General features: G+C 42.6%; 1 protein-coding gene across 1 annotated transcript; it reads right to left on the bottom strand.

Annotated features, from left to right (window-relative positions):
• Positions 1-36,300: 36,300 nt before the first annotated feature.
• On the bottom strand, positions 36,301-63,100 carry myl4 (myosin, light chain 4, alkali; atrial, embryonic). Its single transcript, XM_039740015.1, has 7 exons — positions 62,902-63,100; positions 47,375-47,402; positions 46,954-47,103; positions 44,330-44,503; positions 43,929-44,006; positions 38,751-38,794; positions 36,301-36,491 (listed from the first exon to the last, which is right to left on the bottom strand). Exons 1-6 carry the CDS (start codon positions 63,004-63,006, stop codon positions 38,766-38,768), a joined length of 564 nt encoding a protein of 187 aa, XP_039595949.1. The 5' UTR covers positions 63,007-63,100; the 3' UTR covers positions 36,301-36,491; positions 38,751-38,765.
• Positions 63,101-72,089: the final 8,989 nt, after the last annotated feature.

Here is a 72,089-nt window from a genome sequence, read left to right as displayed (position 1 = left end):
AATGCCCAGCTGGAGAAGGAATGGACGATGGATTTTATTTTTTATATTTTTGCTGCCACCATCTGGCCAGAAGATGAAGTGTCCATTTGTCGAGTTTAATTGAATCCATTTTGACAAGAACGGGCCGTTGAGCCCAACAAGCTCTCTAAAATAAACGTTTTGAAGGTCCCTGTTGCCCACCACGTTACTTGGTCGCTTATTCCAAGTGTCCGTGGCCCTCTGTGTGAAGAAAAAACTCCTAATGTTTGTGTGAAATTTCCCCTTCACACGTTTCCAACTGTGCCCCCTTGTTCTTGATGGGCTCATTTTGAACTCACCGTCTCGATCAACTGGACTCATTCCCTTCATCATTTTAAACACTTCAGTCAAGTCAGGTCTCCTCTTGAACTGATGAGGGAGCAAGCAATTCAGATGGAGTTGGGCAGCTCGATCCATTAACTAAGAGCTATATACGAAGAGGGTCTGGACTGAGATTTGATACCACGCAGAGGTGGCATCACCAGAAGCCATTCATCAGCACAGCTGAGTAGGCCAGGAGAAGCGGAGACCTCACAAGTTTCCTCATACGCACCAGTGAGGCCCCATTTACTACTCTGTAGGCAAGCATCAAGAATTTGAACTTAATGTGTTCTTCTGAAGAGAGGGGCGAGATGAGCCTATATTGGCAGGTTGGATACAAGATGATGGACCCCTGCATTTTGGACCATCTGCAGTGGCTTGATGGCACATGTGGGTATTGCTGCCAGAAATGAGTAGTTGGCCAGAAATGCCAAGGCCAAAGTTTGCAGTCAGATAGATAGATAGATGTGTAAGGCACTATAAAATAGATAGATGAATAGATAGATAGATATGTGAAAGACACTATATAATATATCGATAGATATAAAAGGCTGTATATTATAGACAGATAGACAGAAATGTTTAAGGCATTATATAACAGATAGTTAAATAGATACATGTGTAAGGCACTATAAAATAGATACATGGATACAAAGATAGAAATGAGAAAGGCACTATATGATAGACAGATAGATAGATATAAAAGGCAGTATAGTATAGACAGATAGAGAGAAAAGTTTTAAGGCATTATATAACAGATAGTTAAATAGATAGATAGATAGATATATAAGGCACTATAAAATAGATAGATGGATAAAAAGATAGAAATGTGTAAGGCACTATAAAATAGATGGATGGATATATAGATACATATGTGAAAGGCACTATAAAATAGATAGATGGATAGATAGACAGAAATGTGAAAGATACTATATGATAGACAGATATAAAATGCACTACATAATAGATAGAAAGAAATGTATAAGGCATTATATAATAGATAAATACATAAATAGATAGATATGTAAGACACTATAAACTAGATGGACAGAGAGATAGAGATGTGAAAGTTACTATATAATAGATATATAGATAGAAAGAAATGTGAAAGGCACTATATAATAGATAGATAGATGGATAGATATGACTTTATCTATCTATCTATCTATCTATCTATCTATCTAATATATAGTGCCTTTCATATCTATCTATCTATCATTATATAGTGCCTTTCATTCTACCTATTTATCTATCTATCTATCTATCCATCTATCTATCTAATATATAGTGCCTTTCATATCTATCTATCTATCTATCTATCATTATATAGTGCCTTTCATATCTATCTATCTATCTAATATATAGTGCCTTTCATATCTATCTATCTATCTATCTATCTATCTATCTATCTATCTATCTATCTATCATTATATAGTGCCTTTCATTCTATCTATCTATCTATCTATCTATCTATCTATCTATCTATCTATCTATCTATCTATCTATCTATCATTATATAGTGCCTTTCATTCTATCTATCTATCTATCTATCTATCTATCTATCTATCTATCTATCTATCTATCTATCTATCTATCTATCTGTCCCCAGGGGGAGATTTAGCTGTTTGCAGTCTCTCTTTAAGTAACTAAATACATAAACAGTAATATTTATCTGCACACACTCTAGAAAGACATAGTCTGACTTGACAGAGGACAGCAGTTTGGTTGACTGAGACCTCTTCACAGTTTTTAAACACACACAGAGTTTTCTCATAAATGGGATGATCTTGGGTTGTCTAGAACATGATCATCAGATACTACAGTGCCTTATATCACATCATAGGCTAAAAGTTCAAAAGGGAGGACTTGCTGTGATTTAATAACCCAAATAAGCCCGTCTCTTAACTAATGCAGTTCTGGGTCCTGAGGGCGGAGCCTATTCCTACAGCTCTGGTCAGTCAGGCAGGAGCCAACAGTATACATTACAACACTCTAGACGAGAACAGGCCATTCAGCCCAACAAAGCTCGCCAGTCCTGTCCACTTATTTCCTCCAAGAAAACATCAAGTCGAGTTTTGAAAGTCCCTAACGTCTTACTGTCCACCACACTACTTGATCATTTATTCCAAGTGTCTATCGTTCTTTTTGTAAAGAAAAACTTCCTAATGTTTGTGCGAAATTTACCCTTAAACAGTTTCCAACTGTGTCCCCGTGTTCTTGATGAACTCATTTTAAAATACAAGTCTCGATCCACTGGACTAATTCCCTTCATAATTTTAAACACTTCAATCCTGTCACCTCTTAATCTTCTTTTGCTTAAACTGTAAAGGCTCAGCTCTTTTAATCTTTCCTCATAATTCAACCCCTGTAGCCCCGGTATCAGCCTAGTTGCTCTTCTCTGGACCTTTTCTAGCACTGCAATGTCCTTTTTGTAGCCCGGAGACCCAAACTGCACACAGGACTCCAGATGAGGCCTCACCAGTGAGTTATAAAGCTTGAGCAGAACCTCCTTTGACTTGTACTGCACACATCAAGGCGCTATATAACCTGACAGTCTGTTAGCCTTCTTAATGGCTTCTTAATTGGGAAGTCGATAGCTTAGAGTCCACTACGACTCCTAAATCCTTCTCATAAGGTGTACTCTCGATTTTCAGACCCCCATTGTGTATTCAAACCTCAGATTTTTACTTCCTATGTGTAATTCTTTACATTTACTGACATTAAATTTCATCTGCCACAAATCTGACCAAGCCTGTATGCTATCACCTTCTGTGATGATATAATGGAGTCCAAATTATCTGCTAATCCACCTATCTTGGTGTCATCTGCAAACTTCACCAGCCTGTTACTTATATTCCTATCTAAATTATTTATTTATATTAAAAATAGCAGCGGCGCCTGCACTGCCCCCTGCTGGTCACCACTCTTAACATCGGCCAGTTCTGATGAGGTTTCTCGCACCATCACCCTCTGCTTCCTGTGTTTCAGCCAATTCTGCACCCATCTAAAAACATCACCCTGAATTCCCACTTCTTTTAACTTGATGCCCAACCTCTCATGTGGCACCTTATCAAATGCTTTCTGAAAGTCCAGATAAATAATATCATAAGCTCCACTTTGATTGTATCCTTTTGTTGCCTCCTCATAGAATTCCAACATGTTAGTAAAACACGACCTCCCCCTTCTGAACCCATGCTGACTCTCCATTCAAACTCCTGTCCTTGCCAGTTGCTGCTCAATCTTCCCCTTTAATATTTCCTTCCATTAATGTTCCTGTGATGCATGTTAAGCTTACTGGCCTACAGTTGCTTGGATCTGCCCTGTCACCCTTTTTATATAATGAGATATTTGCCATTTTTCAGTCCTTCGGAATCTCTCCAGTGCACAGTGACTTCCTAAAAATACGTGTCAAGGGTTTATACAGTGGTGTGAAAAACTATTTGCCCCCTTCCTGATTTCTTCTTCTTTTGCATGTTTGTCACACAAAATGTTTCTGATCATCAAACACATTTAACCATTAGTCAAATATAACACAAGTAAACACAAAATGCAGTTTTTAAATGATGGTTTTTATTATTTAGGGAGAAGAAAAAATCCAAACCTACATGGCCCTGTGTGAAAAAGTAATTGCCCCCTTGTTCAAAAATCACCTAACTGTGGTGTGTCACACCTGAGTTCAATTTCCGTAGCCATCCCCAGGCCTGATTACTGCCACACCTGTTTCAATCAAGAAATCCCTTCAATAGGAGCTGCCTGACACAGAGAAGTCGACCAAAAGCACCTCAAAAGCTAGACATCATGCCAAGATCCAAAGAAATTCAGGAACAAATGAGAACAGAAGTCATTGAGATCTATCAGTCTGGTAAAGGCTATAAAGCCATTTCTAAAGCTTTGGGACTCCAGCGAACCACAGTGAGAGCCATTATCCACAAATGGCAAAAACATGGAACAGTGGTGAACCTTCCCAGGAGTGGCCGGCCGACCAAAAGACCCCAGGACAACGTCTAAAGAACTGCAGGCCTCACTTGCCTCAATTAAGGTCAGTGTTCACGACTCCACCATAAGAAAGAGACTGGGCAAAAACGGCCTGCATGGCAGATTTCCAAGACGCAAACCACCGTTAAGCAAAAGAACATTAGAGCTCGTCTCAATTTTGCTAAGAAACATCTCAATGATTGCCAAGACTTTTGGGAAAATACCTTGTGGACTGATGAGACAAAAGTTGAACTTTTTGGAAGGCAAATGTCCCGTTACATCTGCGTAAAAGGAACACAGCATTTCAGAAAAGAACATCATACCAACAGTAAAATATGGTGGTGGTAGTGTGATGGTCTGGGGTTGTTTTGCTGCTTCAGGACCTGGAAGGCTTGCTGTGATAGATGGAACCATGAATTCTACTGTCTACCAAAAAATCCTGACGGAGAATGTCCGGCCATCTGTTCGTCAACTCAAGCTGAAGCGATCTTGGGTGCTGCGACAGGACAATGACCCAAAACACACCAGCAAATCCACCTCTGAATGGCTGAAGAAAAACAAAATGAAGACTTTGGAGTGGCCTAGTCAAAGTCCTGACCTGAATCCAATTGAGATGCTATGACCTGCATGACCTTAAAAAGGCGCTTCATGCTAGAAAACCCTCAAATAAAGCTGAATTACAACAATTCTGCAAAGATGAGTGGGCCAAAATTCCTCCAGAGCGCCGTAAAAGACTCACTGCAAGTTATCGCAAACGCTTGATTGCAGTTATTGCTGCTAAGGGTGGCCCAACCAGTTATTAGGTTCAGGGGGCAATTACTTTTTCACACAGGGCCATGTAGGTTTGGATTTTTCTTCTCCCTAAATAATAAAAACCATCATTTAAAAACTGCATTTTGTGTTTACTTGTGTTATATTTGACTAATGGTTAAATGTGTTTGATGATCAGAAACATTTTGTGTGACAAACATGCAAAAGAATAAGAAATCAGGAAGGGGGCAAATAGTTTTTCACACCACTGTATATGTACTCACTAGCCTCCTTAAGAACACGAGGATAAATATTATCTGGGCCTGGTGATTTGTTTGACTTCATTTTATTTAATCATCACAGCTCTTCTCTCTCTATAATTTCCAAATCCCTCAGTACCTCCTTAGTAGTCCCTGTTACTGCTCTGAGGTTATCCACTTGCTCACTTGTGAACACCTCAGAAAAATGTAAGTTTATGGCATCTGCTATTTCATTGTCTGTATCTTTTAATTCCCCTTTACTATTCCTGATGAACTTGACCTCCTCCTTGACTGTTCTTTTACTACTAAAATAGAGTAGATGGAGCGCCAGTGGCGGGTTGATGGATCGTAGATCTATTTGCTCAGCGTATTTAATTTTTGCAGAGTTCCATTTAGATTTTGGAGGTAAGTACTCAACAGACATGGGCAAGCATGCCATATATATTAAATGGGCATCAGGAAGTCCACAACAAAGCAGGTTGTGTTTCACAAGGGACAATGGGTTAAACATAAGTGGTTACTTTAAAAGCATCTCACAGAAAAAAAAACGACAAGCTTATTGACATCTTCCCACAGTATTTCGAGAAAGTAATTACACAGCAGATATCCATCTTTCAATTCCATAAGTGAGGAGGCTTACATTACTGCACCCACTGCAATATCCCAAATGGAAAACCGCTAGTCGAGAAAGGCGAAGGCCGTTAATTATTCAGCATTTCATTCAGTTTTTGCCAAAGTTTGCTGTTACATTACAGAGAAGTCTGTGGAAATCAATTAGCTAAATGTAAATCCTAATGACGACCTCTGACCTTACTTATGTGATGACAGAAAGTGTCAATTCCACCTTAATAAAGGGACAAGGGTCTGCGTGTCTGTCATTATGTGTATCTGTAATTTTTTTTTATTCTAACAGATGGCACATTACAAACATTTGTACTATTTTGTAATGCATGTAGTGATAAAATGCTTTGAGATTGTCATTCCAACAGATGGCGCATCACAAATTTTTGTTGTAATAAAATCCATCCATTAACCAACCCGCTATATCCTAACTACAGGGTCACGGGGGTCAGCTGGAGCCAATCCCAGCCAACACAGGGCGCAAGGCAGGAAACAAACCCCGGGCAGGGTGCCAGCCCACCACAGTAGTAATAAAATGCTTTACTATAAATATTTGTGATGCACCATCTGTTGGGAAGGAAAATGCAATTCATTTTCTTAATACAAATGTTTTTGATGCACCATCTGTTGGAATAAGAAATGCAATTCATTTTATCACTACATGTATATCTAAATACATTCTAATAGTGGCTTGCGTTAATTACTGAGATTTCATCCTGTCTTAGATGGGTAGCTTGTCCACCTTAATTAAAGGATAAGTGTCTGTGTATCTGTTTGTCCTTACAGTTGCTATGTTCCTGTCATTTGTAGTAATGCATTTTAAACAGAGACATTTACATTGCATTTGTCATTCCAATAAATGGCACATCACAAACATTTGTAGTAATGCATTTTATCATCATTTATCTGTTAGAACGACAAATGTAATCAATTTCATCACTACATGCATTACAAAATACATTCCAACAGACAGATGGTGCACTAAAATTGTTAATTTGGAGGTCTACATTGATTACATAGATTTCAAACTGTCTTGGACAGGTAGCATAACTAGTCCACCTTAATAGAGAAATAAGTATCTGAGTTTCCATCTGGTTGTTCTGTCTCTGTCATTCCAACAGATGGCACATTACACACATTTGTAAAAATATAATGCATTCTATTTGACATTCCAACAGATGCTTTAGCACTGCTTTTAGAAGTCCCATGCCAAATGGCATATAACAGAGGTATGTGAATTTCATTTGTCTTTCCAACAGGTGGCTCATCAAACACATTCAAAGTGCTTGTATGAATGTGATTCTGAATGGCCTCTAACAGAGATACTGTATATGAATTGCATTTGTCATTCCAACAGCTAGTCCACCATCATAAAAGGATAAGTGTCTGCATATCTGTGTATCCATCTGGTTGCAATGTCACGGTCATTCCAGCAGATGGCATATCACAATCAATTGTATTAATACATTTGCATTGCATTTTCCTTCCTAACAGATGGCACATTGCAAACATTTGGAAAGAGGAATTTTATTATTACAAAAGTTTGTGATGCGCCATCTGTTGGAATATCATTGCATTTTACCACTACAAGCAATACAAAAGACGTTTCAATAAAAATGTTAATGCTGAGATCTACGTTGATTATTTAGATTAGCACAGCTAGTGTTCAAGTAAACGTATAAATATTACTTTATGCTGTTGAAGGGGAAAGAAAAAATTCTGAGCCCACCACTTCAGTGGCCTCCATGTCTTCTGGTTGCTTTGAAGCTGCTGGACTGCTCTACAATTTATGTTGACGTCAAAGAAAAAAAACTGGCAGAAGGGGCGTGGCAAATATCAAACAGAATTGCCTTTTTGTTGGCCTTAATGGCATCAACTGTTTCAGCTGCAAGTCCTGCTGTAATTACGGTCAAAGAAATTCACCAGAAAATACGCAAAATCAGATTTGAACATCTATGTAGGAAACATAAACAGGTGGTCCTCTCTGCCTTCTGTGTACGGAAACAACTAGTGATGAGCGAACGCCACTGAGTTCTCTCTGCCGTGAGTTTGGTGAAATCACCGACACGTTCAGGGACTTCGCCAAACTTGACAAAATGCATTGAGGTCAAAAGAGGAAGGTGGCACTGGACTGGTTTTGAGCGGATTATAAAGGTGCGATCATCGTTTTACGTCTCCTTGGGGGGCTAGAAAAGTGAATGGTGCTGCAAAGGGACAGTACAGCTGTTTGATGACGCATCATGGGGCTCTAGGATTAAAAAAAAATGTTTCACTAAGCCGGCAGCAGAGTAAATGTCCAGGAAAATATTCGGCGAACAAAGTCGTTGGCGAGCACCACGTATTCACCAGGCTCCTGTCAATCATGGAGAATCCACAGCATCCACTGAACAGGATCATCTCCAGACAGAGGAGCAGCTTCAGCGACAGACTGCTGTCACCGTCCTGATCCACTGACAGACTGAGGAGACCCCACACTATGCGACTCGGGGGGTAAAAGTTAACATTATACAAAGTTATTGTCTGTTATACCTGCATTGTTATCACTCTTTAATTTAATATTGTTATTATCAGTCTGCTGCTACTGGAGTATGTGAATCTATCTATCTATCTATCTATTGTCACACATGTGTGCTTAGGAGGCAGTCAACAAGCCCGGAGGCAAGCGATATATTGTCCGATGAGGGGTTGAATTCTGGTACTGATATCTCTCTCTCTACATTTACAAAACCAAGGAGGAAAAATAATAAAAATCCACACTCACCAACCACATTCCCGATATTTGAAAATGGCTCTGCAACAATAACTTCTTCCGAGTTGATGTCACTTCCAGCTCCCGCGGATGACATCACTTCCGGTCCCACTTTCATATCTATCTATCTATCTATTATATAGTGCCTTTCATCTATCTATCTATCTATCTGTCTATCTATCATGTACTGCCTTTTCTATCTATCTATCTATCTATTATATAGTATCTTTCATATCTATCTATCTATCTATCTATCATATAGTGCCATTCACATCTATCTATCTATCTATTATATAGTATCTTTCACTCTATCTATCTATTATATAGTGCCTTTTCTATCTATCTATCTATCTATCTTTAAGAGCTTATTCCAAAATATTATTGATCAGATCCTGCTAGGCTTTGAAAAAGTTCTGCACAGATCCTCTAAGTGAGAATTGGATTTTTTCCAGTTTCAAATAAAATAAAACATCCGTTACCCTCTGACTTAAACGAGGAGAGTTAGGATTCTTCCAGTTGAGCAAGATAAGTCTGCGTGCCAATAGTGTAGTAAAGGCCATTACAGTTTGTTTGTCCTTCTCCACTTTAAGCCCCTCTGTGTCCCCACCAAATACAGCTGTTAGGAGGGATTTGTGACCCCAAGGCTGTCTGAGAGACATTTAAAGATTTTGGTCCAGAATGATGTTAATTTGGTGCATGCGGCCCAAACCATGTGACCCAGTGAGGCTGGAACCTGATTGCAGCGTTCGCAGGTTGGCTCTCACTCTTGAAACATTTTTGACAATTTTAAGCGAGACAGATGTGCTCGATATATAACTTTGAGTTGAATAATTGTATGCTTTGCGCATATGGAGCTCGAGTGGATTCTCTGCATTGCTACTTTCCACTCCTTTTCTGAAGTATTAATTGAGAGATCCTTTTCCTACTGTCCTCTTGGATCCTTTAAAGGGAGGGACTGTAAAATGTTTTTTTTTATATTACAGAGATGCTGTCTGAGTCCTTGAGACTGATCAATATTTTTTCAGACATAGAGGTAGGTGGGAGGTGAGGAAAATCAGGAAGGTTCTGTTTAACAAAGTTTCTGATCTGAAGGTAGTGAAAGAAATGTGTTGCTGGAAATTGGAGTGTAATTGTTTGTAGGGTGCAAAGATGTTGTCTATGTACAGATCTCTAAGTGATTTCCATCCATTTTTTAAAATTCTATGGACTTATCTTATTATTTGGCTTGTGCTGCGCACTTTAAAATAGCCATTAGGAGTCCCAGGTGAGGAGCAGTGACGTGCGGTGAGGTTCATAGCTGGTGAGGCACTGACTCCTTCAGAGTCAGATTTACAAATATATGAACCCCAAAGACTAGCTTATTCACTATTCAATTGGCACATGCACTTTAACTACTGGTTGTGTTTCATATCTCATCAATTCTTTACACACACAGGTAAGGTTCATATGTGACCAAGAAAGAACATTACATTTATAGCAACGAGAGAGAGCAGAGAGAGCGCATTTGCTCCTCACCCTCCATGTGTTCTAAATTTGCCGTTGCAATTCCACAATTCACACTCAATCAATACAAATGAAAGTAGAGCGTGGGGTACAAAAAAATGGATTTCAATTTTGAAATATTTAGTTGTTTTTAATTCTGATGCTTTAATCAATTGTAATACAGATTGTTCAACAAAAGGATAACAAGAAAAACAAAAGAATATTTTATTTAAGGTCAAAATTTAGTCTGATCCCATTTTTTTTTATAAAATTGAAAACTGTTTACAGTATTTACCTTTATTTGTAAATGAAGTCCATGCACCTGTCCTTCTCCATAAAAATCTCCGTCACTTTTTTGTAAAAGTCCTCCTTATTTTCCTTTAGTTTTAAAAATCTCAATCTTCCGATTTGGCAGTCAGTCGGAACAAAAAAATAAAAATAAATGGAGCGCTGCAGCGCACTTGACTTTCTGATGTCGCTAACTTATTGGCGCGTCGTAAAGCGTCTGCGCAGAAGAACAGCAGCAACGAGCATCTGTTGGGCTCACATGCGCCCCCTTCAGGCCGGCACGGTACTGTCTGTCTCACCGTGTGACTTTTCACTGCGGTTTTATGTGCGATCAGCAAGACTAAATATGTCACAGACATTCATTAAAGATATCAGCCAGACTGTGGAAAGGCAGGGTGTATAATAAACGTGTCTGCAAATCTTATGTTGGCGACATACAGAGAGACAGCGACGGGCACGCGCTGATTTCACGCATTAACCCCGTCAGTGTGTGAGGAGAGGGCAGCCCGAAGTGAGGTGAGGCTGGTCGCTACCGCACCTCGTGTTTCTCTCTTGTATTTGAACAGGAAATGCCCCAATTCAGCGATTTTGACTATAAAATTGATCAAAATAATTGGAATCATACAGAAAACAAATTTATAGCACAGACTAGTGGACACATTTATTTTATGTTATCATTATTAGTTTTTTTACTTTTCATGATGACAGGTGAGACCGCACGTCCATGGTGAGGAGGAGGGGTCATTTAGCCCCCCACCCCCTTCAAGGTGATGTCCCTCCTGCCAACCTTTTGTTTTTTTCCTTTGAAGAATTCTGAACTGTCTAAATAGCCCAACAGCTGTGAGACCACAAGGGGGCACCACTACCTATGAAACGCACTCTAGAAATGTAACGCATTATTATTATTATTATTATTATTATTATTATTATTATTAGTATTATTAGTGTGAGTAGCGCTGTAGTGCAGGTGCTTCCCCTTGCACAGCTTGTGGTTTAACTTTATTGTTTTATGGTTCATGAGATTTACATGGAGCATTAAACAGGAAGTGTGTGTTACGGCTCACTTACAGTAAATCGTATTACTTTCTAACGACAGGGCGGGTGGGGGGTTTAATTTGGTTCAAGAAGGTGGGACAAAGTTTTCCGGTGGTGCACTGAAGGTGGCACCCCACAAGGGCATAGATTATCGGGTTGGATGGGGACGCCAGAAACCCACCAAACAAAGATCGCCGTGGGGTAGGATACTCACTCGACTCGGTGCCCCCACTAAGGACGTCGACTCGGGCTGTTCCGTACGCGACAGCGTGTCGATCAAACCCACAGCTTTATTTCTTTCTTTCGCTAAGTGCTGCAAGTGCTGTAAGTTTCTTAGTTAATACAGTTAAATGCTTTATTATTGCTCTTCATGAAAGGTGCTAAATTACAATTTTCTTTCTTTCTTTCTTTCTTTCTTTCTTTCTTTCTTTCATCAATGGTATGGTAAAATGCTTTGTTCTTTATTTTGGGTATTGCTTAACATTAAAGCGCTATATAACAATTTCTTTCTTTCTAAAGTTAAATACATTGTTATTTACTTTGGGAACAGCCTAACATGAAAGACGCTATAAGACTCTTTCTTTCTTTCTTTCGTGAAAAACGAAATGCATTTTGAAGCCTCATGTGAGTGCAGGGCACTGGCATGTTTTTTTTTTTGTCACAACAGAACCATCTTGGGTGGAAATCTCGGATCGAAGCCACAACATTAAAAATGCTCCAAATGAACTGTAGTTATGAGGGTCTCAATTACGTTTTTTGCCTCACAAGCGATTATTATGTTTGACTGTCCAAATTAATTTTGCAGGTGATTCCAATCGGATAGGACTGCTGTCACACATGGGTGTCTGAGGACCACTTTTACAGTCTCAACAGAGGTATGCAGTACCATCCGGGGACTACAGGGGGCGCTGTCACTAACTGTATGGTCTTTTCCCTCCACAGCTCAGAGAAGACGCCCAATGAGAGCAAATGACTCCGCCCTCATCGCTCAGAGGGAGGCCCGCCCCTTCCCGTAAGAGTCCTATAAAGTCAGATATCCCTGGAAGGTGAGTGTCAGTTTTGGACCCAAGCCCACCACAGGATGGACCTCCCAAGCCAGCTCCGCTCTTCAGAGATACTTCAGTTATAAAGCCTAAGCTGCCCGAGGCGACTCGCTGGTGGCTGTTTTGACTGAGCCGGCACTTGCCTGTTGTTCTTTTTTTCAGAGAGAGTTATGAGGGTCTCAATGTCGATCAAACCCACAGCTTTATTTGCACCGTCAAAGTGAACGAAGACCAGCAGACACATAATCTTCAGTGTTCTTTATTAAATGATCTTTTTGCGTTCAAATAACAAGTTCAGCGGTGCAGTAATCGGCGGCTGGCCGTTTGACCCTCTCAGCTGCCCGTATAAACCCGCAACAGTTGTAACTGAGTTATGAACACGTCATGAGCCATTTATATTTCTGCTTTAAGTATGACATTGAACTGCAGAAACTGAACTTAACTCTACCGTAATGGAATCGCAATTAACTCTGCATTAATGTGCCCGCTTCACACCCGCGCGCCCAATGTATGTGAATGGCTTGGCCTTTCTTACAGTCGTAGTCAGTCACAAGATGGCTAAGCCATATAAAGTTTGTCACATAAAGACAAATTAGGTCAGTGGTTCTTAAACTGTGGGGGCGCGAAGTAACAAAAAGAGGGCGCGAAGATGTGAAAAAAGAAAACAAGAATCGAAAATTTGAAAAATCCATCTATTGAAACCAAAACGAATTAACTTAAACTACATTCTGCTACTAGAAAAATAAATATAGAGTTAGATAAATGCCGATAAAAGTGAAGTAGGTATAATAAAATATGCATCTATGATATATCATTAATTAATAAATAACAAATTGGTATTAGTGGACTCCTTTCAATAAAAGATTAAAACTGTTTTGAAAACTCGGGTCGCAAATACGTAAAGGTTGAGAAACGCTGAACTAGGTGGTCGCCTGTGGTGGCAAAGTTATTCAGCAGCTGTAATCTGCGGCAGATGTATCGTTCTGGGGGCGCACCCAAGTGGCCCGAGATGGTGAGGGGTCCTTTGACAAGTCCGCAAACTGTCGATTCAACGGCCCAGTGTCTGTGCGCCGAGGCACCAGCCCAATGACGTCACATCAGTGTACTTCAAAGTGGATTACATCACCCGCCGCTCTCTGTTTTGGGCGCGACATTTTCACTTTTGCCAAGGGCAGCAAAAAAGCTAAAACTGGTCCTGCTTAGCCATTTGTTGGCATGAATTACAATATTCCAGTTCATTGAGAGCCACTGGCTGAGATGGAAAAAGTGAAGAGGTGGAACTCCATAATCTAAAAAAAAACATTCATGGCACTTTAATGGCACATCACTGCGGGTTCAGTGGTTCCTTGACAAAGAGCCACTCAATTCTGTGCATAGTTTTTATATGAATTTGGGTCTTTGGACTTTGAAAAATTCCTGGCATGTGGGCAAAACAGTAATGGCGACCGAGCAGGAAAAAACAGAACCAGAAAACCCGTACTGTGCCAGTGTGATTGTATGCAGCGAGAGTCCTTGTGAAATCAGCAACCCACTGGGATTTCACAGATCGTCTGTTTATGGATCTCAATAAAAGGTTCATTCTGGATCCTTCATGCGCTCTAGGGGAACCAAAAACGGTTCTCCTATGGCATCGCTCTGAATAACCCCTTGGCACCTTCTTTTAAAAGATTACAAATGCAGGTTTATATACCCGGCTTCTGATTTATGATGTCTTATTGTGTGTCTCTGCTAATGTTCTCAGACTCGTTGCCATTTTCCTCGCCTTTATATATTTTGAATACGTGAACACTTTGGTTGACACCATGATATTTTCAAAATGAGCTTTAGAAATAAGATTTGCATCCTTGCTTTCTTTAGGAGACAAAGCAGTCGAGAAACGGGGAGGACGTGCAAAGTCCAAACGGCCAAAGCGCGTAAAACAGCAGCGCGAACCTCTGTGGTACCGTGCCACCGCAACGCAGAATTCAAACAGGCCACCAGAGGGCAGGGCATCCTCGGAAAAGAGCCTTCGATTTTAAGACTGCAGCAGAACTACGCCTGCATGACTTTCTTCCTTCCTTTTTTCCTTCTTTCTTTCTTTCTTTCTTTTACTGGGGTGATATTTACTAGGGAAAGGCACTATATTTAAAATGACAAGTTCAAACTACATCACTGAAACGAGGAGTCACTCCACCAGTCAGGGCTACAGCTACACAAACAACCTTGGTTATTATACGAATAAAGTGGGAGCAATCAGTACAGAAAGGCACTATAAAGAAATGACGCGTGCACGGGTTCAAACTCTACGACAGATGGTGCTGTGCCACCGGGATCCGACTATCAGTTTCCCAGCTAAATGTCATCTATAGTAGTGAGGTGACAGTCACTCACACTGAGACGACAATAAAGCCGAGCGACAGCCAACTTCACCACCGGCCGGCGTCTCTGTCACTGTCGCCATTTTCTTTACCTCCATTCTTTCTTAAACTAAACACTTTATTATTGCTCATCAGGAAAGGCGCTAAATTACAATTTTCTTTCTTTCTTTCTTTCTTTCATCAATGGTATGGTAAAATGCTTTGTTCTTTATTTTGGGTATTGCTTAACATTAAAGCGCTATATAACAATTTCTTTCTTTTTAAAGTTAAATGCGTTATTATTGGTCATCAAGAAAGATGCTACATGACATTTTCTTTCTTTCTTTCTTTCTTTCTTTCTTTCGCTAAGTGCTGCAAGTGCTGCAAGTTTCTTAGTTAATACTGTTAAATGCTTTATTATTGCTCTTCATGAAAGGTGCTATATAACTTTCTTTCTAAAGTTAAATACATTGTTATTTACTTTGGGAAGAGCCTAACATGAAAGACGCTATAAGACTCTTTCTTTCTTTCTTTCGTGAAAAACGAAATGCATTTTGAAGCCTCATGTGAGTGCAGGGCACTGGCATGTTTTTTTTTTTTTTTGTCACAACAGAACCATCTTGGGGGGGAAATCTCGGATCGAAGCCACAACATTAAAAATGCTCCATCTGAACTGTAGTTATGAGGGTCTCAATTACGTTTTTTGCCTCACAAGCGATTATTTTGTTTGACTGTCCAAATTAATTTTGCAGGTGATTCCAATCGGATAGGACTGCTGTCACACATGGGTGTCTGAGGACCACTTTTACGGTCTCAACACAGGTATGCAGTACCATCCGGGGACTACAAGGGGCGCTGTCACTAACTGTATGGTCTTTTCCCTCCACAGCTCAGAGAAGACGCCCAATGAGAGCAAATGACTCCGCCCTCATCGCTCAGAGGAGGCCCGCCCCTTCCCGTAAGAGTCCTATAAAGTCAGATATCCCTGGAAGGTGAGTGTCAGTTTTGGACCCAAGCCCACCACAGGATGGACCTCCCAAGCCAGCTCCTCTCTTCAGAGATACTTCAGTTATAAAGCCTAAGCTGCCCGAGGCGACTCGCTGGTGGCTGTTTTGACTGAGCCGGCACTTGCCTGTTGTTTTTTTTTTCAGTGAGTGTTTGGTTGCCTTGCATTAAAATGGGTGGCCCAGTTGGCACCACAACTGCTTGTTTGGAGGACACCCTGGGTACCGAGGTCTATCCTGCTTCTGCAAAATTAGTAGAAATGAGATCATCAGACAGGAGAGACCCTAATAAACAGACAAGAATAGCAGTGTCACACTGACTTCAAATTGTCTCCAATGCAGGATGTCAGCACATGGTGGCCTGTGATCAAAGATGTCCTGAATGTCATCAAAGCCCAAAGGCATGCAGATCTGGTGAGATCTAAATAAGTGTGTGTGTGTGTGTGTGTGTGTGTTCACCATGTGACCTGTGCAGGGATTGCTCCTGCCCTGATGCCTGCTGCGATTGGCTCTTGCCGACCTATGACCCTGCCTTGGACTATGTGTGGTAAGAAAATGGATGGATGGCTGGATGGATGGATGGAATCATCACTGCCACAGTTGTCTGCAAGACACATTGTGAGTAAAAAACACTTGAGGTGTGACATTACAGAAAACACATAAGGACTGGGGGCTCCATGTCATGAGCAAGAAGTCCTAAAGTCCATTTAAGTCCCAAATGAACTTCCAAAAATATCCAGTAGAGGGGGGCATATCTCATCAAAAACACCTGACCAGACGGAAAAGGGCCTACAGGATCTTCATCCATCCGTTATCCAACCCGCTATATCCTAACTACAGGGTTACGGGGGTCTGCTGGACCCAATCCCAGCCAACACAGGGCGCAGGGCAGGAAACAAACCCCGGGAAGGGTGCCAGCCCACCACACACACACAGCAGGGACAATTTAGGATCGCCAATGCACCTGACCTGCATGTCTTTGGACTGTGGGAGGAAACCCACACAGACACGGGGAGAACATGCAAATTCACGCAGGGAGGACCCGGGAAGCGAACATCCAGGTCTCCTAACTGCGAGGCAGCAGCGCTACCCACTGCGCCACCGTACCGCCCTAGAATCTTCATAAATTGAAAAATGTATTCTTCATAAAAATTGTCTGTCCAATAACAAAGAAGCTCCAAGGAGTCACAAAACCGATTCCAGATAGCAAAGACAAAACACCCACCAAATGGTCAGAAAATCCTAAAAGCCACAAAACTCACCGAATTTACTAAAAAGCACAAAAACTTGCCACTCAAAATGAACCACCAAGAACTGCAGCAGACCCTCTGGTTTTATAGGGTGGGTGGCAGTTGTGGGCAGTGACTGGCAGGTGGCCCCGCCTCTTGGGGGGACCACCCACAAAACAATACAGCCAGGAATTGACGAAAAGAACAGGAAAATATGTTTGTTTTTTGGTGGTTCAAATATGTCTGACATTACATGGTGGGCCTGCTTTACATGAAGTAACAAAGCAGAGGAATCCATGAATCAGACCGTCTGTATTGCAGATGTCGTTTTCCATGTGGGGTTAAAGCAGAGCTGAGTTAGCACAACGTGATAAAAGCACCATTAAGTCTGCATGAGGAGGAACAAAAAGCCAGTGACAGACCCCGTGACCCCCCCTACCCCCCCAGAGCTCAGCAGGTGGGTCACCTCGGCCCACACGTTGTAATCCTAATGGTTTCCCTGCCTGTCTTTGCTTATTTTTAACTTCTGTTGTTTCCTGGAAACTCTGCATTGAGGTCAGGGAATGTGACTTCCCCACATAACGAGCCATTTTCACGGCTGGAAGTCCAAGCAGTGCCATTCCATCCAAGGATCCTATTTTTGGGTCCTGATGATGAAGAGACAATGCTGCAATTTTATGACATACACCCACCTGATCAGTCCTTAATTGTTGCAGCTCCCCTCACAGAGCACCTTTACAAAGTTAAACTTTAAGACACCTCTAATCAGAGGCATCTCTAAGTCTCACCCCAACTACACACTAATGGAGCAGAATGTGTTCATGTTGAAATATTTTAGCACCAGCTGTTCTACCTGTCAAAGATGGGTTCAAATTGAACTAATCATCACAGACCGTGGCATTAATACGTGCAGTGCGCCATTTATTGGAATGTATTTTGTAATGTGTGTAGTAATAAAAGTCATTGCATTTATCATTTCAACAGATGGCGCTAAATAAATATTTGCAGTAATATAATACATTGCATTTGACATTCCAACAGATGGTGCCTCACAAACATTTGTAGCAATAAAATATATTGTGCTTCTCATTCCAACAGACAGCTTATCTCAAACATTTGTAGTAATAAAATGCATTGAGTATGTCATTCCAACACATGGTGCATTGCAAACATTTGTAGTAATAAAATCTATTGTTTTGCCAATTCCAGTAAACAGTCCATCCAAAGCATTTAACGTAATAAAATGTATTGCATTTGTCATTCCAACAAATGGTATTAAAGAAACATTTGTAGTAATAAAATGAATTGCATTTTTCATTCCAACAGATGGTACATCTGAAACATTTGTTGTAATACAATTCACTATGTTTCTAATTCCAATAGACAGTTCATCTGAATTGTAGTAATAAAATGCATCAAATTTGTCATTTCCAACAGATGGTGCAAAAGAAACATTTGTAGTAATAAAATGCATTGCATTTGACATTCCAACAGATGGTGCATTACAAACATTTGCATTGCTTTTACAAATCGCATACCAACAGGTATATAACAGAAACACCTTTGATTAGGGAGGTTTAAATTCTTTAAAATGTGCTATAGAAATAAATGTTGCTTTTGTCAGAGTGAAGCACAGAATTATTATTTTTACTCAATGATACATTTTCTCCCTTATGTCAGTAATTGAGAATGTAACTTGAAAATAACATTTAGGTAGTTTTAAAAAATAAAATAAAAATAAATAAATCCCTCAGTGCTCTACCCCTGGAGCAATGGGAATTGGGGCCTGGCCAGACAACGCTGGGTATGAAGCAGGAACTAAGCTTGGACTTTGGATTGGTAATGCATGTATAAAGAATCAGAAAAGTGTTGGGTGTGACATTTATAACTTCACCAAGGCCGGCCCAGCTGCCAGGTAAGTAGACTGGCACACCTCTGGGATGTGCAAAGAAAACCAGCGTAGACCCCGGCAGGAAATACTAAGCGCATAGTGACAGCAGCAGGGCCAGCGTTTGAACCTTTGTAGCTGGAGATGTGAACCTGCAACACTAACCAGTGTGCCAAAAAAAAATAAATAAATAAATAAAATGCAGTAATAATAAAAGAGAATAAGATAACATAAAACAGAAAGAAAGATTCTTTTGTTCAAGTACTATAGCATCACAGCATAGCTGGCTGTTCTTCATTAAGTCGCATTAGTTCGACGTTTTCTGAATATTTAAGAACCAATAATTGTTACATTTTTTAATAAAGCACTTTCGGTCGCAATCCGTTTAAGAAACATATAAGTAAATGTGTTATTATTAATTTCCTTCTTTATTTACTTTAATTATTATTAATATTTCATCAAACATTCTCAAACTCTTCTAATCCAAGGCGATCCGACGGGCTACAGGGCAGGAGACACGCGTGGACAGAACGCGAGTGCGTCTCAGTGCCTTAACAGTAAGAATGACTACAAAATAAAGTGAACACTAACAAGTACGGTAATCGCGTGTGATTCTTGTTCAATTTAACCGTTTAACGACAGGGACACTCGATTACAAGCCCCAAAGTGCGCCCCCCCCGCGGTACCGTCCACCAATAATGTCCCGGCAGTGCCCGACGATCACGGGATCAATGGCCATATCAGACGGGAAATCCAAAGGAGACCTCTGGAGGGCGCCGCTTCAGCTCTTGTGCACTTTTTGCTTTGTTTTATTTTGTTAGCATTTTTTCTCTCTCTGTAGGTTTTTAAGGACCCCTTCCCGCACCCTGTCCTCTGTCCCCTTTACCTCCTGTAACGCGCACTCGCTGTTTAGGATACAATCGACTTCGCGTCGAACTTTCTCGAAATGTGGCAATGAAGTCACGTGTCTCCTTCAGGACCCCCTAATTAAAAAGCCCCTCGTGCGTGCATCGCCTGTCGAAGAACCTCCGGCTACAGGAGCGCTGATCGCTTCCCGCTCATTTATATAGCGCGGTGAGAGTTTACACGTCAATACAAACACGAATTCTATAAAGTAATAATTCCAAAATATGACCCACAAAAAGGCAGATTAGTTTAAACAAACGAAACTTAAAAATGATAAACAGAAATGGAGCACAATGCAGCAATTTGCGGCCATTTAATAATACGTGAACTCCAGCCAGTTGGCATGAAGTGGTCTCTTAAAGAACTGAGACACTTTAGAAGGGTCGATTTCTTAGACTTCAGTGGTCTCCAGACTTTCAGAGGTCGCAGACCTGAACTCAAGCTGCGCGCGTGTAATAGAAGGGCGTCTTCACCTCTCGCTTCAGACTAATTATTTAGTTGTTTAATTAATTGATTGATCATATCAGGGTTATCAGGTTCCTAAAAAATACAAGGACAGCTTAAAAACAGAGAACATGCCCCCCAAGCGCTAAGGCATGAGGAAGACAAAATGACACACCGGAAAGCGAGGGGCGGAGTCAGAGCGGGTCTGGGGGTTTGGTACATACCATCAAACTCCCCGTTGGGGGGGGAATTGGGGGCGTCCCCTCAGAGATGTCTTTGTTTCCCTCGGAGATACAGTACCTGAGAGCGATAGAATGGGTATAAACCATCACATAACGGGAGTGGGGGGACTCGGACCCTCGAGAATACGACGGCAAGAAGGACATGAAATACATGGTAAAAATTTGTTGTATTGAAAAAAAGTCCAAAATACCTCATTGTTTTTAAATAAAGTAGACAAAAATAATACATAAATAATTAAAAAAACTAAATAAATGAAATATTAATTAAATAAATGAATACAAATGAAATAAATTAACTAAAAAAACGCAGCTCGTGAATGATTATTGCTGACGAGGATCTCTCAAAATATAGTGGAATTGGACATGAAATCCATGGACATGGCAGCAGTGAATAATAAAAATAAAAATAAAAAAGGAAAATGAAAATAAATACAAACTAAAGAACAGAAACGCTTCTTCAACTTTTGGATGTTTTCTTGATCTCTTCAATGCTTCCAAATTCTTCTGCACAGACTTAGTGATGCTTACCATTTAGTATGCGCTCCACCCCTCGAAATCTGGATTGGCCCCAGGGCAACAGGTAGGGGGCACCAGATGAGGTGAGGCAGGACCTCATCAGTACACGCCAGCCTCGCTCTTGATAAGACCTTGGGTGTGTCTGGGTTGGCGTAATTCTCGTCCACCTGAAGCTCAGCCCGTTCACGCCAGGCCAGTCTTTGGATGGGAGACAATCTGGGAAAAGCTTGTGATGCTGCAGGCAGAGGTGTTGGTGACTCCAGTGACGGGGACACTGGGCTGCTAAAATGGTGCCATCTCTCACATGAGATGTAAAACTGAGGTCCTGACTCTCTGTGGTCATTAAAGATCTCTGGGCATCCTTCCTAAAGAGAGGGTGCACCCCAGTGCTCTGGCTAGACTGCTCACCATGACCTTGTCCATTCTGGCCCTCTCACCTGTGCTGCAGTGTCCTACCTAAGAGGCCCACACTTCATGGCCTTTCATTTAAGATCATAATAATAATAATAATAATAATAATAATAATAATAGTAATAATTGACTTGGAGTTTCTTCCTCAGACCTTTCAGCTGCCAGAAGCCCCAGATAATCAAGGAGGGCTCTGGCAGAGCTGGCCACAGGTTAGAAAATGAAGCCAGCATGCTGCCCATTTAAAGTGTGGACCTGCTGGGCCTTTTGAGTGACCTGAGGAATTCAAGTTGTCTTTCTTCGGCCCAGACATATCTATGAGCTTCTGGGCTATTTTTATCTTGTGGTGCGCCCCTCCTGTCCACTGTCAAGTGTCCTCTCTATAAATGGGCATCGCCTATTGTCCCGGGACCTACTCAAGATCGAGTGTCTGCAGGACTTATTTAGTCCTCCTCCAGCTGGGAGAAATTCCTCTTTCCATGCGGCAACCCAGCGTCGCCCACTTTAAAGTTGCTGATGCCGGGAGATGCTTTTCCGTACTGTAGAATGTGTGGGATGTTTGGTGGCCGTGGGCCTCTCAGTTATTTTGTGGCTGCGGCCGGCGTGACAGCTGATCAAATGTTTGCCTTGGAGCCGCCGGCTTACGTTTCCAACTGTTGTCTCCTTCTGACCTGCTGAGGCACAGCGGCCTTGGAAAGAAAGAAAGAAAGAAAGAAAGTAGGAAAGAAAGAAAGTGTCTTATAGTGTCTTTCATGTTAGGCTCTTCCCAAAGTAAATAACAAAGTATTTAACTTTAAAAAGAAATGTTATATAGCGCCTTTCACGATGAGCAATAATAAAGCATTTAACTTTATTAAGTAAGAAACTTGTTATATTGTGCCTTTCATGGTAAATAATAGCAGCACTTAGCTTTAGAAAGAAAAAAAGAAAGAAAGAAAGAAAGAAAGAAAGAAAGAAAGAAAGAAAATATCATGTAGCATCTTTCTTGATGACCAATAATAACGCATTTAACTTTAGAAAGAAAGAAATTGTTATATAGCGCTTTAATGTTAAGCAATACCCAAAATAAAGAACAAAGCATTTTACCATACCATTGATGAAAGAAAGAAAGAAAGAAAGAAAGAAAGAAAGAAAATTGTAATTTAGCGCCTTTCCTGATGAGCAATAATAAAGTGTTTAGTTTAAGAAAGAATGGAGGTAAAGAAAATGGCGACAGTGACAGAGACGCCGGCCGGTGGTGAAGTTGGCTGTCGCTCGGCTTTATTGTCGTCTCAGTGTGAGTGACTGTCACCTCACTACTATAGATGACATTTAGCTGGGAAACTGATAGTCGGATCCCGGTGGCACAGCACCATCTGTCGTAGAGTTTGAACCCGTGCACGCGTCATTTCTTTATAGTGCCTTTCTGTACTGATTGCTCCCACTTTATTCGTATAATAACCAAGGTTGTTTGTGTAGCTGTAGCCCTGACTGGTGGAGTGACTCCTCGTTTTAGTGATGTAGTTTGAACTTGTCATTATAAATATAGTGCCTTTCCCTAGTGAATGCCACCCAGTGTTCTTTACTTTTATAGCACAATCGTTTCAGTGCTGCTACAGTTACAGTTTGGCTAGTGAAGCCACTCACTCAGGGTCACACAGTATATCAGTGATGGAGGTGGAACTTGTGGTGTTATATAGCGCCTTTCCCATCTTAACATCACCCAAAGGCTTTTCATACTTAGCGGTTGATGGTTTTAGTATCTTGCCAGCTGCACCTCAGCTTTTGAAGCAGCTCACTTCACATTGTCTCAGTGATGGAGACTCAACTTATGAAGTTATGTAGCTCCTTTCTATCACGAAAGCCACCTCGAAGCTCTTTATTATTTGTATTTAGCGCCATTACTTTAGCATTTCTACAGCTGTAGCTTTGGCTAGTGAAGCAACTTACTTGCCACAAAACTGTGTCCCACTGATAAGACTAAACTCGTGCTTGCCGTTTTTATATATAGCGCCTTTCTTTTATAAATGCCACACCAAGGCACATTTTAAGTAGTCACCGATGTGTTTCCATAACATACACACAAGAACGGCAAGTGACTTAACTGGTCAGCAGTGGTGGGAGACTGAACTGAAGATCGACAGCTTGGCAGTTTAACATTTCAGCCTGCAGGGGGCCACACAACCTGCGCCTTCTGCTGACATCAAATGAACATCAGCCCCGTGGCATGATGGGAAAGCAGACAAGGCGGCTTCCTTTCTGTAGCCCCATTTATATCCCCTTTCTGCTGAGCAGGATATTTTATATCTATCTATGCATTTTAAACTGACTGAAGATAGATAGATAGATAGATAGATAGATAGATAGATAGATAGATAGATAGATAGATAGATAGATAGATAGATAGATAGATAGATGAAAGGCACTATAAAATAGATAGATAGATAGATAGATAGATAGATAGATAGATAGATAGATAGATAGATAGATAGATGAAAGGCACTATAAAATAGATAGATAGATAGATAGATAGATAGATAGATAGATAGAGTGAAAGGCACTATATAATAGATAGATAGATAGATGAAAGGCACTATAAAATAGATAGATAGATAGATAGATAGATAGATAGATAGATGAAAGGCACTATATAACAGATACATAGATAGTGTGGCAGTAGGGGGCGCTAGTGCTCCCTTGAACCCCCAGGTACACCTCCAGACACCAGGTGAAAGTCCAGAACCTTTTTATTTTGTTCTTCCGTGCACCAAGCACCCTCCACACTACTCATACAATAAACTTTTATCAATAAACACTCCTCCTCGCCCAGACACTTAGCCACCCTTCCTCCCAGCTCAGCTCGCTGTCTGGACTGAGGCACCGTCCTTTTATAGCCCCTGACCCGGAGGTATTCCTGTCCCAACAGTCCATAGTTCCTTACTCCTTCCGGGTCAGGGCAATCAGTCCTTTTCTTTAACCCGGGAGCACGCGTCGTTCCTTCCTGTCATGTGACCCTGACGTACTCCCAGGTCATAGGGCATAAAAGAACCCATAAGCCCCCCTACAGCGACTCCTGGTGGCCCCCAAGGTATCCAGCAGGGTTGTGTTAAAACACTACAAAGTCCATAAGGCCCTGCTGGACCTCGGGCATGGTCCTGCTGTCGGAGAGCTCCTCCTGGCGGCCTGGGGGTGTGAACCGGCATGGTAAGCCGGCAATCCTCCACAGTCCCTCCCCCTTAGCGGCGACTTCTGGGCGGAGCATCCAGCCCCGCGAGGGACGTCCTCCTCCAGGAAGACGCGTCTGCCGGACCTTGGCTGCGTTGTCCCTGTCCTCTAGTGAACCTTGGGGGAACGACGTACCTTCTGTCCCACCGGGAACAATGGCGCCACTCGTGGCCCGGCTGCCGGCAGTTGAAGCATCGGCGAAGTCCTCCTGGTTGTCCCCCTCTGCGAGACCAGAAACACCTCGGGAACTCCGTTAGCGATATCTCCGCCCCTTTCTCTGCCAAGGAGTGTTTTACGGCCGCTTTACTGCTCCCAGCCTCTCTCTCCATTATATCGGGAGACCCACCTTTTCTTTTGGGGATTTCCCGTTTGATCTGGGGCTTGGGCTCAGCCTGAGGCTCCCTATGGAAAAGAGAGAGCCTCTTTGCTGTTTGCACGCCCATTGTTCTGTTTTGTTTCGAAGGCGGCGTCATTAGTACCGCATCGCTCCGGGTAACAGCACTGTTTAGCTGTACCTGGGAGATTGGCACTTCCTCCGCCCCTCCGGTAACTAACGTCAACGCCCTTATTACATCGGTCGGGTCTGGAGTGGCGACTCGCTCTGGAAGGCCACGCCACACGCATGCCTCGGATCGATCGCTTCCTCCCCCTCCCGGTCAGTCATCACTCCACGCTCCACTGTCGGGTTCACAGTGCTTTGACACTCGCTGTTTATTAATAGCGGGGCCGGATCGCACTGTGTCCCCTTATGATATACGGTACAGATTTCACTTACCTGCACCGCTAAATCACTCGAGACCGGGGCTTCTCGGCCTAATCGCCGCAGGTATTCCACTAGTCCTCTGAGCGGCGCCGGCTGTAGCTCCCAGCTCCTCTACACGAGCCTTCAATTCCTTCACTCCTTGGAAGAAAACATACACGGGCTCGAGGTATTTTTCGAGCTGTTGTAAGTCCATAAAGTTAGTTATTTCGGCCGGGGTTAAGTCCGCTTCCGCATTTGATTTACCTACCGGCCGGGAGCCAATGAGCACGTCCGCTCCTGGCACGTGCTCTGCTGGGCTTCGCGGAGGCTTCTGGGACATGGAGTCCGAAGAGGAACGGTAGCCTGCGCGCGGACTGCGCTCTGTCTCTTTTAATTTGTCGGCAGACCGTTCCTCTTGATTCTTTTTAAATTGTGGCGCTGCTTCGCTCGCCGCCTCCTTCCCTTTCAGGAAGCTCAGACCCGTCGGGAATTACTGACCTCACCGGGATCCTTCCTGACCGTCTTCCCGGCTTCCATCGCGTGAGGTCACGTGGTGGCTCTCGCCGTAAGGGCTTCTTCTCTGCGGACTCCTAGACTGGCCCGGCTTCTTCTTGTCGCGGCCATCTTGCCTAGGTCTGAGGCGGGCGGGCTCTTTGTCCGCTTTGTGCAGACAGGCTTCTGCAAAACAAGAAAAGAAAGGCTCGCGGTTCGAGTGCTCTCCCAGCACTTACCTCGGAACGTAGCCGATCCCTCTCCAACTCCCTGTAGTAATCTTCGGGAGTCTTAATCCTGCAAAGTTCCGGCTGCTCCTCCGCTCGGATTTGCTCTGCTTCAGCCTGTTCCCGTTCTTCCTCACCGCCTGTCAGGTAAGCCCACAGCGTTTCCAGCCCATCTGGGACCGAAGTCTTTTGGGTAGATCCTTCTTCTTCCCAGATTTCTTCCCCATCACGGTCTGCTGTATTTTACAGCTTACAATTGCAGCGCTCTTAGTCGCGGGTGGAGTTTTCACCTCCGCGGTTCCAAGAGGGACCTCCCGGGGTCGTCTGCCCACACAAAATTTATTTTTACTGCAGGTCCCCTGCCAACAGACGGCCAGAGTATCCTGCCGACTACGCCAGTGTGGCAGTAGGGGGCGCTAGTGCTCCCTTGAACCCCCAGGTACACCTCCAGACACCGGGTGAAAGTCCAGAACCTTTTTATTTTGTTCTTCCGCACCAAGCACCCTCCACACTACTCATACAATAAACTTTTATCAATAAACACTCCTCCTCGCCCAGACACTTAGCCACCCTTCCTCCCAGCTCAGCTCGCTGTCTGGACTGAGGCACCGTCCTTTATAGCCCCTGACCGGAGGTATTCCTGTCCCAACAGTCCATAGTTCCTTACTCCTTCCGGGTCAGGGCAATCAGTCCTTTCTTTAACCCGGGAGCACGTCGTTCCTTCCTGTCATGTGACCCTGACGTACTCCGGGTCATAGGGCATAAAAGAACCCATAAGCCCCCCTACAGCGACTCCTGGTGGCCCCCAAGGTATCCAGCAGGGTTGTGTTAAAACACTACAAAGTCCATAAGGCCCTGCTGGACCTCGGGGCATGGTCCTGCTGTCGGGAGAGCTCCTCCTGGCGGCCTGGGGGTGTGAACCGGCATGGGAAGCCGGCAATCCTCCACAATAGATAGATAGATAGATAGATAGATGAAAGGCACTATATAATAGATAGATAGATAGATAGATAGATAGATAGATAGATAGATAGATAGATAGATGAAAGGCACTATATAATACATAGATAGATAGATAGATAGATGAAAGGCACTATATAATAGATAGATAGATAGATAGATAGATAGATAGATAGATAGATAGATAGATAGATAGATGAAAGGCACTATATAATAGATACATAGATAGATAGATAGATAGATAGATAGATGAAAGGCACTATATAATAGATAGATAGATAGATAGATAGATAGATAGATAGATAGATAGATAGATAGATAGATAGATGAAAGGCACTATATAATGGATAGATAGATAGATAGATAGATAGATAGATAGATAGATAGATAGATAGATATAAAAGGCACTATATACACTGTGTGCACAATTATTAGGCAAGTTGTATTTTTGAGGATTAATTTTAATATGGAACAAACACAGTGCTATCAGTCAATCCAAAATGTTAATAAACCTGAAACCTGAATGTTTCACAACGGAAATGTGAGTGTGAACATCATCAGGGGAATACATATGTGCACAATTATTAGGCAACTATTAGTGTGCAGATTTATTATGCAACTAAAGGAAAATGAAAATTTTCCCATCTCACTTGTTTATTTTCATCTGTTATAGTGAGAATAATAAACAAACACCTCAAAATTTACAAATAAACATCTCTGACATTTAAAAAAAAATCAATCAATCAATCAATCAATGACCAATATAGCCACCCTTCTTTCCAATAACAGTCATAAGCCTTTCCATTCATGGAGTCTGTCAGTTTCTTGATCTGTTGACGATCAGCTTTTTGTGGAGCAGTGACTACAGCCTCCCAGACACTCTTCAGAGAGGTGTATTGTTTTTCTCCCCCGTAAATCTAGCGTTTAAGAAGTGCCCACAAGTTCTCGATAGGGTTTAGGTCAGATGAGGAAGGGGCCATGTCATTATTCCTTCATCTTTAAGGCCTTTACTGGCTGGCCACGCAGTGGAGAACTTCGATGCAAGTGATGGAGCATTGGCCTGCATAAAAATCATGGTCTTCTTCCTGTATCACTGTTTGAAGAAAGTGTCTTCGAAAAACTGGCAGTAGGTTTGGGAGTTGATTTTGAGTTCATCTTCAATGCAAAAAGGTCCAACTAGCTCATCTTTAAAAATACCAGCTCATACCAGTACCCCACCTCCACGTTGGAGTGGAGCTCTGTGCCCATTACTGATCCACAGGTCCATCCATCTGGTCCATCAAGAGTCACTCTCATCTCATCGGTCCATAAAACCTTTGAAAAAATCTGTCTTCAGATATTTCTTGGCCCAGTTTTGACGTTTCAACTTATGTTTCTTGTTCAGTGGTGGTTGGGTTTCAGCCCTCCTTACCTTGGCCATGTCTTTGAGCACTGAACACCTTGTACTTCTGGGCACTCCAGGTAGGTTGCAGCTCTGGAATATGAAAGTACTGGAGGATAATGGGTTCCTGGTAGCTTCACGTTTGATTCTTCTCAAATCTTTGGCAGCTAATTTGCGTCTTTTGTTCTCAACACGTTTCTTGCGACCCTGTTGACTATTTGCAACAAAATGTTTGATGGTTCTGTGATCACACACCAATATCTTAGCAATTCCAAAAGTGCTGCATCCCTCTGAAAGACTTTTACAATTTTTGACTTTTCAGAGTCAGTTAAATCTCTTTTTGGCCCATTTTGCCTGAGGAAAACTAGCTGCCTAATAATTCTGCACACCTTGATATAGGGTGTTGATCTCCTTAGGCCACACCCTCCCTCATTACACAAATACACATCACCTGACATGCTTAAATCCAATAAGCATTCAAGTTAATACAGCTTGGAGTTGGAATATACGCATTAAAAATGATGATATGGTCAAAATACTCACTTGCCTAATAATTGTACACACAGTGTAATAGATAGATAGATGAAAGGCACTATAAAATAGATAGATAGATAGATAGATAGATAGATAGATAGATAGATAGATAGATAGATGAAAGGCACTATAAAATAGATAGATAGATAGATAGATAGATAGATAGATAGATAGATAGATAGATAGATAGATAGATAGATAGATAGATAGAAGTGAAAGACACTATATAATAGATAGATAGATAGATAGATAGATAGATAGATAGATAGATATGAAAGGCACTATATAATAGATAGATAGATGGATAGATAGATAGATAGATAGATAGATAGATAGATAGATAGATAGATAGATAGATAGAGTGAAAGGCACTATACTGTATGATAGATAGATAGATAGATAGATAGATAGATAGATAGATAGATAGATGGATATGAAAGGCACTATATGATAGATAGATAGATAGATAGATAGATAGATAGATAGATAGATAGACAGATAGATAGATAGATAGATATGAAAGGCACTATATGATAGATAGATAGATAGATAGATAGATAGATAGATAGATAGATAGATAGATAGATAGATAGATATGAAAGGCACTATATAATAGATAGATAGATAGATAGATAGATAGATAGATAGATAGATAGATAGATAGATAGATAGATAGATAGATAGATAGATACTTTATTAATCCCAAGGGGAAATTCACATAATCCAGCAGCAGTATACTGATACAAAAAGCAATATTAAATTAAAGAGTAATAAAATGCATGTAAAAGCAGACATTAACTTTATATAATGTTAACGTTTACTCCCCCGGGTGGAACTGAAGAGTCGCATAGTGTGGCGTCTTCTCAGTCTGTCAGTGGAGCAGGATGGTGACATCAGTCTGTCACTGAAGCTGCTCCTCTGTCTGGAGATGATCCTGTTCAGTGGATGCAGTGGATTCTCCATGATTGGCAGTCGTCTGCTCAGTGCCCGTCGCTCTGCCACGGATGTCAAGCTGTCCAGCTCTGTGCCTACAATAGAGCCTGCCTTCCTCACCAGGTTGTCCAGGCGTGAGACGTCCTTCATCTTTATGCTGCCTCCCCAGCACATCACCGTGTAGAAGAGGGCACTCACCACAACCGTCTGATAGAACATCTGCAGCATCTTATTATATTCTTATTAGATAGATAGATAGATAGATAGATAGATAGATAGATAGATAGATAGATAGATAGATAGATAGATAGATAGATAGATACTTTATTAACCCCAAAGGGTAATTCACATACTCCAGCAGTAGCATACTGATAAAGAACAATATTAAATTAAAGAGTGATAACAATGCAGGTATAACAGACAATAACTTTGTATAATGTTACCGTTTAATTGAAGAGTCGCATAGTGTGGGGTCTCCTCAGTCTGTCAGTGGAGCAGGACGGTGACAGCAGTCTGTCTGTCGCTGAAGCTGCTCCTCTGTCTGGAGATGATCCTGTTTGGTGGATGCAGTGGATTCTCCATGATTGACCAGAGTCTGCTCAGCGCCCGTCGCTCTGCCACGGATGTCAAACTGTCCAGCTCTGTGCCTATAACAGAGCCTGCCTTCCTCACCAGTTTGTCCAGGCGTTATGCATCCCTCTTCTTTATGCTGCCTCCCCAGCACACCACCTCGTAAAAGAGGGCGCTCGCCACAACCGTCTCATAGAACAACTGCAGCATCTTATTACAGATGTTGAATGACGCCAGCCTTCTAATGAAGTATAGTCGGCTCTGTCCTCTCTTACACTGAGCATGAGTATTGGTAGTCAAGTCCAATTTATCATCCAGCTGCACTCCCAGGTATTTATAAGTCTGCACCCTCTGCACAGTCACCTCTGATGATCACAGGGTCCATGAGGGGCCTGGTCCTCCTAAAATCCACAACCAGCTCCTTGGTTTTGCTGGTGTTCAGGTGTAAGTGGTTTGAGTCGCACCATTTAACAAAGTCCTTGATTAGGTTCCTATACTCCTCCTCCTCCTGCCCACTCCTGATGCAGCCCATGATAGCAGTGTCGTCAGTGAATTTTTGCACGTGGCAGGACTCCGAGTTGTATTGGAAGTCCGATGTATGTTGGCTGAACAGGACCAGAGAAAGTCCAGTCCCCTAGGTGCTCCTGTGCTGCTGACCACAATGTCAGACATGCAGTTCCCGAGACGCACATACTGAGGTCTGTCTGTAAGATAGTCCACGATCCACCGATGCCACCAGGTATGAATCTACTCCCAATCTCTGTCAACTTGTCCCTAAGGAGCAGAGGTTGGGTGGTGCTGAAGGCGCTAGAGAAGTCCAGAAACAAATGGCACGGGTAACCAGTGTAACGACGCTAAGACTGGCATGATGTGCTTGGTACCATACTATGTTGTCAGGTCTTGATTCGCTGCTAGTGCATTACACTCTTGGGTACACTGACACTTACACTACAAGTCTATTATGGTGAAATTTGGTTTTCTTCTGTACAGGGTGACCAAACAGGAAATGTAAAAAGCAGGATCCAATCAGGGAGGGGCACGTAATAAGCACAAGTCAATCAGAGCACAATAAGAGGCTGTGTTTTCATTCATCCACATTGCAACAATGAGCCGGCATCTCCATTTTCAGGGATGTAGAACACTGGGGGTAATGTGGATGAAAGGCAAAAACCAAAACTAACGTCTGCAATTTCACACAAGAACGTAGTAGTGTGGACGTAGCCCATACTGTCATCACAGACAGGGCCTTAGTGATGGAGAGAGGTGGAGTTGGGAGCAGTGCCACAAAGCTTATTCTTGAAGATTTCAAGATGGTGGTGCCCATGTAGTCACAGATAACTGTTAACATTATGGAGTAATCCTAACAGTAAGAAAATACGCAATAGACAACTGAAACCTTAACTAATCATATCAATGTCAATAATATCCACAAGCCAGCCGGACTTGTAACCTTGCCTATGTGTCACCACAGTCCTTCAGCTTAACCACCCTGACCCTGACCAATACAAGTGTGTTGACCTGAAGCACGTACTTGCCAACATTCGGTAATCACACCATGGAGCTATGCATTGCCATCATTCTCTTTCCCTCTCTCACAATCTTTAGGAATTGAAGACAAACCCAAAGTCTAAAATTTGACACTAGTTGGTTCAGGGGAGTCCATTAAGACCTGTCCTCCTCCGAATGTTGGCAAGTATGCAAGTGTTTTCTGTGTGTGTGTGTGTGTGCCTGTTATCGGCATGAATCCAGCTGTACTTCTGATTATAGTGCCTTGATGTGGCTCCCAATCTCTGAAACACAATCCACAGGCCAAAGCCTCAGTGCTGCCCCCTGTGTGCCACTTGATCTGTTTGCATCCCTCGCTGTAAAAAAGTTGGTCTTCAGTGTTCACGTGAAGAATACAATGAATGGTAACGACAGACTGAGCACACAGTGGGCTTCCCGGTCCACCCTGTTTATTGTAGTGCACCCCTTTCTTGAAGTTTTGTCTGAAATGTTCTGTCACTTGAATTGTGGTAAGCATGTCCTCAATGTTTCATAATCCTTTAATGTCAATGTCCAAAAATTCATGTTGGAACCTGGACAACAAAGATATGTTAGGTTTGTATTCAGTGCTTTAAGAGTAATCAAAGAACGAAAGAAACAAGTGAAGATACAGCATGGACAGCAACATGAGATCTTCCTCGTCACAGGAAAAGACGTTCCTATGTTTGAACTGGTCTTGGTAATTCATAGTAAAATATGCATAGATTTTTCTGGAAGTTTTCTTTTTACTTTAAAATGTAACTTGTCGTCTCAGTGACAATGGCATTGTTACAGATTTTAATAAGGAGAAAGTCTGAATTAGTGTGAGCCATCCTAATTATGGATTACTTCATGAGGTAGAAGTAGATAATAAACAAGAATAGCCGGGTCAGATATTTGAAATAGATAGATAGATAGATAGATAGATAGATAGATAGATAGATAGATAGATAGATAGATAGATAGATAGATAGATAGATAGATACTTTATTAATCCCAAGGGGAAATTCACATACTCCAGCAGAGAAATATTAAAATGTGTGATTCAATTTTAAACGTTTAGTCTAAATATTCTTATTGTAATAGAACTTTGTCATTTGCCTTCCTCTGACTGATCCTTTACTATCCTTCTATGGACCTGAAATCAAAATAACCACCTATTTATAATCACTGACCTTCAAACAGTCTAAAACGATATCCCACATTCTGATGTTTGACCTTCTGGGAGTAAGCCTTAGATAGCTAGGATCATCGATAAAGAATCCAATATCAAAAATATGGTCATGTTCATGATGAGCAACCTTGAAAACACATAAAACAACACTCCGTGTGTCTACATTACCGATCCCGGTGTGTAGTTTTGAGAAATACTATAACTTTGACCCCTTATATCCCATCCTGGGGTCAGTTGTTGTGGCCTGAACAGCTTCATGTCCCTCCGATCATTTTTGCTGAAGATGCCTACCGGTTTACTCTTCATAGTATGGACGTAATTTGTCAGAAAATGGCCTAAAATAAAGGTTTTTCGGGTCTATAGAACCAAAAATAGCTGGTTAGTCCAAAAAGCTCGATGTCATGAATAAGTAGACATTGAGATGACTCAAATGATATATCACATGTGGGAGTTTTCTCAAACCAGTGAGCTGGGAGACACCACACACAAATAAATGTCAGTGATCCATCCATCCCATCCAGTATCCAACCCGCTATATCCTAACTACAGGGTCACGGGGGTCTGCTGGAGCCAATCCCAGCCAACACAGGGAGCAAGGCAGAAAACAAACCCCGGGCAGGGCGCCAGTCACACACACCACACCAAGCACACACTAGGGACAAATTAGGATCGCCAATCCACCTAACCTGCATGTCTTTGGACCGTGGGAGGAAACCAGAGTACCCGCAGACACTGGGAGAACATGCAAACTCCACGCAGGGGGAACCCGGGAATAAATGTCAGTGATTTACGAAATAAATAATATAAATGTCAATAAATAAAATGAAATAAATAAACAAAAATAAAATATAAAAGTCAATTCTTACAAACACAATAAGCGCACTGCAATACGCTATAAGCCACCACTGATTTTTCACGTGAGGAGATTTTTGCTGTGATGCACCGTGAAAGTTTAACATTTTTGAGTGTTTGGAATCATAACAGCGTTTAGGGAATGTGCTTGTAGAGCTTGGGAAAGTGAAAGGCCCCGAGTTTAAGGGGGATGCGCCGACAGCAGCCTGCAGTATTAATGACATGTTACAAGTGCCACTATCGAGGAGTACTACAGTATGGTATTGACCTTATTGTCAGATAACAAGCTCCCACACACTGCTGGTATCCATTTTTAATTCACTATTTTCTCTGTATAAGATACAACTGGTAGCTTCTATGAATGCTTATAATTTCTTTGGGGTCAAATATGACTCGTTTCATCCTTGTAATCAAACCAAACATCTCCAACATTTCCTCTAATTAATGAACAGTAAATAAAATGTAAACATCCCATCATTTGTACATGTTTAAAACAATTATTACCTTGCCACGTCCTTGGGGTCACTTTTGACCCTCCATTGACTTTAATGTATTTTCCACTGACTTCCTGGTAGTTTGTTGGCTCACAACCCATTAAAACATTCTAAATGTCACTGGTCCTAAAATGTTGGATCATCAGCGCTGCATGTTAAGACAGTTAATCAATGTAAAATTGGTTTGGGGCAAAAAATGTGATGTCCAGGGCAGCTGAGAAGGGGTGTTAAGAATCGAGACAAGGAAGACCCATAAGGCACAGCGTTGAGTCTTCATTTGAAGTCACCAGAAGGATCAATAGCATGTGGGATGGTGTCAAATTAGGGTTAGCAGTTGGCACGTTTCAGTGACGTTTGAAGATCTGGACGTCACTAGTCACGTGGTAATGGGGCTTTAGTATGGGCTTCAATACTCTATCATCAACACACGGGATACGAGCTTCAAAGCCATCTCCACGAGGACCTCTAGCCACAGTGTGTAGAGTGAATTAGCAGGTCGTGTAGCAGGGCTGTGGGGACCTTTAACACTCAACGGGATGAGATTTTACAAACAGCAGAGGACGTATTTTTTAACAAATGTTTTCTTTCCGTTCTCTCGTACTGTCCGCTTTTGGCAATCACGCTGCACCAGGACTGTGGTGTCAGCCCAATGATCTGAGGGAAGGACTGAATAGCAATAGAAATGAATGGTTGTGTGTGCTGGAAGAGAGGTCCTGTCAAATGGTTGAAATGAAACAACAGGGTGCATGGAAAATTTGGGAAAGCACTCGGCTTTGATAACTCTGTTATTTAATGTTCATATAGAGCTTTGCATATAGTGCCTCTCCCATCTATTTGTTGTATAGTGTCTTTTCTATCTATTTTAATAGTGTTTTTTGTGCCTGTGTTCCTGCTGCATCTACAACAATTTGTGATTTTATGTATAGCGCCTTTTCGTAATGAATTGCATAGTGTTTAAAAGGTGCCATCAGTGAGTTTTTTTTTTTGTTAGATGCTATTAGTTCACGTAGAATTGCAAAGCAAATTAGTGCTGGGAATCAGCAGGTAATGTGATTTTATATTGTTCTTTTTCACAAGGAAGACCCCCAAAGTTACCGTATTCACACTATTTTCATATTTCTAAAATGGCAGGGTAATGGCTTGACAGCAGTGCTGCCTCATAGTAAGGAGACCAGGGGTCTCGTCCTGAGTGCTCCCCGTTCTTCCCGTGTCTGCGTGGGTTTCCTCTCACAGTCCAAAGACACGCAGGTTAGGTGGAGTGTGTATGTGTGTGTATGTTTGCCCTGCGATGTTCAGACAACCAGCCCAGGGATTGTTTCTGTCTTGCACCTCAGGATTAAGCGGGCTCAGAAATTGCTCTGCTCTGCTCTGCTCCGGTCCGGTCGGGTCCGTTCCGGTCTATTTCTAGAATGCGAGCAAAGGCAGATGACGTCAGTGATGGCGCCTCAGACTGCTGCTTGTGCGCGTCACTGTAACGATTTGGCCACTAGGTGGCCTCACGGCAGTTTCAGTCCAGTTCTTCAATTGAGCGGCTTTTGAAGTCTTTCATCTTCCACGTTGGCTGCCTACTTTACATCTTTACTTTCTCAATTTTTTTCTCAATAAAAAGGAAAATGATATCAAATATAAATGTGAGCAATGTTTCCATCTTTAATGAGTGAAACAACACACATAAATAAATAACACGTAAGACAGCAGAACATTTTGAATGAACGCTCTCTTTATACAAGAGTCTTTTACACAGGCAGACAAGGAGCGGCGAGCAGCTCGAGAGGGTCTTGTTGGCACCTTTGGGTTTTGACAGTGAGAATTCTGAAGATGGGAGTGATGGCGGGTGTCGAGTCTGTCTTCTCTTCTGGCTGTTGTTTCTTTTATCACTAAGGAAGCGCCTAAAAATAAAGACAAAAAAAAAAAAAAGAAATCAGCGAAGTGTCGTCTGCAGCGAGCTCTTTGGATGAGTCACAAACTGGCACAGCTGCTCCAGTGACATTAGTGACATTAGATAATAGACAGAGTTCATCACTAACTCAGGGGGTAAGAAGGAATTGCTGGAAACGAGGGTAGGAGTCACACTAAGGCGGGATCAGGTGGCTGGGTGGGCTGAGAAGTGTAAAATATGGAATTAAGAAGAAAAAAGGAGAAATAAAGCAAAAGAACCGGAAGAATGAAATGGAAAATAAAATGAATAAAGGGGAAAACAATAAAGAAATTGAAGACTGAAATGGGAAAGGAAAAAGAAAAGAAACAAGAGGAAGGAAAGCAAAGAGGAAAAAAGGAATAGAAAGAAAAAATAATGAAAGAGCACAAAGGCACAAACTGAAAGGGAAAGAAATGACAAAGAAAGTAAAAACACATTGAAGGAAAAAGTAAGGAACGTAAAAAATAAAGGGATGAAGTGGGGGAGAAAAGAAATAAAAGAAAGCAAAAGCAAAGGGAATAAAAGACATGGCCACTGTGTGGAGTTCAGGACGACTGGCCGGTCGCTGCCTGATGGTGTGAAGACCCCATCTTGTACTTTACAAAGCTCAGCAGACAGGACAGCAATACCAGTTGTCGGCCCTCCAGCCTTCCATGGCTTCTTTTTTTCCTTGGCCCAACTTTTTGCCCCCTATTCACATTTCTTCACAGAGCAGTTGCTGCCCACCTCTCTTCCTCAATGGCCATATTAACATTGTAACTGCTCACTCATTTCCATCCATTTTTCACAAAGGCCCCAACCCCCCCGGGTCTATGGTGGCAGCGGGGAGCATCAAGGCAGACACATGTCCAGCTGGTCAATGCAAGTTCACCGTTGTGCTAAATGACTCTGTCTGGGCAGTTAAGCTGACCCTCGACTTGACCCACCACATGCCACGAGCTGTGGACCCCCCAGGCCTTGTCAAACTGTTGTGAAAATTTTCAGTCCAGCCTCAGGGCTGATATAAAAGGGCACCAGTCATGAGGAAGTTCGGGTTAAACCCACTCGTTAAGATGAGGAAGAAAATAATGAGAATGGAAAAGATCCACAGCCACTGTGATGGAGTCTGCAGTGTCAAACCATGCAAGCAGTTGCTGCCAAAAAAACGGGAAAGGAATAAAATAGGAAAAAAAAACAAAAAACGGCAACAGTAATTGAGGAGGACATCAGCAACTCCAGCGACAACAAATAAGAAGAAAGGACATCAGGGACAAATGTGACATGGCCAAAGCTTAACACAATTCGTTCAATGTGAAATAAATCCCAAAGTCAGAGTTCGCCTGAACTGAACACTTGGAAAGATCCTGTAAGGAACGCCCGGCAGCCCGACCCGGCCAGGATGCCCTAGGAATTGGAGGATTGGGACAAGGGAGCTTCTTTAGGACACTGCCTCCCCCAGAACGCTAGATGGCAGCCCCTCTGTGTTGCAGCGGTGCCTCAGATTTCCACAGAGTTAGGGTTCAGCGCAGCCATCTTGGGCGCCACCTGGTGTGAGAAGGGGGTTTGGGGCGTTGCAGAAAGGGCTAAGCTCTTTGGTTCAGCACTCCCACTACACCCAGATGTGCTGCCGGAAGAAGATCACCGGACACCTGGAGCACTTACTGGTACCCTATAAAAAGAGCCAGCTGCCAGAGTCGAGAGGAGGTGGTCAAAGCTTGTTGAAGGAAGGAAGGAAGGAAGGAAGGAAGGAAGGAAGGAAGGAAGGAAGGAAGAAAGAAAGAAAGAAAGAAAGAAAGAAAGAAAGAAAGAAAAGTGCTTTATATTGTGTGTTTATACTGTGCTGCTGAGGAAAACGATTTGTGAAGCTTTTCCCCGCCTAAATAAACGTGTTTGTTGCTGCACTTGTGTCCGTGTCTGTCACGTCGGGTGTTTGGTGGAGCAGTGCGCCCCCTGGAGGTCACAATCCAAAAAGACTTGAGAAAATGTTTACTTCGACTAGAGGTCGTCTGGCAGCAATAAAGTTTTGGATGCCACAAAAGTGAACTTTGTAGGTTCAAAAGGAATGGATTCATTCAAGCCTGACATCCGACAGATTTTTGGACAAATCAGACTCAAAAGTTGTATCTGTGCCTGGCTGAGTTTTCTGTAAGCGTCCCTTTGGAATCAGAGACTCGGCGTCCACAGATCACAATCTGCCCGCAACTCCCCAAACCTTAAATAACCCAAAGGCGCGAGCAGGAATTTTACTTACTTTAGTGTGGACGCTTCAGCCGGACATGATGTGCTTCACGAAAGCTGGAAAGAGAGCAAACAAGTCCTGAGAGAGGCGGCGATTACATCTCACAAAAGATAAGCAAAGCACCGCGTGTTCCAACATTAAATCAGATTAATGGAACAGGCACAGCCGCAGAAGGCGCTCCGCTAGAATGAACGGAAAATGGTGGGAAGCATTATGGGGTAAGGCGAGCCTCGTCAATCTTCTCTTTTCCACATGTCCTTCCAACGCATTTATCCCAACTGCCATTTGTCAAGTCACGTGTCTGGGACTCACGGATTATGTGGAAGCCAAATCCCGCCAGAAAAACAGCAAAAGTCCCCCGCGCACCTCCACCTGTCGGGCACCGCCGCCTGCCTTTATCTTAATGAGGAGGTGACGGGTTTGTCACGGATTCTGGCTTGCGCTCTATAGTGAAAGGCGCTATATATCCTCTCTTCGCAAATTCAATTATTTTAACAAGTTTGGACATCATTGAAAGACACTAAAAATCTGTCTTTTAGCACAAATTAAAAAATGCAGCACACTTTCTTTTCTACCTTGCAGTTAACCGATTTGTTATGAACTACAGTATGTAGAAAGAGCTGTAAACTCTTTTATTGCATATTAAAAATATTTGAACAACATTGAACACTTTCTTTCATTGCAAGTCCAATTATTTCAACAACGCTGAGTATTAAAATGAAAGACGCCATATATATTCTTTATTTTATTGCCAATTCAATTATTTAACATCATTATTTTAAAATGACGCTATATACACTCTCTTTTATTTCAAATTTAAAAAGGACTTTTATTTTTTGACAATGCCGTTAATTATTTTTATGAACTATGCACAAGGCACTATACTGCATTTACTGTAAGTTATGTTAGCGTCACTGGATAACAATTAAAAATGAAAGACACCATTTTTTTTCTTCGCAAATTTAGTTCTTTTAACAATGTTGGGTAACTTTAAAAATTAAAGACACTATGTGTTCTCTCTTTTATTGTAAATTCAAACAGCACTACGTATTCTTTTTTTTTTTTTTACAATGCAGTTAATTGGTTTATCGTGAACTATAGAAACGGCACTCCAACGGTATCTTTTACAGTATCTGATATGTCCATTTAATGTAAATGTAATTATTTTAGCAACATTAAAAAACGTTCAAAAAGTTTCCGCACCTTTATATTTTCGTTGGAAATGGTGAAGACGGGAGGAGTAGTAATTGGGCAATACAAATTTGGAACGACGTTGGGAAAATCGCATCGTAAACGAAGGTGACAATGCAGAAAAGTGACGTCATGTGTTTTTGAAATCCTTAATAAATAGAACTGGGTGTCATTTTGCTTGGCTTTTTTAATAAATAGATTAACAGAAAGTGCAGAAACGTTTTGAACGTTCCTCGTACTCCTGATTTTATTGTAAATTGAATTATTTTAACGACAATGGGACAGCATGTTCTTTGCAAATGTAATTATTGCAATCATTTTGCATAAGTTAAAACATGACACTGTATGTTCTTGCTTTTACTGAAAATTTAAAAACTTGCATAATTACAATTCAGGTAATTGGTTTAATTTTGCACTATTGCTATATAAATAAATTATATTATTATTGTCGCTCTTTTAAAAGGCAGTATATACCGTCTCTCTTTTATCCATCCATCCATTTTCCAACCCGCTACGCAGGGTCACGGGGGTCTGCTGGAGCCAATCCAAGCCAACACAGGGCACAAGGCAGGAAACAAACCCCGGGCAGGGCGCCAGCCCACCACAGTCTCTCTTTGACTGTAAATGTAATTATTTCAACAACACTGGACGACATTAATAATGAAAAACCCCATATATTGTACTTCTTTTTTTCCCTTTGTAAATTCAATCACATTAACCACTTTGGAGACCATTCAGAATGGAAGACCCTGTATGTCCCCCACTCGTTAGACAAGTGAATAAACAAGTAAAACATATTTATACAGCGCCTTTCACGGACATGACATCACAAAGTGCTGTGCAACAATAAAACACATAAAAGTGCAAATCAAATATAAGAAAACAAAAAGAAGTAAAGAGAAGAAATAAAATAGAATAACAGGAACAAAACAAAGACTGAGCCAAAAGTCCAAGCAGAGACGACTCGGCTGTGTCCCAAAGCCTGCTTTAACGTCTTCTTCTTCTTCTTTCGACTGCTCCTGTTAGGGGTCGCCACAGCGGGTCATCTCCTTCCATATCTTGCTCTGTCACTCCTGTCACCTGCATGTCCTCTTTCAGCACTTCCATAAACCTTCTCTTAGTCCTTCCTCTTCTCCTCTAACCTGACAGCTCTATCCTTAGCACCCTTCTCCCAGTATACCCCTCATCTCTCCTCTGCACTTGTCCAAACCAACTCCATCTCGCCTCTCTGACTTTGTCTCCCAACCGTCCAACTTGAGCTGACCCTCTGATGTCCTCATTTCTAATCCTGCCCATCCTCGTCACCCCCAATGCAAATCTTAACATCTTTAACTCTGCCACCTCCAGCTCTGTCTGCTGTGTCACCGTCTCCAGCCCATATAACACAGCTGGTCTCTCTACCATCCTGTAGATCTTCCCTGTCACTCTTGCTGATACCCGTCTGTCACTCTTCTCCACCCTGCCTGCACTCTCTTCTTCACTTCTCTTCCACACTCCCCATTACTCTGTACTGTTGATCCCAAGTATTTAAACTCCTCCACCTTCTCCAACTCTACTCCACTCATCCTTGCCATTCCATTCAGCTCCCTCTTATTTACACACATGTATCCTGTCTTGGTGGTCCTACTGACCTTCATTCCTCTCCAGCTCTCCAGGGTCTCCTCAACCAACTCCCTACTCTCCCTATAGATCACAATGTCATCAGCAGACGTCACTGACATCACAGGGGACTCCTGTCTAATGTCGTCTGTCAACCAGTATATCACCATTGGGGATAAGAAGGGGCTCAGAGCCAATCCCTGATGTAATCCCACATCCGTCACTCCTACCAGAGACCTCACCAAAATGCCTTACTAACAGAATCAAGTGAGTCAGCCGTGCGCCGCGCTAATGGAAGGCCATTCCAGAGCCTTGGCACAATGGACTAAAATGCACTTGAGCCGGGTATGAGGGATGATTAAGAGGCTCAGCTGCCCAGATCTGTGTGCCCACCAGGCTGTATGGCCAGTGATGTACTCGTGGGTTGGTTTGTCTGCTGGAAGCTCTATAAGTAAGCAGCAAAATTATAAAACAAATTCTAAAATAAGCGAGAAGCCAGTGCAATGGGTGCCAACTGGGAGTAATATGTGCCCCCCTGACTAAATTGAGTTTAAAGCCTAGCAGCTGCATTCTTGAATTAACTGTAGCCAGGAAAAGGAGGATTTCTTCAGACCAGCATAAAGGGCATTGCAGTAAGTCAAGACATGAAGGGGTAAGAGCGGGTACAAACCTCTCCGGTTCTGGCCTTGAGACTACAGCCCTTCAAATACGACTCGGAGTCCTGCCATGTGCAAACATTCGCTGATGTCACTGCTATGGTGGGCTGCATCAGGAGTGGGCAGGAGGAGGAGTATAGGAACCTAATCAAGGACTTTGTTAAATGGTGCGACTCAAACCACCTACAACTGAACACCAGCAAAACCAAGGAGCTGGTGGTGGATTTTAGGAGGACCAGGCCCCTCATGGACCCCGTGATCATCAGAGGTGACTGTGCAGAGGGTGCAGACCTATAAATATCTGGGAGTGCAACTGGATGATAAACTGGACTGGACTGTCAATACTGATGATCTGTGTAAGAAAGGACAGAGCCGACTATACTTCATTACAAGGCTGGCGTCCTTTAACATCTGCTATAAGATGCTGCAGATGTTCTATCAGATGGTTGTGGCGAGCGCCCTCTTCTACACGGTGGTGTGCTGGGGAGGCAGCATTAAGAAGAGGGACAAACTGGTGAGGAAGGCAGGCTCTATTGTAGGCACGGAGCTGGACAGTTTGACATCCGTGGCAGAGCGACGGGCACTGAGCAGACTCCTGTCAATCATGGAGAATCCACTGCATCCACTGAACAGGATCATCTCCAGACAGAGGAGCAGCTTCAGCGACAGACTGCTGTCACCATCCTGCTCCACTGACAGACTGAGGAGACCCCACACTATGCGACTCTTCAATTCCACTGGGGGGGTTAACGTTAATATTATACAAAGTTATTGTCTGTTATACCTGCATTGTTATCACTCTTTAATTTAATATTGTTTTTATCTATCTATCTATCTATCTATCTATCTATCTATCTATCTATCTATCTATCTATCTATCTATCTATCTATCTATCTATTATATAGTGCCTTTCATATCTATCTATCTATCTATCTATCTATCTATCTATCCATCTATCTATCTATCATATAGTGCCTTTCATATCTATCTATCTATCTATCTATCTATCTATTATATAGTGCCTTTCATATCTATCTATCTATCTATCTATCTATCTATCTATCTATCTATCTATCTATCTATCTATCTATCTATCTATCTATCTATCTATCTATCCATCTCAGTTTAGAAAGACTTCTTAAATGAAGGAAATGAGAGCAGCTAATAGGCCTGACATGTGAATTTGAAAATAACCCCTGGATTACGTAACTTTGACTTGACATTTGGAGAGAGGGAAGCCATCTTGGGACTAATCTCAGAGTGAAGGCTGCTTGTAGTTATGACAAAGCCAGTTATGAATCTGGCACCAGAAGTCAACCAAAATGGCCAATTTTTCACTCTGATTGGGTTCAAATGAGATGTAAAGCTGTACATCATCTTTATAAAGGTGACGTGAAATGCACTTAAAAGAGTTTATAATCTGAGAAACTCTAAAAATGCATAAGGAGAACAATACTATAGTCTGAGAACTGAACCCTGCGGCAGCAGTAAGAGACGTGAAGTCTGCAACACCCAGGACTAGAGTCCCTGTGATCCTCCATGTCTTTCCTGGAGAGTCTGCCAAGTCCCCGCTGGGCCTGCACTCATCCTGACTTTAATATTTTCATTGGCGACATGTTGATTTGGACCGGTACTGCTAGTCTGAATTCTAACATACATTCTGTACATGCAACAGTCAGGACCCCCCAAAACCCTTTAATTCACAGACTTCACAGACACAATGACATTTTCTCGCGTGCTCACCTTCATAGTTAACGCAGCCATTGGCGTCTTCCTGGCCCGCCATTAACTGTTCAACCTCAGCTTCTTTCATCTTCTCCCCTGGATAATTAAATGAATGTTAATTGGAGTGGTGCACAGGGGGCTCAGAGATGCTCAAAACACATTAAAGGAATTTGTGTGTTTTTTGCTTTGTTTTTATTACACCAACAAATTCCATTGTTCCCTTCATTCCAGAGCCACAAGACACAAAGCAGGACTGTCCTCCTCTGGTGGCACTTTGAGCCAAGTGACTGTTATAGAGAGTTTAGAAAAACCTGTGTGGTTCTACCTTTCTTATTTCACTCGGCAAATGACATTCGTAAAATGGCTAACAAAGAGCTAAATGATGAAAATGAGGGCATCAAATTGGCACAGCTACGTACCAAGAGTGGCGAGGACGTGGCGCAGCTCAGCTCCCATGACCGTGCCGTTTCCTTCCTTGTCAAAGACACGCAGGCCTTCCACAAAGTCCTCCATGGTGCCCTGGTCCTTGGACTTGGAGATGTGTTGCAGCATGGGGAGGAACGTCTCAAAGTCCAACATCTTTGTGTTCATATCTGTGGAGCCAAACACACACAACCAGCCAATTGTCACACAGAGACACCCACAAGCGCCAAAGAGTGTCACAAAGAGTAAAACATTTAATGTGCAGAAGGAATGATCTGGGATGAGGAGTACCATGAAATCAATGATAGGCACGCGTGCCCTCCACAATTATGAGTGCTCTGTGGGGGAGTGGGGCACAGCCGGGTGCAGAAATGGAGGACGGACAGACAGACGTCCCCTGGCGTCATTAATGAGGCCCCTCGCAAGACTACATTAAGAAAAAATGAAGACGCGGAGACCCATCAAGGCCTCGCTACTGAACAGCTGGCAGTCACCACTGCTCCTCAAATACGTAAGGAGAGCTGCTGGAGGGCAAGTAGCCATTAAAGAATCTAATCAGTCAGTTATGATAATTATGGTTTAAGTCTATATAGCGCCTTTTGTATTGGTTCACCTAAAATATATTTACTTTCCCACCAACCTATCTGTTGTATCCTTCCTTTTCACACTACTGTATTACATACTATACAGAGCCTTTCACACCCAGGGTGGCACAGTGGCGCAGTGGGTAGCGCTGCTGCCTCGCAGTTAGGAGACCCAGGTTCGCTTCCCAGGTCCTCCCTGCATGGAGTTTGCATGTTCTCCCACAGTCCAAAGACATGCAGGTTTGGTGCATTGGAGATCCTAAATTGTCCACTTGGTGTGTGTGCCCTGCGGTGGGCTGGCGCCCTGCCCAGGATTTGTTCCTACCTTGCACTCTGGGATTGGCTGCAGCAGACCCCTGTAGTTAGGATAGAGAAATTTTCATCTTGATTCTAATTCTACTTTTCCAGGTGTTCAAATAAATCCATGAGTTGCTAATTAGTGGGTCTGATGCTAAGGTGGTGTTTCACGATTCAGTGCTGCCTGCTTGTTTTTAATTGTCTCTCTATATTTAAAATGCAATGTCTGTCTGCCTGCCTGTCAGTCTGTCGGCTTTTCACGAGAGAACTACTTAACACATTTAGATCTGTTTTTTTTTTTTTTTCTAGAATTTGCTTGAACATCCCGGATGATTTTGTCATTTCTCTCATCGTGTTAAGTATCATAGTTCACTTGCGGTACCGATATATTTGCGCTAATCCAAAACAGAGGCTGCGGGCCGAGGGGAGGAGGAAGCGTGACGTCAGGAGTAGAGAGCTGGGCAGTGCCCTCCTCACTTACATGCCAGCCTCTGTTCGAGTCGCTCTGCCTCTGTGCTTTCGAGTGTTCTTTGCATCCACTTAGCTGTTTGCTTATTGATTTTTAAAGTTTATCCTACAGGTATTTCACTACTATGTGGGTGGAACCACAGGGGACGGCTAGTCATTAATAAGATACAATGAAGGGTGAGAAAGGGCAAAATATAATGAAATTAACAAAAGAGAGTTAAACATTTAAATCTACAGAAAAATTAGAAATATTTCTAACAATCTTAAAAATGTAAAAATCATGCTAAGAGAAGAGAAGAGCTAATGAAATGAGACCAGTGTGTTATTAGTTGTTGCCAGTGATTATGAATCTGGATGAAACAAAAAAACTGAAGCCACAGTGGGCCCCCAGGACTGACATTAAGAACCCCTGATACAGTGCCTTTCCTTTCTATAGCGCCTTTCATATCGATCCATGTGGTGCCTTTCCCTTCTATAGCGCCTTTCACATCGACCCATACAGTGCCTTTCCTTTCTATAGCGCCTTTCACATCGACCCATACAGTGCCTTTCCTTTCTATAGCGCCTTTCATATCGACCCATATAGTGCCTTTCCTTTCTATAGCACCTTTCACATCGACCCATACGGTGCCTTTCCTTTCTATAGCGCCTTTCATATCGATCCATGTGGTGCCTTTCCTTTCTATAGCGCCTTTCACATCGACCCATACAGTGCCTTTCCTTTCTATAGTGCCTTTCATATCGACCCATACGGTGCCTTTCCTTTCTATAGCGCCTTTCACATCGACCCATACAGTGCCTTTCCTTTCTATAGCGCCTTTCATATCGATCCATGTGGTGCCTTTCCTTTCTATAGCGCCTTTCACATCGACCCATACGGTGCCTTTCCTTTCTATAGCGCCTTTCACATCGACCCATACAGTGCCTTTCCTTTCTATAGCGCCTTTCATATCGACCCATATAGTGCCTTTCCTTTCTGCAGAGTTGTTCACTTGTTCCACAGTGTCTTCCTTAATAATCATATAGCGCCTTTCCAGTCAAACATTTTGCAGTCACTGTATGCCGCTGCAGGTCTCAGTTCTGCTGTCTAAATGACATTCCTGGTTGCCTCAGAAATTTCTAAACGTCTTTATCAGAACTTCATATTAATAATGACACCCTCATCTGGTTCCTGCATTTTTTATTTCTAAGTTGGAACTGTTCTTTTTTTTCTCTGCTTTTTGCTAAAAAATAATAAAAGCGTAAATGCAAACCAATATTACTGAGCCCACCTTCTGGTTTGGGTTTGCCCAGCACTTTAAGGACCTCGGCATTGGTGGGGTTCTGCCCCAGAGCCCTCATGACGTCGCCACACTGTGCGTAGGTGATCTTCATCTCTCCGGTGGGCGTCCTGTCAAACAGCATGAAAGCCTCCTTGAACTCTGGAAGACAACAAAACCAAGCAGCAGTGAGTTGGCAGCCTGACGTGGATCTGTGGCAACATGTTTAGTTATACTGGTCTCATATGTCCCTTCCATGGTGGGGACTGCTATGATGGCTACTGCTGATACATTAACATACAGGCCGGGCAGACATTTATTGTTCTACTTGTTCAGCCTCCATCAGCCGCAGAGATCAAATCTGCTTGGAGTTTCAAACACCTTCAGTATTTTATGGTCTAATCACATCAAGACAAGACATGGAGGAACTGACCTTCAATCTGGTCCGCATTGAATTCAATCTGAAAGACAAAGAGAACAAAATGTTATTGGAGGGCAGCTAAAGGGTGCAGGCTGTGGGGTTCAAGTCCACTCCTTCATATTTTAAAATGGTCCACAGGAACATAGCGGTGCCCGACTGATTTTATAATGTGGCTGCCAACTTCTGCTCTCATTTTAAACTCATTTAAAGGCAGCTTTGTATGTGAGCCCTGAGCGCTGGGGTGACAAGACAACAAGCAGATGTCAAAGTAGACGGGCATCTACCACAAATTCCAGTGAGGCCTCCTCAGATGTAGTCGGCGCTTATCAGGCAGCAAAGCAGGCAGAATGCACCTCTAGACCACAGGACAAGGATATATATATAGTAAAAGATGCCCCGGACACAGACAGACACTGAGACAGCCAGATGTCCAAAACACACACGTTTTACTCCTCAGCACAATACCACAGTGCACAATTAGCCACAATGCTCTCAGTCCTTTCGTTTCTTCTGCCTTCCTCTACTCCACTCCTTGCAAGCTCCATCCTCTTCCACCCGACTCCAGCTCACCGAATGGAGTGAGGCGGCCCCTTTCATGGCACACCCGGATGTGCTCCAGGTGCTCCTTGATGATCTTCGGGCAGCCCTTCCTGGTGTGGCGGAAGTGCTGCACTCCATGGCTCGGGAACCTAGTGGTGACCATAGACCCCCAGGGGGGCTGCCCTCTTACGTCCAGGGGAATATCTTGTCCCTGTCCCGGTCCTTGTTCCAGGCATCCCGGTGGGGCAAGGTCCCCGGTCGTCTGTCACAATATATATCTATAAATATATATATTGTCACAAGGGTAGCACGGTGGCGCAGTGGGTAGCGCTGCTGCCTCGCAGTTAGGAGACCCTTAAGGGTTCGCTTCCCGGGTCCTCCCTGTTTGGAGTTTGCATGTTCTCCCCGTGTCTGTGTGGGTTTCCTCCCACAGTCCAAAGACATGCAGGTTAGGTGCATTGGCGATTCTAAATTGTCCCTAGTGTGTGCTTGGTGTTTGTGCCCTGTGGTGGGCTGGCACCCTGCCCAGGGTTTGTTTCCTGCCTTGTGCCCTGTGTTGGTTGGGATTGGCTCCAGCAGACCCCCGTGACCCTGTAGTTAGGATATAGCGGGTTAGATAATGGATGTTCTTTTGGTTGCTGCACTGATTGTTAATTTATTTTGTTTTTTTGTTCTGTTTATTATCATTTCACTTGTATTTGGGAGGTCTGTGGGGCTTTACTGCACACTAAGAAGTTCATTTGTATTCACGTTTTAACGGAAGCCCTGACGACTCGCATTGTGTTTATTTATCTGTCTGTAATAAATCTTATTTACCGTATATACTCGCGTTTTAAGTTCTCCCGCGGATAAGTCCGGGCTTGATTTTATTGTATAATTTCCGGTATTTTATAATGTCAGTCATATAAGTTGAATGCAGAAAACTCACGCTATTGGTCCAAGAGATTACGATATGCTAACGCCCACCTGAGAGAGGAACCTCGGAGCACACGGCCTTCTTTTTTCTATGTATTGTGCCCACGTGACCACGCGGTAATACCCAAACTGTTTCGAAGCGACGTTTGCACTGATTTGTGTTTTTTGTATCACACGCCCTTCTTTATCGTAAGAGCATCCCTTATCTACGATGGAGTGTTCGATAAGAAGAAAATATGAAGCTGGTTTTAAATTAAAAGTTATTGAAGTGGCGACTGCGCTGCTGCAACAAAATTCCATGTGTCTGAGAAACTGGTGCGAGATCGGAGGAGCCAAGCAGATTAAAAAATGAAAGTGTCGTATTTTCGAACGGGCGTATTAGTCGGGGTCTCATTTTATGATCGATTTTTTTACGCGAGTATATAAGGTATACGACTTCATACATTCAGGAGCATTTATTATATTAAATGCTGCAAGATGGAGAATTAGATGCAGAGATAACCCCGAGAGTGTAGGGTGGGTGGAGGAACTGGAAGAAGGCATCAGGAGTATTATGTGATCGAAGAATTAAGGCAAGAAGTGTGGATTTTAGGGTCAATACAAGACCAGCTATGATGTATGGAGTGGAGACGTGGGCAGTAAGTTAAAGAGGTCGGAAATGAGAATGTTGAGTAAGAAATGGGGTACAACAAAAGTGGGAGAGAAATCTAAGAAAGAACAGGAAAGTAGGCTGAAGTGGTACAGATATGTGATGAGGAGAGACAAGGAGTATGAGGGCAAAAGAGTGACGGGAATGGCAGAGCAAGAGAAGAGAAAGTGAGGAAGGATACAAAGATATGAAGGAAAAAATCTGACTGGGAAAAAGACGCAGGACTGGGATCTCTCATTAGGAAACATCCTGTTAATATTCACTCGTACGCAGATGACACTCAGTTATACTTTTCTTTTAGATCAAATGAAGTTTCTCTGATGTTGTCTTTAATTAGTTGTGTTAGTGAATTAAATGAGTGAATGAATGAGAACTACTTGTCTTTAAACACACCGATAAAACAGAGATGTTAATTATTGGAGGTGATGACGCCGATCACAACGATATTCTGTCATCATTTAACTCAGCTGGAATCTCCATTAATTTCACTAAATCAGCCTGCAATCTCGCTGTTCTCTTTGACTCTAGCAGGTCATTTAAAGCGCACATCACAAAGTTGTCCAAAATCAGGTTTCTTCCATCTTAAAAATGTTAGGAAATTAAAGAGCTGTTTAAATAAACAGGATTCTGAGAAATTAATTAATTCATTTATCTCTAGTAGGATTGACGACTGCAATGCGGTGTTCACTGGCTGTTCAGACTGTTCTTTATTCAGCCGCCAGTTAATCCAAAGTGCTGCTGCAAAAATTATTACAAGAACAAGAAAATACGAACACATCACTCCAGTTCTTAAATCCTTACACTGGCCCCCGGTTAAGTTTAGGGAAGGTTTCAAAATCTTCCTTTTAACATATAAAGCATTAAATGGCCGAGGTCTGGCTTACTTGTCTGAACTTATCATGACTTACAAACCTGAGCGCACATTAAGATCTCAAGATGCCGGTCTGTTTAGGATTCCAAGGATTAATAAAATAACAGGCGTAGGTCGAGCTTTTAGTTACAGGACCCCCCTAAACTGTGGAGTGGTCTGCCTGCTGCTATAAGAGATGCCCCTTCACTCTCAGGCTGAAGACTCACGACTTCAGTTTAGCACACCCTGACTAGAGCTGCTGATCAACTGTAGAGACTCCATCTCTGCTGTCAGTCATTAGCACTAAAACATCAGTAACATGACAGTTAGAATTAGTTACTAACCCTCACCTATTCTGTTTCTCTTCTTGGTACTCAAATGTGGCACTTGGTGCCATGGCCCACCTGCCAAGTTGTTTTGCCTGCCTGATGTAAAGTCATTCCTGGTGGAGAATCGAGGGAATCATGGGAAAGAGGGGTCCTTTCATCAGATTGGCTGGCCCAGCACTGTTTCAGCTGTGGAATGGCCAAACGAGGGAGGCAGCTTGATGGCCGAGGTCTCCAGGACTCTAAAAATATCCAAATCATATTATGGGATATCATCTACTGTTAAATTCTGCTACGTACTTCTAAAATTTTGTTATACTGTATCTGTTCTGTGCATTGTATTGTATTGACCCCCTTCTTTTTAACACCCACTGCACGCCTAACCTACCTGGAAAGGGGTCTCTCTCTCTCATTGAACTGCTGTTCCCGAGGTTTCTTCCATTTTTTTTCGTGCAAGGTTTTTTTTGGGAGTTTTTCCTTGTCTTGTTAGAGAGTCAAGGCTGGGGGGCTTTTAAGAGGCAGGGTCTGTTAAAGCCCATTGAGGCACTTCTTGTGTGATTTTGGGTTATACTAAAATAAGTTGTGTTGTATTGTATGGAAAATGTTGGTCAGGCACATCGACCCCATGTTGATGTGGTTAAAGAAGAAGAAAAAAATAGTCCACCATATAAAAGATGCCAGGCATGGTGGTCCCGTGGAAGGTGGCACTGTATATATATATATATATATATATATAGTGGCACATCAGTTAACACATGCACATATGGACTTCACTGGACCCTGGGCACATGACCACACTGACCCTTACTGTAACTTGCAGTTGGGCCTCCTCACATGACCCTCCAAGACACTTGACAAGTGACCTTTCGGTAAAATGAGACGTTCAGCTGACGCTGAGACTGAAGGAGGCCAACACAAACAACTGGCTCTCGTTATGTTAGGAGCACAAGAGCCCGTCGAGGAGGGTCATCAAGTTACAGAGATGGCAACAGTGGACAGAAGGCATTATTTCAAAGCAGGCTGTCAAGGTCACGGCTGAGGAGCAAGTCCATCGCACGTCTAATAATAACGTGCCACCTCAAAGGGATTAGCGAAGAAACTTTATCTCGAGAAAGGGGCGTCCTGAGGAAACAATGGTGATAATAAAGAAGAAGGGCCCGTGCAAGAGTTAAAAGCAACCGGAATGGGGAATGGGGGTGCAGGAATTGGGCCTTGGCTGGTTTTGGTCTGCTGTAAAAATAATTAACGTTCACGTACATCCAGTTTGTAGGCCTGCATTATCTATACTCTTAAAAGTGCTGGTTCTTTACTGGCTCATGTTGCTCCTCGGAGAGCCATTGCTTGACAAACAGCCATTTCATTCTTTGCACATGACGTTAGTATGCTGGGCTTTGAAGACGTTCCGAATATGTGGACAAAACAGAAATCTTTAATGTCTACTGCGTGACCCAGAAGGATACAACAAACCAAGAAAACCCAAACTTGGCCTGTGTGGTTGTACATAGCAGGAAACCTCTTACAGTCAGTTACTTCTCTTATGTATCCATGGCTCTTTGTGGAAGCTGTTTTGGCCTAAATAAATAAAGGATCTTTCCGGAACCTTCATGCGGACGGTTCTTTTGGGAATCAAAAATGGTTCCCCTATGACAGACATTCTCAGTCACAGGCCTGGGGAACCACAGAGGCTGCAGGTTTTCGTTCCAATCAGTTTCCTGTTCAGAAGATAACGAAACGTTGATTATTTAATTCAATTGTTTGTTAGAGTTTTCATTCCTTTAAGGTATTTGTGTTATTAAATGAGTTTATTTAATTTGACTCTTCTGTCTGTTTGTCTGTCTGGGTCTAATCTTTAAACCCACTTTTGGCAAAGTGAATTTCTTCAAAAGTTTGCCGACGTGTTCGTTATCGATGACAATACAATAATCCATCAAACTGATGCAATTACGTAACACATTTCCCCGTAAGCAAAGGTTACGCGATTCCAATTAACGCACATACAACAATGACGGAGAGGGAATAAAGTGCGATATCGGAGCATACAAGTGAGAGACACGTCGGTTTGCCCCCACGTGCCTCTTCCAGTGAGTGGAGTGGGTCCCGACTTTACTGGTTTACCTTGCGATGGAGTAGCCGCGATGATGACGGCGAGGACGTATTGCCGTTCTATTGTCGATATTTTGTTTTTGCAGGGACTGAGCGCTAATCCCATAACAGCCTGAACTGTAAATGAGAGACCAAAATATAATTCTTTGTAGTATTCAAATAGTTCGGCAAAGGAGACATTATGCAATACTTTTAAAGAAGGTTCCAGCCACTGTAAAAAAAAACAAAAAACCTCACACTGTTCGCCCATTGCAAGGCTGCGCTCAGATCTCAATCCGGGTGTTTTGCCGTGTGGTGGGTGTGACAACGCGCTGTAATCAGCGCATACTCCGAAACGTCCTCCTCCGTTCACGAAAAATGATTTATAAAATACTTAAAAAGTAGAAATATTAAATATATAAAATTATTTTTTATATCGGTGGCGCAGTGGGTAGCGCTGCTGCCTCGCAGTTACGAGACCTGGGTTCGCTTCCTGGGTCCTCCCTGTGTCGAGTTTGCATGTTCTCCCCGTGTGAGATGCACTGGCGATCCTAGTGTGTGCTTGGTGTGTGTGCCCGGCTGGCGCCCTGCCCAGGGTTTGTTTCCTGCCTTGTACCCTGTGTTGGTTGGGATTGGCTCCAGCAGACCCCCGTGACCCTGTATTCGGATTCAGTGGGTTAGAAAATGGATGGATGGATGGATATACATATACACATCTACATATATATACATATATACACATATCAACATATATATACACATACATATACATACAGATAAATATAAATACACTCACCTAAAGAATTATTAGGAACACCTGTTCAATTTCTCATGAATGCAATTATCTAATCAACCAATCACATGGCAGTTGCTTCATTTAGGGGTGTGGTCCTGGTCAAGACAATCTCCTGAACTCCAAACTGAATGTCAGAATGGCAAAGAAAGGTGATTTAAGCAATTTGGAGCGTGGCATGGTTGTTGGTGCCAGACGGGCCGGTCTGAGTATTTCACAATCTACTCAGTTACTGGGATTTTCACGCACAACCATTTCTAGGGTTTACAAAGAATGGTGTGAAAAGGATGTGGTGGAACGGGAGCTTCGTGCCCTGGATGTGCATCCCACAAATCTCCATCAACTGCAAGATGCTATCCTATCAATATGGGCCAACATTTGTAAAGAATGCTTTCAGCCCCTTGTTGAATCAATGCCACGTAGAATGAAGGCAGTTCTGAAGGCGAAAGGGGGTCAAACACCGTATTAGTATGGTGGTCCTAAAAATCCTTTAGGTGAGTGTATATATACACACATACACATACATACACACATACATATATATATATATATACTGTACTGTATATAGCAAAATCCCCGCACTTCACAGCAACGAAGAACTGCTTTTAAATTTTTATTAAGAAGAAAAGAAAACCTTTTTAAACTGAGGGAAAAGATCCCAATAACTATCTGTTAAGGATCTCTTTGTATAGCACGTTGTCAGTTCAGCAGTCTGGTTGTAATATGACCAAGCTGTGCACTGAGCTCACTCTTGAGAATGCGACGTCTAGTTTTGTCCAGGAGGAAAGCAATGCTGCCTCAAATCAATGGCAACCTTTTGTAGGGTCTGTCCCTGAGACTTATTACTTGTCATCGCGCAGCAGAGCCTTACTGGAAATTGGAGGCATCTGAATTGAAATGGGAGATCAGAGGGTATAACGGTGACGTGAGGAATACATTGAGTGTGGAGAAACTCTAGAGACAGCGTGTGTATTAACTTGTGCATTTTTCTGTGAGTATTTGGTGGCAGCGTGACGAAGGTGTTTCCGCAAGACCGCGTTAGCTGTGGAGCTCAGCTCGGAGCATATTCTTTTCCCACCTTGTCAATTGTGTAATGCGTTTTTTGAACAGGTTTGATGCATGGAAGTGATCACTCGTACTGCGTTCAGTCAGTTCACGTGAGCTGCTCTCTTGTGTGATTTTGTGATATCCACGGCTTTATTTAATGTTAGCTAAGACCCGGCACTTAAAAGTTTCTCGCTACAGCAATTTGAACTCCGTTACAAAGTGATCCAAAGTCTCGTTTATACCTCGTGTCTTCTCATTAAACTTGTATCTCGCAAATAAAGTATTTGGAGTTTTTCTTCAGCGCTCTTTGGGAGCTCTTCCTTCTTTTCTATGTACTGCGGTCACAGTCAGTTCACGTGATTACGTGGGAGGCGTGATGATGCGACACGCAACTCCGCCCCTCACGGCCGTCGAGCTAACGTCCATTACAGTATATGGAGAAAAATAGGTTCCAGTTATGACCGTTACGTGTAGAATTTCGAAATGAAACCTGCTTAACTTTTGTAAGTAAGCTGTAAGGAATGAGCCTGCTAAATTTCAGCCTTCTACCTACACGGGACGTTGGAGAATTAGTGACGTTGGAAAGTTCAATATGGCCGCCGACAGTGGTGTCATACCACCGAAATAAGTACATACATCGATTTCGGTTAACGCAGGGTAGCCGCCTACCAAATTTTGTGAAGATGGGGCCATAAATAAGAAAGTTCAATATGGCGGACGTTGTCAACCTTTATTGACTGTTACGTGTAGAATTTCGAAATGACCTGCTTAACTTTTGTAAGTAAGCTGTAAGGAATGAGCCTGCTAAATTTCAGCCTTCTACCTACACGGGAAGTTGGAGAATTAGTGACGTTGGAAAGTTCAATATGGCCGCCGACAGTGAGTGTAATACCACCGAAATAAGTACGTACATCGGTTTCGGCTAGCGCAGGGAAGCCTCCTACCAAATTTTGTGACGATGGGGCCATAAATAAGAAAGTTCAATATGGCGGACGTTGTCGACCTTTATTGACTGTTTTGACTGTTACGTGTAGAATTTCAAAATGACCTGCTTAACTTTTGTAAGTAAGCTGTAAGGAATGAGCCTGCCAAATTTCAGCCTTCTACCTACAAGGGGAGGTGGAGAATTAGTGATGAGTCAGTGAGTCAGTCAGTCAGTCAGTGAGGGCTTTGCCTTTTATTAGTGTAGATCAACTCTCGGCAGTGGCCAGCAGGGAGGCCATGCAGCACATGCGTACGGGCGCCGCTCTCATTCCCTGCCACTTTCCCAGTCACTTCCCCTGGCTATTCGTACCTTAAGCAGGGCCGGATTAAGATGAAATTGGACCCGATGCTGCAGTGTAAAAAAGGCCTATTTTTTCTCGACATTGGCGCCTGTACATTCGACTCTCACCGTACACGCGCACTCAGACCGACCAAGGAGCCTTAACTGCTTATGACGCAACCAGCCAGCCTTTATTGAACACGAATAATAATAACGACGTCGTATCGTAACAACTCGAGATTAACATCAACATTCAATAGCAACTGTCTGAAAAGTGCACTTAATGCAGAAAACCTAACAATGAAATACACAACATTTCACAATTCTCTTACGAAACAGAGTAAGAAAAAATGAATTTGCAGAGACATTGGGTCAGAGTGACTCAGTTCAGGCTCTTGAGGGTAAAAATTTGTCCCCGATTTAAATTTCATAATAGACCAGAATCCTGTCGAGGATTTTAAAAAATTCTAAACATCCATGCTGGGCCTGCGGGCCGGCTTTTAATTTTACCTTTACAGATAACCATTTACATAGCCATCCACTTTTACTGTACAACTAACTTTCAAGGTGAAAAATTTACTACGTGGCACTTACTGAACAATAATAGAGTGACACGAATCCCCAAGATATTGTAAAAAAACGCAGCTAAATTACTAAGTAAACCGTTTAATGTAAAATTGATAGCATTAACTTGAAATCTTCAGTTAACAATAAACACAGTGACATTATTGTTACGTTACAGCGCAAAGAACAATAGTAACTGTATAATAAGTAACGCTGTGTCTAGGCGTCCGAAAATGGAACTCCAAATTTCATTCTAAGAATTATTTTGAGGTAAATATAGCAAAGGAAAACTGTTCAGCTTCCGGAAAATTCTCATCTGTTTTCATCTGGGCCTGTTTCAGGAATGGGCCTAATGCTGCACCATCAATAGCACCCACCTTCATCAGGCCCTGATCTTAAGTCTTCAATCTGTCTCAAGAATGATTTAAGTGCCAGCTTAAGTAAAAAAAAATCAAGGAACACGTATTAAGTAAATTGCAAGACAGACACTGACTTAATCAGTTTTAAAGTGAAAAGATGCCAACGAAAGAAGAGAAGAAGTGGGGCGCTAGGGTGGAGGAAAGAAGAGCTGCTCGGGAAGGAACAAGCGTATCAACCTCTGAGCAAACGTACAGAGAAAGAGGATGAAGACTATGAACGATCAGGTCAAGTGTATTCACTGCACGTCATCGTGTAGTTCGCCATAACTGATATTGTGTGATGGGCACAGAGAGCTGGTCAAGTGGCGGCTTGTTTCGTGTCTCACTATTATTTGGCTGCTGATTAAGGAAAAAGAAAAGGGGCCTGAGTCAAGTTAATTAAAATAAAGGCAAAAGAAGTTAATTAGCAGCCGAAACCAGTCACTAAATTAAAAAGATGGTTAGAATGAAAACCTGCAGCCACTGTGGCCCTCCAGGATAGGAGATTGATACCCATGTTCGAAATTGTTAAATTAAATTAAGCCTCCATCCATCCATCCATTTTCCAACCCGTTGAATCCGAACACAGGGTCATGGGGGTCCGCTGGAGCCAATCCCAGCGATCACAGGGCGCAAGGCAGGAACCAATCCCGGGCAGGGCGCCAACCCACCGCAGTAAATTAAGCCTTAAAAGTATATAACTTTGCTAGCAAATAAAAGGGTTGTGATTAAGAAATTGGTTGAAGTGAAAACCTATAGCAAGTGTGGCTCCTCAGGACCTTGGCACCTTTATTTATTTATTTATTTATTTATTTATTTTAAAGAGAGACGACCCAGGAGGAAATGCTGCGAAGGCAAATCTGTCAGAAAGTCACTTTTATCGCCATATCGCCATTAAGCTTAACGAGTCATCTTTGCTTAAAAAGCCCCTAAACATGTGACAGGTGTGCCCTCTGGCATGAATCGAACTGAGTAGGGCAGCGGTTCTCAACCTGTGGGGCGGGCCCCCCTTGGGGGGCGCAAAGTAACAAAAAAGGGGGGCGCGAAGATGTGAAAAAAAGAAAACAAGAATCAAAAATATGAAAAAAAAAATCTGTTGAAACCAAAACAAATTAACTTAAGCTGCATTCTGATACAGAAAAATAAATATAGAGTTAGATAAACGTCGATAAAAGTTAAGTAGGTATAATAAAATATGTATCTACATTTCAAAAAAAATGTAGGGGGGGGTGGATTATGAAAACTCGGGTTGCAAATACTTAAAAGTTGAGAAACGCTGGAGTACAGATCTCTGAGTTGGCAGTGCTGCTACTCGCTGCGCCAACACCCTGCCACCACATTCCGGGCTATTGTTCCTTCTTAAAGGATTAATAAAATTGCTGTTGGCATTCGTATCTAAAGCTTCTAAATACAATGGCGCTGTAAAAGAATGTGAAAGCGGAAGAGTTCATCTTAACAATAATCAAGGACGAAAGCAGATTATCTCACGCGCCGGACTGTCCGCTCGGCTTTAGCGGACTTCAGGCACCTGCTGCTGGCAGCTGTTCCCATCCATAAATACAAAGAATGAAAGAAACGCCATTGGGCTCTAATGACTTTGTCAGCGCCATTTAATCACAATGTAATCATAAAAAGATTATTAATCTTAAAAGACAGGCATATCCAACTGAGCTTTATCAACTTGTAATCCACCTATCCAGCCACTTCCTGAATCTGCCTAATTTAACTCGCGGTCATACACTCTTAAAAATAAAAGGTGCCAAAGTGCTTCTTCAGAGCAATGCCTCAGAGGAACAAACTTTCCAAGAAGAATCTTCCACAAGAATGTTCCAGAAAGAATGTTTATTTTTGTAGATCCCTGACATGTTCCACAAATAGCGACGAATGGACGGTAACAAACGTGTTGAATACAAATTGATTCCTGATTTTAAAAGTCTACACAGTAACACAGACTAAGTTCAGGATTGCTTGATCTGTTAGTAACCTGTTAGGCTTTACTTATCATACATTTCAGACTTTTGTTTTCTGCACCTGCTAGGAACTTTTTTCAAGCCCAAAGAAACAATTTAATATGTGAAGAAACTTCCCCAGAATGAAATGATTCTTTCCCAGGAACTACACAACCCAGTAAAGTGCCGTTACAGAACCAGATTTTTTAAGAACGCAGCGTACACCACCAGATTAGTCAAACTGACATTTTAAAAGCCACCCATCGATTTCCCGAATCGGTTTAGGAATCTGCGTAAATGTATTTTAGATTGCGAAGTCCGTCGTTTTAATGATTTGCCTCTTCGTGGAATCTGCACTGAAAAAAGTATAACATTGATGTTGTTCATTCGACGTAACTTTTCTCGTTCAAGTAACTTAAGATTAGTCATTTAGTGTTGTAGCTTGAAATATTTGGTTTCAGATCTCAATCAAAGTAAAAAAAAAAAAATGTTTGTACCAAAGTAAGTTATCCACCCATCCATTTTCTAACCCGCTGAATCCGAATACAGGGTCACGGGGGTCCGCTGGAGCCAATCCCAGCCAACACAGGGCACAAGGCAGGAACCAATCCTGGGCAGGGTGCCAACCCACCGCAGGACACACACAAACACACCCACACACCAAGCACACACTAGGGCCAATTTAGAATCGCCAATCCACCTAACCTGCATGTCTTTGGATTGTGGGAGGAAACCCACACAGACACGGGGAGAACATGCAAACTCCACGCAGGGAGGACCCGGGAAGCGAACGCGGGTCTCCTAACTGCGAGGCAGCAGTGCTACCCACTGTGCCACCATGCCGCCCCAAAGTAAGTTATGGTGGAGGGAATAAACATAAAAACACCATTTCAGTTAACCTGATATTTTAAGTTGTTCGTGTGCTGCTGTGTTTAAAGGCCGTTTGTATTTTCTTCCAGTCGAACTTTCCAACTGCCTAAAAAAAGGAGAACACTTTCCCGAGTGGAGTGGATGTGACTGTCCAGGTCTGGTCATTTTCAGCAGCAGACTTTTATAACGGAGGATTTCTGGTAAATAAACCTTTTAAGTATAAGAACTCGTAATAAAACATACTTTCAAGAAAGCTGTACAAATCCATCCATCCATTTTCCAACCCACTGAATCCGAACACAGGGTCACGGAGGTCTGCTGGAGCCAATCCCAGCCAACACAGGGCAGGAACCAACCCACCGCAGGACACACACAAACACACACTAGGACCAATTTAGAATTGCCAACCCTCCTAACCTGCATATCTTTGGAAGCCTGGAGGAAACCCACACAGACACGGGGAGAGCATGTAAGCTCGGGCCTGCGAGGCAGCAGCGCTACCACTGCGCCACCGTGCCGCCCCGCTGTACAAATGCTTAATAATTTTTTGTTGTATATTTAAGATTTACACTGCAACATGCTTGTGTATTTGCACTAGATTTTTAAATAAATGTAAAAAGTACAGCATTGGAATGTGTTATGTTCATAATATTTCTAATAGCATAAAAACAGGTTACGACTAATAAACCATTTTAAATTGTAATAACTTAAAAAACAGATTTACTTCATTATAAAACAAGTGAATTGCACCTAATCACTCGAAATGATTTGCCTCAACTTAAAAATTGTGGGTTTAATAAGATAAAAAGAATTATATTGGTTCAGACTGAAACCATTAAGTGTGAATCATTACCTTAATTATTTTAAGTTGAATGGAGGTTATACTTTTTTAAGTGATAGAGAACGGAAGTGGACGGCATCTTAGCGTGAGAAAACTTAATCGAATATCAAAGTTGGTAGACCTGAGCATCCCGGGCACCTCGGCGCAGGTTTTTTTTTGTGCTGCTTTTCCACTTCACACATCAGGATGCCCGGCTGTTGAAGTGACATTGTGGACATTGGGCTTGGGATGGGACGAATTTAAAAATATAAAACTCACGTATTCGGTAACCGTAAAGGCACCCATAAGACAAGTCACTTAGTTTCAGATTCGGTCATTTTCTTAGAGTTGGACAAGGGTGCAGATTCTCTGTAAAAGAACTCAGTACGCTCGGTGAAGTGGGCACCGGGGGCGTCTCGGACTTACAATGCTCTACATGAACACGTTGACAATTCTGACACACTGAGTAACTCTAAGGAATAAAACCAAACCAATGCAGACAATCAAAGCCACTCCTATAATACATTTTGTTTCTTGTGTTCTTTAAACACACCTCATACACTTGCTGGAGGCTTATTGCGATGCCACCGTGCTATCTACGACTACTTGTATACGAGAACTGCATTGAACTGGAAAGTCCCATAACGCCACTCATATCGTTATTTTAACTTTTAATGCTAAGTGATATATTAAAAGTACTACGCTTGCACAAATTGTGTCTGCTTCATCCAGGTTCTGCCTAATTTACCTGGCACACTTACTCTTAATGGCGTCTTGATGTTTTCAGGGATTGATATGCTGAATTATATCTCTGCCTCCTCCACGGAAAATTGACCATCTGCCTCAATATGTTTGGTTCCAAAAACTACATTTTTGTTTTCAGAAATGTACATTCTGTGCTTTTTCTGTCAGTTAAACAAGCAAAGACAAACGCGTGACTACAGAGAGCCGTCTCAGAACTAGACACCTTGACATCGCGCTTGCGCAGTGCCGAGTTCTTAAGTTTCGCGCCATAAATACAGACATCTGATTGGTCCGACATTTCCTGTTTGGAATAGAATGGATATGATTGGTGATTTTTTAATGTTAAATATTTGCGCGCCAAAGTGCACTCTCTACAACTACTTGCATTATGATCAGTAAATAAACTGAGAAACGAGTCATGTTAAAATTAGGAATAAAAGAAAAAAAACAAAGACTGGGATTTGAATCCACAATTAGTCGATCCTTACGTCTCTCATACACACGTAAAGCAGCAGTGCCACCTTGTAAAGCGTCCATCCATTTTTCAAACTCGCATGTTCATTTCAGTGTCACTTTTTTCGCGACACCATTGAGGGAAACACATACATCCACAGTCAATCACAATTTAGGGCTGACATTTAAATTTCCCCTTGGGATTAATAAAGTGTCTATCTATCTATCTATCTATCTAACCTGCAAGCTTTGGGATGTGAGCGGTGTACCCAGTGAAACGCCCACTCTGACACCAGGAGAACATGCGCACATCACGCAAGTAACATCCCGACTTGGGATTCAAACACAGGACACTGGTATTGAGGCAGGCATTTAGTAAAACACATTAAGTGTAAGCAGGTAACCGTCAAAAAGAAGGCCAGGGTTGAGATTCGGATCTTTTGGAATTTACGCAGACTCTTTACCGTATCGTTCGTGTCCCGGCGTTGAGAGGTCCTTTAAAGTTCAATTCAACGTCTTCTGTTATAGAATGACCCAGCAGACTGCGCATATATCCAGATATATTTTAAATGACCACAACATTCACAATTCCGATAGGAATTACGTAAAATAAATGTGCCTGGCAAGTGAATTTGCCGAGCTGGCTTTTTCAATGGCGGAGACATTGGCGCTCATTACACCCCGAGAGACCTGCATTTGGCAAATCGCCCCGGAAATTTCGTTTAATTAATTGCGGATCAAATGACATTCAGAATGTGCCTTTTCAACATAACATCGCCCTGTTTGGCATTTAAGGACCATAACTGCTATTGACACCCATGAAAACACGTATTGCTTCCAACATTTATTTTTGGCTTAATTTCAAACCGTACGAAGCAAATACAACAGACGTCGTTATTACAAACGCTGAAGATCTCCAGCCGCTTCTTTGAATCACAGGTCACCCACCCGTACCGCCCCATTCTGACCATGAGCGACAGAAAAGGGAGCCCTTCATACCCACTGCCACACAGTTCGCCCCCTGCGAATTCTGCCCTCTCGTTTAGAGCCCGGGCTGACTGATAACCTCCCTGCGATGGACTGGCATCGCGTCTAGTTTTGCATTGTGCCAGCGATGTGTTAACTGTGCGCGTCAGTTCGACTATGCAAGAGGTCTCTAAAAATGGGTGGATGGCCATTGTTTTCGTGGAAACGAGAACCAGCACGAAGGAATTTAACACTTTCATATAATAATCCTCACAATTGCATCAACCATGAGGATCATCGGGGACTTACGGTGACACTCTTTGGGTCGAATTCGGGTTCCTTGGGGGGCTCAGGCTCTGGAGCGGGCGCAGGTTTAGCTGCCTCCTTCTTAGGTTCGGGCTTCTTTGGGGCCATGCTGCTTCTTCGGTCGGTGTCTTCTACGAGCTGCGCTGGAACAAAAAAAAGGTCCTGGACGAAAGAGTGAGCGACCCTCCTCTGCTTTTATACCAGTCCGCTCCTCCGGCACCGGAGGGAGGCCGGCCGGCCAGCTGAAGGGGTGCCCGCTACTTACTATAAAAGGAATGGAGTCTAAACAGAGTTCCTGTTGGACAATTGTCCATTGTCGTCAGCTCCTTTCACCTGGGCGATGACGGTTGACAGCTTTATCGGTAATCAAGGCAGCAGATTCTTGTTGTTTTTAATTATTATTTTAATCTCTTGACAGATGCGTTTAAAAAGCGGTAATATGAAAGGAACTCTCTAATTGGGCATCGCAGACAATACACAGGGGATGCTGAGGATCTTTTTATAGTTCGCCTTCTTGAAATTCGAACTGCGATGCCTGCCAGAGATAAAAATGCTTACGGCTGAAAAATGCAACGCGCCTGCTGAGAAAGGAGGCCGCACAATGGAGAAGACGTGGAGGCGACGGCAAGGGCACGGAAATCCGCCTGTCTGTCTGTCTATCAGTCACTCCATATAGCGCCTTTCAATTCGGTCTCCTCTCATTGGTTACTTAGTGGCATTCACTTTCAATCTATTTATGATATAGCGCCTTTTACATCTACCTATTATATAGTGCCTTTTGGCTGTCTATAGCGTGCCTTTAATATCTGTCTAAGTATTGATCATTTAGTGCTGTTCACTTGCAACCTATTTATCTATATGACAGCGTCTTATCACGTCCGTCTTTCCGTTATATTGTGCCTTTCAGCTCTGTCTATCAAGTGCCTTTCATATCTTTCTACCATTACGTTATTTAGTGTGGGTCACTTTCAGTCTACTTGTCTATTTATCTGTAATATAGTGCCTTTTATCTATATCTATAGGTCTATCAATCAAACACACTATCTTTCTGTCTGTAATATAGTACCTAACAATTTCTCCAACACCATTCATTCCTGTTTACTTACACTGCTGTTCACTTTCTTTCAACCGGTTTGTCTGTGATATAGTGCCTTTCATGGCTATCTGTAAACAGTACATATACTGTCTAGCTTTCTATCGGTCTGTTAGTGCATTCCAGCACTGTCTATCTTTTTAGTGCCTTTCATATCTCTCTGTCTGTTGGTAATTTAATGTGGCTCACTCATAGTTTATTTATGTGTTTGAGTATCTATGATATAGTACTTCTCATGTCTACAGCTACCTTTGTACAGTACATTAGGGACTCTAGTGTTTGTCTTCCTATTGTTTTTTTAGGGCTGAAAACGCTCAATTTATTTATCTACTCATCTGATATAATGCCTTTCCTAGCAATCCAACCATTATATAGTGCCTTTCATATCTGTCTACCTATAGGTTATTTAGTGATGCACACTATTTATCTACCTGATGTAGCTCCTTTCCAATCTATCTACTCATCTATATATCATTTATATAGTGCCTTTCATATCTGACTATCTATTGGACATTTACTGCTACTTACTTTCAATATATTTACCTACCTATCTATCTATCCGTTATACAGTGGGATGCAAAAGTTTGGGCAACCTTGTTAATAGTCATTATATTCCTGTATAAATCGTTGGTTGTTATGATACAAAATGTCAGTTAAATCTATCATATAGGAGACACACACAGTGATATTTGAGAAGTGAAATGAAATTTATTGGATTTACAGAAAGTGTGCAATAATTGTTCAAACAAAATCAGGCAGGTGCATAAATTTGGGCACCACAAAAAAGAAATGAAATCAATATTTAGTAGATCCGCCTTTTGCAGAAATTCCAGCCTCTAAACGCTTCCTGTAGGTTCCAATGAGAGTCTGGATTGTGGTTGAAGGTATTTTGGACCATTCCTCTTTACAAAACATCTCTAGTTCATTCAGGTTTGATGGCTTCCGAGCATGGACAGCTCTCTTTAACTCACACCACAGATTTTCAATTCTATTCTGGTCTGGGGACTGAGATGGCCATTCCAGAACGTTGGACTTGTTCCTCTGCATGAATGCCTTAGTGGATTTTGAGCAGTGTTTCGGGTCGTTGTCTTGTTGAAAGATCCAGCCCCGGCGCAGCTTCAGCTTTGTCACTGATTCCTGGACATTGGTCTCCAGAATCTGCTGATACTGAGTGGAATCCATGCGTCCTTCAACTTTGACAAGATTCCCAGTCCCTGCACTGGCCACACAGCATGATGGACCACCACCATATTTGACTGTTGGTAGCAGGTGTTTTTCTAGGAATGCTGTGTTCTTTTTCCTCCATGCATAACGCCCTTGTTATGCCCAAATAACTCCATTTTAGTTTCATCAGTCCACAGCACCTTATTCCAAAATGAAGCTGGCTTGTCCAAATGTGCTTGAGCAGACCTCAAGCGCTCTGTTTGTGCTTCCTCTGCATCACTCTCGCATACAGCATCTCCTTGTGTAAAGTGCGCCGAATGGTTGAACGATGCACAGTGACTCCATCTGCTGCAAGATGATGTTGTAGGTCTTTGGTGCTGGTCTGTGGGTTGACTCTGACTGTTCTCACCATTCGTCCCTTCTGTCTATCCGAAATCTTTCTTGGTCTGCCACTTCGAGCCTTAACTTGAACTGAGCCTGTGGTCTTCCATTCCCTCAATATGTTCCTAACTGTGGAAACAGACAGCTTCAATCTCTGGGACAGCTTTCTGTATCCTTCCCCTAAACCATGATGGTGAACAATCTTTGTCTTCAGGTCATTTGAGAGTTGTTTTGTGACCCCCATGTTGCTACTCTTCAGAGAAACTTACAATGGACCCCTTAAATACTCGGATTCACCCGTGTATGTAGGTCAGGGGTCACTGAGCTTACCAAGCCAATTGGAGTTCCAATAATTAGTTCTAAAAGTTTTGGAATCAATAAAATGACAACGGTGCCCAAATTTATGCACCTGCCTGATTTTGTTTGAACAATTATTGCACACTTTCTGTAAATCCAATAAACTTCATTTCACTTCTCAAATATCACTGTGTGTGTCTCCTATATGATAGATTTAACTGACATTTTTTATCATAACAACCAACGATTTATGCAGGAAAATAATGACTATTAACAAGGTTGCCCAAACTTTTGCATCCCACTGTATAGTGCCTTTCATGTTTATCTCTCTCTATTTGACATGCCTTTTAATTCTGACTACTTCTTGGTTATTTGGTGTTATTCTCTCACAATCTGTTCCTTTGTCCATCTAAGATATAGTGCCTTTCCAATCTATCTATCTATTATATAGTGCCTTTCATGTCTAACTATGGCACAGTGGGTAGCGCTGCTGCCTCGCAGTTAGGATACCTGAGTTTGCTTCCCGGGTCCTCCCTGCGTGGAGTTTGCATGTTCTCCCAATGGGTTTCCTCTCACAGTCCAAAGACATGCCGGTTAGGTGCATTGGCGGTTCTAAATTGTCCCTGGTGTGTGCTTGGTGTGTGGGTGTGTGTGCCCTGCGGTGGGCTGGCGGTTTGTTTCCTGTCCTGCGCCCTGTGCTGCCTGGAATTGGCTTTTGCAGACCCCCCTGACCCTGTAGTTAGGATATAGAGGGTTAGATGATGGATGGATGTCTAACTATTTCTCATATAGTGCCTTTCCGATCTATCCATTATATAGCGCCTTTCATGTCTAACTATCTCTCATATAGTGCCTTTCCGGTCTATCTATCCATTATATAGCGCATTTCATGTCTAACTATCTCTCATATAGTGCCTTTCCGATCTATCTATCCATTATATAACGCCTTTCATATCTAACTATCCCTCATATGTCTACTTCTTGGTTATTTGGTGTTATTCTCTCACAATCTGTTTCTTTGTCTATCTAATATATAATGCCTTTCCGATCTATCTATCCATTATATAGTGCCTTTCATGTCTAACTATCTCTCATATGTCTACTTCTTGGTTATTTGGTGTTATTCTCTCACAATCTGGTCCTTTGCCTATCCCTTTCCGATCTATCTATCTATCCACTATATCGTGCCCTTTCTGTCTTCGCACACAGCAGCTACAGTATCCATACAATCAACTTTCTGGCACGTTGCCTTCATTTTCAGACGCCAGCATTTCTTTCAAATATCTGACGCGTGCGCCATGTCATAGCGCGTGTATCATACCGTATGCAGCTTCTTAGATTGAGCGGCATGTTAAAATCTAACACACTAAAATAATGTTTATGTGTAAACCATTGCAAAGTGTAGAGCAGTGATATACACGGCATTTGGCTGTAGAATGCCCGTCAGAGCTTCGCTCTTTGTGTTACGCGTCGTTTTTCTCGGAGTTTAGTGGACGAGGTCGCAGCTCCAGAGAGGTCAGCGGCTTTCCAAACGCCGGCTCTCCGTTGCTGCCACACGCCCTTTTTTTAACGAATCTTTTTTCCGGTGACTTTGCTTTTTTTTCTTAAGAGAAACAGAGAGAGGCGTCTGTCCTTGTCAAGAGATGACAAGGTCTTCTGTGACACTGGGGCATGCCAAGCATTACAAAGGAATAAATGACTGCTGTCCTCCACAAACAGCTGATAGGTGGTCGTTTGTTCAAGGGCTCCTTCTCCACGGGGTCAAGCAAACGAGTTCCGAAAAAAAAAAACATTTCATTGGTCAGATAAGCCCAAACAGCGCTGCATAGCTCAGCACATAATAAGACGAGCTGAACACCCGCGAGGACCACTCCACCCCCACGCCCCCACCAGCCATCCCCGAGCACCCGGCGCTATTTATAGGAGATAATGTGCAGTTGTGTCCTCCTCACTATTAAGAGCCAAAGATCGATCTGGCAGAAGCTTCGAGACTCCTTAATAAGACGAATTAAACGGGATTAGAAAACCGAGGGAGGGTTAAGGCGTTCATTCAATAAAAACGAAGACAAGCGCAAGCCTAAGCCCAAAATGTGACAGGATGAATAATGTCACCGTGCATGTCACACGCATTCTGATTCCCGGTTGCTTGGGAGGTGCATGTTTGGATTGGCCGCCGATTGCTTATTTAGTCTGATCTGAAGAAGATTAGGGTGCGCTGTGTCTCATTGAATTCGTTGTTTATTTATAAAGGATACAATTAATAAAATATAAAACGCAGTTAGTTAGAGCGCTCTTCTCTTTTAGTGTATCTCTCGAGTTTAGGAACGTGTAACACCAAATCAACGGGTGTGTGTCAGAGAGTATAGGGAAACAACACAGGACCCCTGAAGGTCCGCATTCTTAATCCAATTTAGTGTCACGGGACACACGAGCCGATCCTGGTAGCACTGGATGCCCGGCAGGAATCTGAGTGGGACAGGACAGGACAGGACAGGACAGGACAGGACAGCCCCCTCAATACACAAACACAAATAAGGGCTCTAAAATGGCGCCTTACTGGGTTGGGTGGCTCCTCGCTTTAAAGAACCATTTCAATCTGGGAAGAGATCTTTGAATATGAAATGAGATCTTGGATTTACTGCTATAGGGGGTCTTATATACAGGCAAGATGAAGGGGTCCGAGCTGCCTGAAAAGCTCACATTTTGTAATCTGCTCAGTTAGCCAAAAAAAAGGGTCATTTTGTTTGACTTCTCATTTCGTCTATAAAGGCTAACATGGTGCAACACCCCACTACTACAGACCCTGGGCTTTAAAAGGGTATGCGGGCAAAACAGAAACGTTTAAAGTACAGCAGGCGACGAGGGAATACAACAGGTGAAGAAAACCTGAACAGCCTGCGTGAGTCCTTTTAAAAATAGGAAAGCCATTGGGATTTCATACATTTTATCTATTTATGGAGCCTGCCTGTCACAGATCTAAGGAAATAAATGTTCTTTCTGGAACCTTCATGTGGATACTTCACTTGGAAATCAAAATGGCTACCAGTGGCACAGCCCTGAAGATCCTCTCTGGCACCTTCATTTCAAAGAGATGGATGCTAAAAGATGAGATTCTGCTAAGAGGTACTCTAAAATAATAGATAGATAGACAGATAGATAGATAGATAGATAGATAGAGAAAGGAGCTATATAATAGATAGATAGATAGATAGATAGATAGAGTTTGGTCCATAAATATTTGAACAGAAGCAACATTTTTCTCATTTTGGTTCTGTACATCACCACAATGAATTTGAAATGAAACAACTCAGACGCAGTTGAAGTGCAGACTTTCAGCTTTAATTCAGTTGGTTGAACAAAACGATTACATAAAAATGTGAGGCAACTAAAGCATTTATTAACACAATCCCTTCATTTCAGGGGCTCAAAAGTAACTGGACAAATTAAATAACTGGAAATAAAATGTTCATTTCTAATACTTGGTTGAAAACCCTTTGCTGGCAATGCCAGCCTGAAGTCTTGAACTCCTGGACATCACCAGCTGCTGGGTTTCCTCCTTTTTAATGCTCTGCCAGGCCTTTACTTTCAGTTGCTGTTTGTTTGTGGGCCTTTCTGTCCGAAGTTTAGTCTTCAAGAAGTGAAACAGATAGATAGATAGATAGATAGATAGATAGATAGATAGATAGATAGATAGATAGATAGATAGATAGATAGATAGATAGATAGATAGATAGATAGATAGATAGATAGATAGATACTTTATTAATCCCAAGGGGAAATTCACATAATCCAGCAGCAGCATACTGATACAAAAAGAAAAAAATAAACTAAAGAGTAATAACAATGCATGTAAAAAACAGACAATAACTTTGTGTAATTCCGAGTGGAATTGAAGAGTCACATAGTGTGGGGTCTCCTCAGTCTGTCAGTGTAGCAGGATGGTGACAGCAGTCTGTCGCTGAAGCTGCTCCTCTGTCTGGAGATGATCCTGTTCAGTGGATTCTCCATGATTGGCAGCAGCCTGCTCAGTGCCCGTCGCTCTGCCACGGATGTCAAACTGTTCAGCTCCGTGCCTACAGTAGAGCCTGCCTTCCTCATCAGTTTGTCCCTCTTCTTTATTCTGCCTCCCCAGCACACTACAGTGTAGAAGAAGGCACTCACCACAACTGTCTGGTAGAACATCTGCAGCATCTTATTGCAGATGTTGAAGGACGCCAGCCTTCTAAGTCAGTATAGTCGGCTCTGTCCTCTCAGATCATCAGTGTTGGCAGTCCAGTCCAGTTTATCATCCAGCTGCACTCCCACTTATTTATAGGTCTGCACCCTCTGCACAGTCACCTCTGATGATCACGGGGTCCATGAGGGGCCTGGGCCTCCTAAAGTCCACCACCAGCTCCTTGGTTTTGCTGGTGTTCAGGTGTAGGTGGTTTGAGTCGCACCATTTAACAAAGTCCTTGATTAGGCTCTCATACTCCTCCTCTTGCCCACTCCTGATGCAGCCCACCATAGCAGTGTCGTCAGTGAACTTTTGCACGTGGCAGGACTCCGACTTGTATTGGAAGTCTGATGTATGTTGGCTGAACCGGACTGGAGAAAGTAGAGTCCCCTAAGACGGCGCTCCTGTGCTGCTGATCACAATGTCAGACCTGCAGTTCCCAAGACGCACATACTGAGATCTGTCTGTAAGATAGTCCACAATCCATGGCACCAAGTATGAATCTACTGCCATCTCGGTAAGCTTGTCCCTAAGGAGCAGAGGTTGGATGGTGTTGAAGACCAGGAACATAATTCTTACAGCACCACTGCCTCTGTCCAAGTGGGAGAGAGATCGGTGTAGCATATAGATGATGGTATCCTCCACTCCCACCTTCTCCTGGTGTGCGAACTGCAGAAGGTCGAGGGCGTGGCGGACCTGTGGCCTCAGGTGGTGAAGCAGCAGCCACTCCATGGTCTTCATCACATGTGACGTCAGAGTGACAGGCCAGAAGTCATTCAGCTCACTAGGACGTGATACCTTTGGGACTGGGGTGATACAAGCCTCGGGACTCTCATGCCTGCTCAGTTGGGTTAAGATCAGGTGACTGACTTGGCCAATCAAGAATTTTCCACTTCTTTGCTTTAATAAACTCCTGGGTTGCTTTGGCTGTATTTTTTGGGTCATTGTCCATCTGTATCATGAAACGCCCGCCGCCCAGTCAGTTTGACGTCATTTAACCTGATTTGAGCAGACAGTATGTCTCTGAACACCTCAGAATTCATTTCTGTCCTGTGTCACCTCATCAATAAACACGAGTGTCCCAGTGCCACTGGCAGCCATCACACCGCCTGACTCCACCGTGTTTTACAGATGATGTGCTATGCTTTGGATAATGAGCTGTTCCACGCCTTCTCCATCCTTTTTTCTTGCCTTTATCATTCTGGTGGAGGTTCATCTTGGTTTCATCTGTCCAAAGAATGTTTGTCCAGAACTGTGTTGGCTTTTTTAGATGTTCTTTAGCAAAGTCCAATCTAGCCTTTCTATTCTTGAGGCTTATGAGTGGCTGGCACCTTGCAGTGCACCCTCTGGATTTACTGTCATGCAGTCTTCTCTTTATGGTAGACTTGGATATCGATACGCCGACCAAGCCCTGGAGAGTGTTGTTCACCTGGCTGGCTGCTGTGAAGAGGTTTCTCTTCACCATGGAAATGATTCTGCGATCATCCAGCGCTGTTGTCTTCCGTGGACGTCCAGGTCTTTTTGCGTTGCTCAGTTCACCAGTGCTTGCTTTCTTTCTCATGATGTACCAAACTGTAGATTTTGCCACTCGTAATATTGTAGCCATTTCTCCGATGGGTTTTTCTGTTTTCGCAGCTTAAGGATGACTTCTGTCACCTGCATGGAGAGCTCCTTTGACCGCATGTTGTCTGTTCACAGCAAAATCTTCCACATGCGAACACCACACCTCAGATCAACTGCAGGCCTTTTATCTGTTAATTGATAAGACATCACGACGGACTTGAACACACCTGCCATGAAATAGCCTTGGAGTCAATTGTCCGATTACTTTTGAGCCCCTGAAATGAAGGGATTGTGTTCAAAAAATACTTTAGTTGCCTCACATTTTTATACAATCGTTTTGTTCAACCAACTGAATTAAAGCTGAAAGTCTGCACTTCGACGTCATCTGAGTTGTTTCATTTCAAATTCATTGTGGTAATTAATGTACAGAACCAAAATGAGAAAAAAAGTTGTCTCTGTCCAAATATTTATGGACCA

The sequence above is a fragment of the Polypterus senegalus genome, chromosome 17, assembly GCF_016835505.1.
Source record: "Polypterus senegalus isolate Bchr_013 chromosome 17, ASM1683550v1, whole genome shotgun sequence".
In the NCBI taxonomy this organism is placed as follows: Eukaryota; Metazoa; Chordata; class Cladistia; order Polypteriformes; family Polypteridae; genus Polypterus; species Polypterus senegalus.
This window is presented reverse-complemented; position numbering and strand designations above follow the sequence as displayed.

Excerpts from the sequence above, each read along its gene's own strand:
- myl4 (XM_039740015.1), bottom strand. The coding sequence starts at position 63,006 with ATGGCCCCAAAGAAGCCCGAACCTAAGAAGGAGGCAGCTAAACCTGCG. Across the intron at positions 47,403-62,901 it reads TCGACCCAAAGAGTGTCACC|ATTGAATTCAATGCGGACCA; the intron begins GTAAGTCCCCGA and ends TTTGTCTTTCAG. Across the intron at positions 44,007-44,329 it reads CCACGTCCTCGCCACTCTTG|GGGAGAAGATGAAAGAAGCT; the intron begins GTACGTAGCTGT and ends TTAATTATCCAG.